A 70,557-nucleotide genomic window follows, 5' to 3' on the forward strand; every position below is an offset into this window, starting at 1 on the left:
TTCACTGGGGGTTGCTCTGTACCCCCTATAAAAAAAGAGACACCTCTGTTTCCATCCCTTTTTTTCCTACTTGTTCTGCAAACTTACTATCTGATCTACACAACTTTATGGGTGTGTATAGGGTGGGGGAACCCTCTTTCTTACCCAGTTGTGCAGAATTCTGTGGTACTCATTCGTCGTCAGCTCCTGGGGCTCCAGACTCTGTGTCGTCTTCCCCCCCCCCCCCCCCCCCCAGCCAGGCCAAGGCATTTCAGATCTCAAAGACCCAAGATTAGAGCAGACCAGTGCTCACACCTCCAACAGGACTAGGACTTGGGGAGAGGGGATAAGGACAGTGGATCCCTCTTGTTGCTGAGTCTGGGGCCTCTGTGAGGAAAGGAACTCTATGGGAGGGATCTGGGTGGCTGGTATGGGGAGCGGGGCTGCCTGGGGCTCCAGTGGGTGGAGACTGGCACCCACCCCATCCATCATTTGGCAGCCACCGGCCCTCTGGCTGACATGGCCATTAAGGCCTGAGACTGGGCGCTCAATCTCTTCCAGACCGTTGCCCCCAGCCTCACCCTCTCCCCTGACCCAGCTCTCAGAACCTTCGAGGGGTGGTGAGTGGGTTGGCCCCTGTCAACACACAGTGAAATGTATAACCAGGGGGATATTGAGGGTCATCCAGGAACCCACTAGATCCACTGGGACGGAGGTCCTTAAAATGAGAGGGGCCACATGAAGAATGAACTTTCCCGGAACTCCCAAGCACCTCTCTGCTTCCCCCAGAGAGAAGATTTGGGGCAGGAGGGAGGATCAGTCTCTTCCAGCCAGCCCTGTCTCTCTTCTGCTGGACAAGACCCTCATTCACTGATGGGGTCACTGTGGAAGACAGTGTGGCTGAGGGGTTTGCCCAGGCCAAAAAATTACCAAAAAGGAGAGAATGCCAGTTGGCGTCCAGTGGCTTCACCAGATACTTTCCCAGAATCTGCCTCCCCCTGCTTTGTGGGAGCTGGCCCAAGAGTTAGGTGCTCTGAGTATTTCGCCCTTTGCTATAGGACTCAAGGGCAAGGGGCCGCTTGGAGCCCCCTCTGCCTGGAAGTTTATATGAGCTGTTTAATTTCCTCCTGGAAGCACTCTCTGAGGCTGGCATTAGACCCACAGACCCCAACTTCTCAGACTGCATGTCATTGCCACTCTGTGGGGTTGCGAACTGAATGGGGGAATTCTCAAAAACTTTGGCAGGCAGGAAAGGTTTCTGAGCATACTGACCAAAATTAATTTGAAATCAGACATGCCCTGAATCTCAGGCGTTTCTGGCAAGGCTCACCTGGGTTGCTTTCTTGGGAAAAAAGGACTCCCCGGTGAGGGGGGGGGGGACCTGAAGAAGCCCCAGTTTAGATAAGGAAACAGGTTTAGGGAGCTGAAAAACTGGTGAATACCAACCATGTCCTCTTTGAACCCAAAGGACTCTCAGGAGACCATTACTTTGGGCTAGTTGGGAATGTCCCTACACTGGGGAATAGCTCCGCAGACCAAATTTCCCTGTTTTCTTCAGAGACTGAGTCCTGAGTTCCCAGAATCTTTGGAAATTGAGGAAGGACTTGAGCCTGACGTATTCCTCTATACTTTGATCTTACCCTTTCCTCTCTACCTTGCCCATCCCAATACACCCTCTTACTGCAGATGGTTCGGACACTCATTGATGGGGGTCTTGGGCGATGGCTCAAAGGGCTGAGTGCCCCGGTCTGATTTCTCCACAGTAACTTCCAGAGCATATACACCAATACTATGAGACAGACACACACACACACCACAAACACATTGCCCAAAACAAGGCATTGGAGGGGAGGAACAAGTGGGAATGGCTTTAGAATTCTGACCTTGAGTCTTTGGATAAATCCTGATGGCAAGATGCCAATTTCCCCTCCTGTACAGTGAGATGGTTGTAACTGTCTCCATTTTGGTTTTGGACAGCATTGGTGTGTATGTACCATGATATAGGTTCCAGGTGGGCAGCAGCACTTGCCATCTGATTAAGCTTCTTTTGCCCTTGTCCCTCCAGGACCACACAGCTGGCCCTGCAGTCATGTTCCCTGTTTCTGCTCCTCCCCTAACCTAATGTACATTTTATTCTCAGAAGCCAATAATTTTTGTTTTGCTTCTTAAAACTAAAATTATTTGTATCAGGAGCTAGAGAGATAGCTGGCTCCTTAACAAGTTAAAAGTACTTGCCATGGGAGCCGGAGAGATAGCATGGAGGTAAAGCGTTTGCCTTGCATGCAGCATGTCGGTGGTTCAAATCCCGGCATCCCATATGGTCCCCCGAGCCTGCCAGGAGCGATTTCTGAGCGTAGAGCCAGGGGTAACCCTGAGCACTGCTGGGTGTGACTCAAAAAGCAAAAATTACTTGCCATGCACACGCCTGACCCGGTTTTGATTTTCCCTGTACCCCACATAGTCTCTCAATTCCTACCAGGTAAGGATCCTCCAGAGTGATTCCTGAGACAGCAAGTCAGGAGTAACCTCTGAGCACTACTGGGGATGGTCCAAAAACACAAAACAAAACAAAAAAAATCCTCTTGGAATACCATTGCTATTGAACTTAAGTTTCTGACATGCATCATTATTGATGCTCCATCACCATTAGAACCTGTGAATTCTAGGGGCCAGAGAGATAGCACAGCGGTAGGACGTTTGCCTTGTACATGGCCGATCCAGGACAGACCTAGGTTCAATTACCGGCATCCCATATGATCCACCGAGCCTGTCAGGAGCGATTTCGATCACAGAGCCAGGGATAACCCCTAAACGCTGCTGGGTGTGGCCCCAAAACCAAAAACCAAAAAAAAAAAAAAATGTGAATTCTATTCTTCACCACCCAAAGGAGCCCTTTACCCACTCGCCCTATCCCCACAGCCCCCTTCCTTCTGGACAACACCCATTTAGCATTTGCCTTTCTCCAACTGGCCTAGTTCTCAAGGTCCAGCCGCCTTCTCTGGATGGCAGGAGTTGCTTCTGGGGCTGGGATGAATGGCAGACTGTTGTGGGGTGGGCTGCCCCCTGTGTTCTGAGCTGATCCCATAATAAGATCCTTTCGGCTCACTCCCTGTTTTCACATCCCGTACCCCCAATACAGTCATTCACTGTTATTTGGGGGGGGTGCAGTGGAGGAGAGGTGGAGACAATGTCCTTTTTGGAGGGGAGGGCATAACGGAATGCTCAGGGCTTATTCCTGGTTCTGCATTCATGAATAACTCCTGGCAGACTGGGGGAAGGGGACAGGACCTGGGACCGTAAAGGATGAGAAATCAAACCCTGGTCAGTCACATGCAAGGCGAGATCTTTCTCCCATTTGTTGTCCCTGTTGCTCTGTCCTGCAGTGGTTCTGTTCTTGTTTGTTTGGGGTCCATACCTTGCTATGCTCAAGGCTTATTCATGATTCACAGATAACTCCTGGTGCATTCAGGGACCACATGGGATGCCAGTGATCTAACCCGTTGGCCATATGCAAGGCAATCACCCGACCAGATGTGCTATCACTATTCTTTTTTTGTTTTGTTTTGTTTTTGGGTCACACCCAGCAACACTCAGGGGTTGCTCCTGACTCTATGCTCAGAAATCGCTCCTGGCAGGCTCAGGGAACCATATGGGATGCCAGGATTCGAACCACCAACCTTCTGCATGCAAGGCAAACGCATTACCTCCATGCGATCTCTCCAGCCCCCCCCCCCCCCAGCTATTCTTGATCCTGTTAAGGGAATCACTCCTGGTGCTGCTGGGGACCCCAGGCAGTGCTGTGGATCTAACCTGGGTCCAGGGCACCCAAGGCAAGTGCATTAACCCCTGTGTTTTAAGACCCCCTCCCCCTCTCTGCCTGTCCCTCCACTCCCCAACACCCTAGCCTGGAGGCAGAGGCTGGTTTGGGACTGGGAGGGGCAGGGCAAAGGTATCCTCCCCGCCCCCTGTGGAGGGAGGTGTTAGAGGTCAGAGGTCTCGGGGTCAGAGGTCTCAAGGTCGCCAGGGAGGAAAAGTGGAGGAGTGGACCTTGGCAGTGGCCGCTGCCATTTGGAGCTGCTGCTAATCAACCATCTGGGCCTCTGGGGACCGGGACTAAGGGCCCCAGGAAGTTGAGGAGATGATCCCCCTTTAGGGGAGAGTGAGGGTGGGAGGTCCAGGGGTACTGGGGGGTGGAACCTGCCCTGCCTGCCCTCCCCGCCCTGCAGCCTGGAGCCTCAGCCCCTCCCCATCTCTCTCCTCCCCCTCCTGGTCCCGCTAGAGCGACATGATGGTGGAATCCGCCTCTGAGACAATCAGGTCGGCCCCGGCCGGGCAGAACGGTGTGGGCAGCCTCTCAGGGCAGGCGGATGGCGGCGGCGGCGGCAGCACCGGCAGTGGGCCCGGAGCACCGGGTGCAGCAGGGCCAGTGGCCAGTGGCGCAAGCAGAGAGGCAGCTGCAGCGGTGGCAGCTGCAGGCGCAGACAGCAACGGCGAGATGAGTCCCGCGGAGCTCTTGCACTTCCAGCAGCAACAGGTAGGAGCTGGCGCCCCTCCCTGGCCACACATCACCTGCCCAGCCCCTTCCTGCACACGTGCAGCCTCCCCCCAACATTCTTGCTGCGTCCTCCCTTCCGGCCCGAATGTTGGAGTGACCACCGGGAAGGGAACCTGGGGCCAGAGCAATAGACAAGGAAGTGGGGCTCAGATCATGCAACTCAGCACAGCCCCAGAAATCACCGGGACAGGGACCAAGAGCCACTCGGGCTGGGTGGACGTGAAGGGCAGGGAGCAGGGCACTGGTGGGCAGCCTCCTGCAACTTGGCTGAGTGTGAGGGGCTAGGGGGGCTAAATCCACTGCCCTGTTGTCACCCTGTTTGTGTTGTAAACCCTTCCCCTCCTCCACCTGGAGGAGATAAAACGAAGACTCTGGCATGAGGGGCAACGCAGCTGGGGCCAGGCCTGGAGCTGGCTGCAGGGCAAAGCTAGTTCTCTTTCTAGAGGACCCCCCTCCGCCTGCGTCCCCCTTCCCCTCACACCTCCCGTCTTGTCTTTCTCAGCCTGAAAAGTGCCCTGTTGGATTCGGGGAGTTCCAGACCTGCTCCTCCAGGAGCCCGAGGCCTGAGGGTGGGGAGCTTGGTCGGGTGATGACATAGCAGGGGCCCCAGGTCCCTGCCCCACCCGGGCAAAAGGCAGAATCACGCTTGACAAGTTCAGGAGAACCGGCCCAGCCAGCCCTGGCCTGGGGATTCTCTTCTGCTGGGCTTCGGCTGCCAGCTCTGTTCCGAGTCTCCAATCCCTGCTGGGAGCACCGGCCCCCAGGGGCTCTGCAGGGAATGCAGCAAAGCATGTCCTTCCCTCCTCTGCCTCAGACCCACATTGCCCTCATGCACTGCTCTGCTCTCTCCCAGGAGTACCCCCCCCCCCGCCAGGGCCCCTAAAGGGCTCTCTCCCACCACGCTCAGTGGGGCCAGAGGTCAGGCAGCAGCTGCCCGCTGGGTCAGAAGCCTGGCACCCTGCACTGAGCTGGCAGCCACCACTGACTCAGGAATCCAGCAGCCCCCTTGCCAGCAATGCCACAGTGGCCAAGTCATCCGGTCTCCCGAGCCCAGTGCCCTGAACATGGCCCAGGGCGAGGATCATCTGCCGATTGGGTATGAAGTCGCCGGTCCACTGACCTGAACTGTGGTCTTTAGAATTCTCTCTTCTTCCCTGTGGCGGCAGAGCTCCACGTAGGAAGGCCACCCGGTTCCCTTCCCCACGGGCTGGCATCCCCCAAACCTCCCGAACCTTCCTAGGCTTTCTGGGGAAGTGTGTGCTGATAGCTTTGGACAGAAGGTCAAAGGACAGAAATCCTCTCTTCTGGAAATAAAAACAAAACATGCCCCTCCAGAAATCTCTCCAGGCCACCCGTTTTGAATGGCCAAACATGCAACCCCTCCCACACCTCGAGGCAGGCAGCTCGGAAAATTTTCGAAATTTGTAGGGTGGGGGGTGGGCAGGGGATGGGGAAATCCCGAAAACCTTCAGGCGTTGAGAAGAGGGACAGGACATGGTCAGGATCGCTGAGGAGAGAGGCGTGGAGAAGTGCGGCTGTGCCGATTAGGTTTCTTACTCCGCATCCCACACCGATGTTTTCCATGGTCCAGTTACCACTGTTGGTTTTGGGGGCTATCCCAGAGTCCTGGAAAATCCTCTGTGTTTTTGACACATAAACCGGGGTGGAGACTTGGAGGCCAGTGGAGGGTGGTTTTAGCCATTCCCAGACCCGTGCCCAGGGCCAAGGGAAATGTGAGACTTTGAAAAAAGTTTTGTTGGCTTTAAACGGTGTCAAGAACCCTGAATCATGAAAATTAAAATGAAACTGAACTGAACTATCCTCCCTCCCGCCAATAAATGAAGAGGTGTTGTTGTTGGGGAGGGGCTTTGGGAAAGGGGGCTCATGCTTTTTGTTATCTCTACAAATAAGTGTTCCTGACTGCAGGTAGAGCAGGTGCTAGAGAAACAAGGCCTAGGATTTCCTCCTGCCACCCCCACCACCCTCGTCCTGAGGAACAGATATACTAACTATAGCCCTTGTTTTTGTTTTGTTTTGTTTTGTTTTTTTGTTTTTGGGCCACACCTGCCAGCGCTCAGGGGTTACTCCTGGCTCTGTGCTCAGAAATCGCTCCTGGCAGGCACGGGGGATCATATGGGATGCCACATGGGATTCGAACCACCATTGGTCCTGGGTCTGGCTGCTTGCAAGGCAAACGCCCTACCGCTGTGCTATCTCTCAGACCCCAAACTAGCCCTTGTTGAGTCTCACCTTCGCTGTGTCCTTTAGCATCCCTGCTCATGAGGGATCTCATCTGCCCCACTTTGTACTTTGGAGGGGAGAGGAGGAAAGAGGGCATCAAAGTGGGCGCTGACTTCCCTGAAAGGTCCTGCTTTGTTCTCCTTCTGTTCTCACAGACCGAACTCATGGTCCCCAAGGGAAGTGCACAGAGACAGCCTGGGTGGGTACATGACCATCACCCTCCAAAGGACAGACAAAAGTCACACTGACTGCTGGCTCCATGGAGGTCCCCCAGCTCTAACCCAAGGCACGATTGATCTGCTGGCTAGGTACAGACCCTTCCCTTTCTCCTGGGTCTCCCAGCCCCTCTCCCTCTATCTAGCTGTTGGTTGGGTCAACAAGCCCTGGAAGTGCAGTCTTGGCCTTTGAAAGTAATGAGTTGACAGAGGGGAGAGAGAAACAAACAGGGCGGTCGCACTCAGCAGGTGACAGGGCTTGGGGCTGACACAAACAGTGCTGCCGAGAGTGGCCAGGCCATGGAGAAACGCAAGCACCTGTTTCCATGCAACAGCAGGCCAGGAGCTTGTTTAAACAGAGGCTGGAAGCTGGGATTGGGGGCACCCTTGCCAGCCTGCCCAGGCCATGTCCTATGAGATCAGAGGGTCCTAGGCTGGCTCCCCCACGTCATAGTTACTATTCATCTCCATCCTGAGCAGCAAGGTGGGGCACTGGGGATGCTCATACCTGTCTCCACCCTCCCTTCCTAGAAGGTACCCCACCAGGTGCTAGTCATGTGGGTATATGCACAGCAGGCGGGCTGAACCCACTGCACATCCACTAGCCCCCAGCTAGTGATCCAGCTGCCGTTCAAGACTCAGTGGACCTGTTGCCTGCAGTGGGGGGGGGGGTCCCCATCCTCACACACACCCTTACTCCAGGCCCAGTTCCTTGAACCTTCCTCCCCCATAACTCAGCTATTGTCTTAGAAGTATCTGAATCCCGTTTTACCTGTAGAAACTAGGAGGAGTCTCCCAGGGACTTCACACTTTGGCCTGTGGGTTCCAGATGCTGAAGCAGGGCACATTGTTCCAGCTTGGGGGGACGTCTTGGGGACCCCTGTGGGTCCTGTTTCCAGGGGAGCTAAGCCAGGCCTGGTGGGGGCGGGGCAGGCGAGCTGCTGGCCTGGGCCTGCGTTGAAAGGAGGCCTTGGAGCTCACTCTATTGTCCTTGGGTTTTCGGGGGTGACAGGTCAGCGAGGGTCACTGGAGGGTTGCCTAGCGGCTGGGAACTCCTGCCGCAGTTGCTGTGGCAACTGAGGCCAAATCCCACCCTGTTCACATCCTGTGAGGGGATTGAAAAGGTTGGGGGGCTCCGAGCACTAATGTGCTTCCCCCCCCCCCCCGTAGAGTTGGGAGGGGTGTCAGGGAGTTGTGTGAGGGGGAGAGAAGAATGGAAGTAATTTCTGTTTTCCTCTCTGCCTGTTTGGCTCACCTCTGAACCAGCTGCGGCTGCTAAAGGGGGTAAGGTGGGAAGAGGATGTTTCCAAGGGGAACCAGCACACAGACACCCCACAGCCAGCAGTTGTGTTTGGTCTTCAGGTGGAGATGGGGGGGGCATTTCTTTTTAGCGATTTTGGGGATTCCCACCTATCCCCCCAAACACACTATTGCATCCTGACCCCAGCACTCCTCCGTAGCGTAAGCCCCTTAGCCTTCCTGCAAGGAGAGTTGGGGTTTCCGTGCCTTCCTGCCCCTGGGCACAGGGGGTCGGCGGAGCTGAAGAGAGTGATAGGAGGGCCTTCACCCCACACCCCCACTGGTGTATACCTCCTTGTTTTGTGGGTCTGCCTTTAATAGAAAACTGGCTCAATAAAATGGGAAGGAGCAGGGCTGAAGCCATGACAACAGCAACCTGGCTTGTGACCAAGCCCAGTTTGATTCCTGGCATCCCATATGGTTCCCTGAGCACCGCCAGGAGAAATTCCTGAGCACAGAGTCAGGTGTAAGCTCTGAGCATCACTGAGTATGTCCCAAAGAACAACAACAAAAAGAAAAAGAAAAAAAGAAACTGCTGGGGACTTCCCACCCCCTTTCTCCGGGCTGGTTCCACTTCCAATGCCCGGAGACTCTGGCAGCTCCTTTCCCCTCTTTATTGGGGGGCACCCAGAAAATGGGTACTTAGTAGGTCTGGGAGGCCTGACCTGACCGGCTCGGCCTTCTCTGCCAACCAGCTGTTCAAGGCTGGGGTCCAAGGATCTGACACTGCTCAGCCTGCAGTACCAGGATACTCAGGCTGTCCAAGCAGTGCTCGGGGGCCACAGGGGCCGGGACTGAACCCTAACTGCAGTCTCTTCTGGTCCATCTTAGTCCTCTTTCTCTGCCACACTTGTCCTGACTAATTAGGACTTGGAACACTGGGGAGATGGTGAGGGCATGACCGTTTCTGAGAGTGAAGGACAGAAACGGGGAGGCGGCGCAGCTGGCCACCCCTTGATGACAGATCGAGGATCTCAGGAGCCAAGTGAGTTTCTCCTCGATTCTGGGAAATCCCACCTGAGTTCTTGGGAAGGGAACTGCATACTCGACGACCAAGCCCTGCACCCGGGAGCCCTTTAAGGTGGCTTGCATTTGAGTATGGTGGCTCTGAAGGAGACCCCGGAGACCGGCTTCTGGACACAGGGAACAGAAGGACGAGGACCTGCTACTGTAACCCTTCCTCTCACACACACATCCCCAGTCTGCCACTGGCTTCTGCCCAGACTCTCAGCCTGCCTTTCCTGTCCCAGCACTCCTGGGAAGCAGGATTGGGGCACTGGGCATGGGGAGAGACAAGACCTACAGGGCTGGTGCCCCCCCCCCCACTAGCTCCTCACCCCTCTTTGGAGGCAGGCTCCAAGGGGTCCCCAAACCAAGCACGTGGGGATGGGCTTCACTCCCACCCACGTGGCCTTTCTGGAGCTTCCGTTGCTGGTTCTCATTTTAATGGCTCTAATTTGAAAAACGCACCAATGTCATTTTTACGAGGCTGGTGTAAAAAAATTTACAGCCTTTTCCAAAAAGCTTTTTTCCCCTCCTTCATCCCAAGGGAAAAAAGGTGTAGAACCGCTTTGAGGGTTTTATGGTCTGCTCTCCCCAACCCTCCTTATCCCCCATCTCCGTATAATTCATATTTACCTCTTTTTACTGGAGGACAGAGGCTGGCAGAAGGGAAAAAAGCTCAAAGTCCCCAGGTTAGCACCCTGTACCCTTTTTCCTCTCGGCTTCCCTTTCTTCGGAGGGGGTGCTGTGGGGGATAGAAGGATTTCCTACTGGATACAATCAACTAGTACTTAGTGGTCACCTACTGTTTACAGCCAAGCAGTTCAGTGTCCGAGTACTCTAAGATTCTATCACTTCCTGTTTAGGATCCCCTAGCACTTTTCCTGAGGTGGTGAGGGAGATAAGAATCTATTGTCCTCAGGAGAGAGAGTGCAACCGGTTGGGTGCTTGCTGGAGATCAATCCCAGCACTCCCTATGGGCCTTATGGTCCTGGATCCCTCACTAGGCATGAACCCTGAGAGCAGAGCCCAGAGTAATCCCTAGAGCCCTGCCAGGAATAGGGGTGAGGGTAAGGGGCATTAAAATTAGGAAATACGGGCCCGGAGAGATAGCACAGCGGTGTTTGCCTTGCAAGCAGCCGATCCAGGACAAAAGGTGGTTGGTTCGAATCCCGGTGTCCCATATGGTCCCCCGTGCCTGCCAGGAGCTATTTCTGAGCAGACAGCCAGGAGTAACCCCTGAGCACTGCCGGGTGTGACCCAAAAACTAAAAAAAAAAAAAAAAAAAAAAAATTAGGAAATACTTCGCTTTGGTGCTCTGGCGCCAGGTAATCTGGGACATCCCTTGTGGCCATGTTGCCCTCTCCTTTCCCACAGCTCAGGAGGGCAGGGCAGTGGTCTGAGGGTGGAACCAGCCTCGCCTCCCCGGGTCTGCTGCAGCTGCGGGGGAATGAGCAGAAGGCATCGCCTCGGCCTCCTCCGGACCTTCGGGCCCTGCCCTCCCAGGGCCTCTCCCGGGAGGTTGCCTCTGCCCCTCCCAGGGCCTTCCCCTCCTCTTGGCTGCCTCTCTGTTGCCGCTTGTGTCTCAGCCCATTCAAGCGCAGCCCTGTCAGGGCTCGTCCGGGACGGCCTGGGTGTCCTGCGGGTGCTCGCTCGCCAGGCTGTGGAAAAGTGAGGCGTTTTCTCCCAGAATGGCTCCGGGAGTGCTTCTCAGGGTGGGATGGGCCCGCACCCCCAAACACCCTGCCACTACTCCCCTGGATTTGATAACTAATCAATTATTCACAATATTCAAGTCCCACAGTTTTCAAACTTAGATGCCGAAATCGGTTGGTTTTTTGGTTTGTTTTTGGGTCACACCCGGGGGCGCTCCTTGCTCTGCCAGGATTTGAACCGGTGTCTGTCCTGTGTTGGCCGCAGGCAAGGCAAATGTTTTGCCGCTGTGTGTGGCTCCTGCCCCAGAAATCAGGGTTTTAACCTGGGCTGCCCTCCTCCCTCACTCTAAAATATCAAACTGGGGTTGGAGCAATAAGTAGAAAGGGCACTTGGCTAGAACGTGCCAACCTAAGTTTCATTCCCAGCATCCCAAATGGAGTGATCCTTAAGTGTAGGAGTAAGGACTAAATGAGCCAGGAGTAAGTCCTGAGCACCGCCGGGTGTGTCCGTAAATAAAGTGATCGAATTGAAGCCTGAGTTTGTTTGGATGCTTCTAGTCCCTCCTTCCTGTGCTGAAGCCCCATGTCAGGACTTGGGGGGTGGGTGAGTGGTTCAGGACTGCTTCTCTGTTTGTCCCCCTCTTTTATTTCTTTTTTGGACTGCACTGAGGAGTGCTGGGGGATTACTTCTGGCTCTGCTGGGGCTAAACCAGGGCCTCCACATGCAAAGCACAAGCTCTAGCCCTTTAAGCCACCCCCCCCCTCATGTCTACTTCTGTTACTATGACTGGGCAGGTCACTGCCCCTCCTGGACCCCATTTCCAAAGTAAACTAGAGACACAGAAACCTTTTTGCTTGTGGTCTCTAGTGGAAAAACCTGAGTTTCCTGAAGCAACAGCTACACTTCCCAGTAACTCACATCTTTGTAGATCTCTCTGTACTCATATGTATTTATTTACACACACACACACACACACACACACACACTTTTTTTATTTTGGGTCACGCCTAGCAATGCTCAAGGGTTACTCCTGACTGCACTCAGGAATTGCTCCTGGTGGTACTGAAGGGGCCGTATGGGATGCCTGGGATGGAACCCCAGTTGGATGCAAGTGACCTACCTGCTATCCTATTTCTCTAGCCCCGGATTTTTTTGAGCCACCAAAGAGTGTTTGCCAGATATATTAACCACCCCCTGAGGACACTGGCCCAGTGGGGAGGGACCATAGCTAATTTCTGTGCAATTTTGGGGGGTGGGCAGGTGCGATTTTTTTTTCTGAAAAAGGGGTGGTGGTGGTAGGCCCAGTGAATTTGGGGTCCCCCTCCCAATAAGATCATAACCCTTCATGTGAGAACTTGGCCCCCTCATTTCCTTCAGATTCCCAAGCATCGTATATGTCTGCAGGGGTGGAGGGTGGGAGCACTATGCACCTCAGTCCTCCAAGCTCAGCCTTCAAGCTGCCTTCCCCAATCCCCTCCACTCCCTGGAGAAAGGACTGGACAGCCCCTCAGTGCTCCCAGATAGAAGTGCAAGTCTCCCTGGAGATGAGACCCTCGTAGCCTCAAGTTTGTTTTCCTCTTCCTGTTGTGGCTCCTTGGCCCTCCCCTTCGATGAGCTCTGACTTCTCTGCCTTCTCCCTCCCCTCCCCTCCCCTGATGCCATCCGTTATAAGCCATTTGTTGCTAATTGAGGAGATCCTGCTAATGACTTGGGAATGGGCGCTGGGGGGGAGGAGAGCTCAGCTTCATTAGCCACACTGAGTTGGGGGTTGGGGGCAAGTCCTGCTGGTGGACCCTGGACAAGTAGTGGGGAGCTGCCTGGGAAGGTTCAGGGTCATGGCGCCAGTTCACATCCACCCAGGTGCCAGGCCCCGCATTGCACACACACTCCATCCCACCCAGGCACGGGCTGGTGTGTGCAGTGGCCCACAGAGGTGGAGCAAGCTGCCCCAGGCCTCCCTGCAGATGCAGATCAGATGCTCAGCCAGGATTTGGATATCTCATTGTGTTTAGGGGCCAGGCACGGGGGTCACCAGTGCTGCTTCCTTAAGAACTAACTGGACTGTGCCCCCAAATTCAGAGCTGGCCATTTGATTTGGCTTTTTTTGCTCAAGGAAAAGGAGACCAAATGGCCCCTGGCCCCTGTTCTGCCCTGAGCCCCTTCTCCACCCTTCCCCACTGCAAGGGCTCCTTTCTGGGAAGATACTAAGTACCTTTCCCCAGCCAAGCTGAACACAGGTGTCTCTGGCTCCCAAGAAGGGAAAAACTGCCTACCTTTCTCCTCTAGACTCTTCTCATGGTCTCCCCCACTCTTCTGCGGCCGCCACTCATACCTTACTTAGATCTGGGGGAGGGAGGCCTCTGGTTGAAGCTCCCATCACGGGCTGTTTGTAGAGTGGAGATGGTGGTGGCCATGGCACTTCACCATAGGTTTGGGGACACGTTTTGGAAACCATGAGGTGCTCCACAAACCAGCACTAAGATTCATCAGCAGGGGCTGGAGAGATAGCATGGAGGTAAAGTATTTGCCTTGCATGCAGAAGTTCGGTGGTTCAAATCCCGGCATCCCATATGGTCCCCTGAGCTTGCCAGGAGCGATTTCTGAGCATAGAGCCTGGAGGATTCCCTGAGCGCTACCGGGTGTGACCCAAAAAGCCCCTGAAAAAAAAAAATAAGATTCATCAGCAAGGGCCTGCCTCCCACATTCAGCCAAGAAGGAACTGAATGACTGTTTCCCAGGATGCCTGCCTCGAGCCAGGCTAGGGCTGGGCTTGCACACATGCTTGATGACATCTCTGCAAGCATCTCTGCAAGCATCTCTCCGTGCCCGGCATCCTCAGCCAGGGATGACATATCCTACCTGGGGTCAGCTGGCAGCATAGACAGTTCTGATCAGGAGGGGCTGTAGAAAATCACATCCATGGGGTCCTTGGATGATGACCTTCAGGAAGGCTTCCTTGGGCCAAGGTGAGGCTGGACTTTGGGGCAGGGACATCAGGGAATGAAGTGACTCCATCCTTCTTCTCTCCACACTTCTTTCCTCCTCCCTCCTCCCATTCGTTCATGGCCAGGGATTCCACACAGCTGGGGCTTCTGGGGCAGCTAGGGCACACACCTGGCTGTGCTTAGGGTTTTCTCTTGGCTCTGTGCTCCGGGATCACTCCTGGCAGAGCTCGGAGGACCGTATGGCGCGCTGAGGACTCAACCTCATAGGTCAGTTATGTGCAAGGCAAGCGCTCTGCCTACTGTACTGTTGCTCCGGCTCCAGCTCACACACATCAGTTGTGCTCAAGCACAGTTTAGGGACCAGGCACACAGGACTGAGATGGGAAGAGGCCGCAGGAGAGAAGAGTTGAGAGATTGACAGGCAGAGAGGGGGCCCAGTCCTGGCCTGGCTCTGTCCGTCTTCCTGGGATGGGTTCAGCCTCACTGATAAGAGAGGAAATGGGGTCATCCTTGAAATTCCTGCCCAAATCATGTCTAGTCAGCGTCTCTGTGACAGGAGCCCCTGGTCAGGTGACCATACCCCACTGACTTAGGGCTGGATGATTGCATACGGGGTTCAACTCACCTGAAGAACTTCCTGCATCTTCCTGGCTCCCAGGCCCACAGAACGGCCAAGCCGTCTCCTGCAGGCCCTGCATACTGTCCTGCCTGTGAGCCCCCCAGGCCATGGAGGTCAGGAAAGGCCTAATGCTTTACACGAGCCCAAAGGTTCGGCTACTTCCTGGGGCCTTCGCATCCTGCTCTAACAACTGGTGGTGCTGCTCACCTAGCCACGGATTGATCCCTGGCTCTGCCTCCCAAAGAATCTGTTCTCGTCTGCAGGTTGGGCTGATGGTCCTGCCCCACAGCCCCCATGGTAGAGGGAGGGCTGGGTGTACTGGGACCCTTAGAAGACCCTTCCGTTCACCTGGAACTTCTGGCAGCACTTTCCCTGGAGGGGCCTTCTGGCCCCCTAGCTGCTGCCCCTTCCTCTTCACTTGGAGCCCCAGCAAAGCTTTGCCAGGTCCCATGTGAATCCTGGTGACACAGGCCCCCAAATTTAGCATTTGAGGGAGTTTGAGTCACACCTGGCAGCGCTCAGGTTACTCCTGGCTCTGTGCTCAGAAATCACTCCTGGCAGGATGGGGGAGGGGGACCAGATGGGATGCTGAGAATCAAAGCCTGCTTTGTGACCCCCGCCTTTATCCTGACCCCCAGTGTGCCAGAGAGTACAGGAGTCAAGGTACTTGCACACTGCCCATCCAGATCCCATTCATTTTGGGGTGCGGGGGTTGGGTCGCACCGGCTTTGCTCAGGGGTCACTCCTGGCAGGCTCGGAGGACCATACGGGATGCCGGGATTCGAACCACTGCCCTTCTGCATACAAGGCAAATGCTGTACCTCCACGCTATCTCTCCAGCCCCTCGAGGTTCCATTCTTAACCCGCATATGGTGTCCTCCCACCCTCATCCTTGCTGAATGGCCCCTGAGCATGGAGCCAGGTGTGACCCAAAACCTAAGCCCCCAAATTCTGACACCCAGCCCAAATCGCCCAAGACCTTATTTCCTTCCCACTCCTACTCCCCCCATCACCTTCAGCCCAGCCTCTTTCCAGTCTGCGTCTGCCAGCTCTGCCAGGCCTGGGTCCTGGATGCCTCCATGTCCCTCTGGCTCCTCTCTTGCAGGCTCTCCAGGTGGCCCGGCAGTTCTTGCTACAGCAAGCCTCAGGCCTGAGCTCCTCCCCTGGGAACACGGACAGCAAGCAGGCGGCCTCTGCTGTGCAGGTGAGCAGGGCAGCTGGCTGGGGTGGGCTGGGCTGGCTGGGCACCCAGGGTGGGCAGGCTGGCTGCCACGGAGAACCAAGAACCGCTCTAGTCTGCTTTCCAGAAAGAAATGCAGCACAGGCAGCCCTGGGGTGCAGGACTTTGCACCTTCCCTCTGCTCCACCTGCTCCCCTGGCCTGCACCATAGACCCTTTGTCTCCACTTCCCCCAGGAGTGGCCAGGGCCAAAGCCAAAGCACTGTCCTCCTGTGTCCGTGCCTGTCCCTTGGCGTCTCTGCTGCCAGCCTCCTGCTCTGTCCCTGTGTCACTCGCTCTAACTGTCCCACCAGGTGCTCTGGGTTGCAAGGGTCCCAGCACTTATTTCCCCCACCCACCAACTCTCTCCCCTTGTTTCCTGTCTCTTGAGGTCTCTCAGTCTCTTGTTTTCTTCTTCTGGGCCTGCCCCCTTCCTCCCTTCCCCCAGCTTGCCAGCCCATCTGGCTGGCGGAGGGGGGGGCGGGGAGCTCTCTAGGCGTGGGGGCGGGGGGAGCCAGCCTTCTGTTTACCTTTTGTGCCACAAAGAACTTGGGAGATTTGCTGTCAGAGTCGGGTGGGTCGGGTCACCCTCCGCTGCCCCACTGCTTGGTTGGCTGGGGTTGGGGGCCAGAGACCATCCCCCCAGCATCCTCGGAATTGGGCAGAGGATTAAGTGGAGCTTTGAGAGGAAGTTTGTCTCCAGTCCCTGGGAGGAAGGGTGAGGTAGATTTGGGAGAAGTGGTCTGGGGTGGGGGTGGAGTTGGGGGAAACCAAAGGAAGGAGGGAAGTGAGGTGGAGGGCAGCTGTGGGGGCTAGGGCTTGCACGTGGCCTGGGGTCCCGGAGCCTCTGGGCCCAGCCAGTGGATTTCTAGAGAAGTTGTGCTGGGAAAGTGCTTCCTGGAGCCTTGGCTCAGCCTGGGGGGTGGGGAGGGCTTAGGGACATTTTGAAAGCCTCCACCTCAAAGAGGCAGTGGGAAGGGGCTGGTGTGGTATAAGGATGGAAAAGGAGAGAAGGCTCCTCACACAGGTGCCTCCAGCCCTCTGAATTAGGAACACTCCTGCTCACTTGGTCCCTAGGTCTGACTGGCCCTCTGGCAACTTGCTCCCCTAGCCCAGGGCTACTAAAATGTTCCCTGGGTCAGCCCTCAGGTGCTAAGGAGGAAGCTGTAGGAAATGGGTACTTCCTTTCCTCTCCCTCCACGCAGACCCCCCCCCCAATAAGGGTGGATCTTGGGGTGGTCTGAGAAGACATAAAATGATCCTTTTCTCAAGCCTTCTTCCCTGCCCCCCCACTCCTTACCCCCCAATTGCGGATCAACTTGTTCCTTCATCAAATTCTTAGTACTTCCTACACAAACAACTAACATTTACCCAGCACTTGCCAGGGGCCAGGCGCTAAATGCTTTGAGAGAATCATCCCATTTTATTCTCCTAATCCTGTGGGGAAATGTGGTTATTAGCATTTCCATTTTGCAGAGGAAGAAAAGCCGAGAGGTTAAGTAACTTGTTCAAAGACACACAGAAAGTAAAGGGAAAGCCCAGCTTTGGACCAGCCTGCGCTGTGGCAATTCCACATACTTAGCACAAGATGAACAGCCAGAGGTCCCCAGCTGGCTGCTCCAACCAGGAAGCCATTCTTGTTTCTCTTTCTTGCTCCCAGGTTCGCCACCCTCTGTCCAGGCTGTGTGCTTGAGGGTGGAGCCTGGTGTCCTGCGTTTGGAACTTGAAAGAAAGAAAGGGTTCTCTTTTCTCTTATTCCTGGATTTTTATTCTAACTTTATGATTTACCAAGTTGTTCATAATTCATCCCTTTCAAGCATTAAATATTCAAACACCAGTCCCACCACTAGTGCGACCTTCCCTCTCTGGGTGTCCCCAGTCATGGCAAATGATTCTGAAGGGACATGGACAGGCCCCTTCCCCTCACAAGACATAGCCCCACACATCAGTGTGAGGCTGGGTTCTCCACAGTCTGTACTCCCCACGCCCTCACAGACTCTGGGCTCCCAGACACTGTGACCCGGAAAGACTCCAGCTCCAGTCGGGCAGTGGGGCAGATGGGGACTGACGGGTGGGCATATTCTGCTCTGAGGGCCCTGAACTAAGCCCTCAGCCTGAGCCCTCCAAGGCCTACCCACCATTCTGGTATTTCTCAGTTTATTCCTGGCATACGGCTATTGTCTTTGGCTGCCTCTCTAGCTTGGAGTTAGTCTCAAGACTTGCTTCTCCTGTCCAGCACCTGAACCCCGGTTCTCCACATGCACCCAGGAGGGGTGCAGACTCCCCGCTGAAGCAGTGGAGTCGGGGTCCTGGTTGCAGATGTGTCCATCTGTGGCCTCCCCTCTATTATATCTCCTCTGTCCATTTCTGGGGCACTCAGCCTTCATGGCAGGGGGCTATGCATAGGGGCTGGCCTTCAGACAACCCACCATCCTGACGCATCCTGGCCTGAGTGGCCACCAGGACACCACACCAAGGGCGCTGCAATTCCCTTCTCAGAGCCACAGGCTGTGTGAGGGAGGTAATGGGATCCCAGGTTTGACTCTAATCTTTCTTGACTCCCCTCCCCACCCTGTCCCTCCCACACCCATCCACCCCGGGCCACTGTAGAAGAAAGTGACCATGTACGTAATGCAGCCGTGTGTTGACAAGGATGACACGGACCAGGGTGGCCCCCCCAAGAGGAAAAGCTCTGCAGAAGAAGCACTGTCCTGTCTAACAGGTCTCTGGCTGTGGCTCCCTCCTAGGGCTGGAAATATCTCTTGGGTCTCTATGTTGTCAGTCTTGGCTAGTTCTCTTCAGAAGATAATGAGCCAGCCAGTGACCCTTGCCACATGGTGCCTCAAGGCCCCACCCCCACTCCCAAATGTGCCCAAGGTAGGAGGGTGTTGGAATGAGTAGGAAAGAATAAGAAAGGGGCCAGAGCAATAGCAGAGCAGGTGGGGTGTTTGCCTTGGGCGGGGATGGCCAGGGTTGGGTTCTCAGCATCCCATGTGGTCCCTATCAGGATCGATTATTTTTTTGTTTATTTTGTTTTGGGGCCATACCTGGTGATGGTGCTCAAGGGTTACTCCTGCCTCTGTGATCAGAAGTCACTCTTGACAAGCTCGGGGGACATATGGAACACTGAGATCGAACCAGGGTTGCCATGTGCAAGGCAAAGGCCCTAACTGCTGTATTATGGTCTGGCTCCTAGGAGTTATTCTTAAGTGCAGAGATAGGAATTAGTCCAGTGCATAGCCAGGTGTGGCCAAAAACAAAAAGAAAGAGGTCAGAGAGACAGCACAATGGGTAAGACTCACAGAGAGCTGACCCGTGTTCCCTCCCTGGCACCACATCTGGCTCCCTGAACCCTACTGAGTGATCCCTGAGCACAGAGTCAGGAACAAGGCCTGAGAATATTACTCCCTGACTCAAAATGAAAGAATGACTCAAAAACATAAAAAAGGGGCTGGGGACTCCCTAGCCCTAGAGGCCTAGGCACAGACTTGGCATAAGACTCCGGTTCAATCCCCAGAAGACCACACCCCTCCCGCTCAGCGCTGTCAGGTGAAACCCTGGTGCCCCCCACCCTTGCACCACCAGGCCTGACTAGTTCCACACATGTCTGTTTGAACACAGACCGTCCCCATGGCCCCTCCCCTCCCCATCGCCACTGCTGGATAAAAGGGGAGCAGGGAATGTCAGATGTAAAGAGGCAGAAAGGGAAAAGTCATAAGCCTTTAAACACATTGTTTCTCTACCATTGCATACAGTCGAGGGGCCTTTAGATCTCTCTCCCAAGCCCCTTCTCCCATGGCCAGTGTCAGTCACTGAACTTTGGGACTTAAGTTGGTCCCATCTGGGAAATGTCAGCAGTGAATTATTCCCTCGCCTCCAGGGAAGCTGGAAGGCACAACCCATCAGAATCATTTGAAGTGGTCATGGGAAGTGAGGGGACCTGGATGGGGTGGACAGGGAGAAGCAGGATGACTTCAACAAAGCATCCATGCCAGGCCTGTGGCTGACTGCATCAGCACCAGCAGGCCAGATCCATAGGAGGAGGAAGGAAAGGAGAGTGCGGGCTTGTCCCACTCTACCCTCGCCCCCAGCCCTGGACGTATCCATCAGACCTGTGGAGGGGAATCTGCATCCCTGCAGTCCCCTAACCTCACATACTCTGACACTACAACTACAGCCCTGCAGTTGCAGGACTACAGATGTCAGCAGAGAGTTGTCCCTTATTTCCCTAGACGTTTCTTTCCACCTACTTTCACTGACCCTGCTATCTGGGGATCCCCCAACGCGAGTTTGAGCTCTGTCCTACTTACCTGTGGACCCCTTTAGCTGTCACACCCCATGGGGTTGAGGGGCTGGCAGAGGGTGTGTGGTGTGTGTGTGTGTCCCTGCTATCTGGGTGGTGTGTGTGGTGGGGGTGTGTGTGAGGGGCTGGCAGAGGGTGTGTGTGTGTGTCCCCATGGGGTTGAGGGGCTGTCAGAGGGTGTGTGTGTGTGTGTGTGTGTGTGTGTCGGCAACTATTATCTCTGCCCTCGGTAGACACAGCTGCACACAAACAGCTGGCACTTGCAGGGACCCCTGGGCCTCCACATGTGCCATCCATGCAGTGTGCTGATGGATGTGGCATGAACATGAATGTGAGTGGGGCCCATGGCCTTGTACTATGTAGCTGCTGCTTGGACGTCCCTAAGTCCACAGGGAGAGTGTCCACATGGGCAGAGCAGACACGCCGGCTGTGTATTACCCTCCTCATAGGGAGACCCTCCAGAGCATGGGTTCCGTGGCTCGCTCTCTCTCTCTCTCTCTCTCTCTCTCTCTCTCTCTCTCTCTCTCTCTCTCTCTCTCTCTCTCTCTCTCTCCCTCTCTCCCTCTCTCCCTCTCTCCCTCTCTCCCTCTCTCCCTCCCTCCCCCCACATGGGTCCAGTCTTGCTGCAGCATTCCCCAGGGGAGAAGGGGGAAAATCTTCAAGCTTTATCATTGCCCAGGAACCAACAGATCTGGGCTCTGTAGCTTCTGCTGCTTCCAAAGGGAAACAGTGCCATTAGTTTTCAGTGGCTGGTTCCAGAGGCGGGTAGGAAACAGCTGAGACTCGAACCCAGGCCTTCTGGGCCCCCCACCCTGGTCAACACACACACACACACACACCAGAGGAGTGTGAGCTCATGGTCCGCCTGCCCTCCCAAGGTACCCGTGTCAGTGGCCATGATGTCACCGCAGATGCTGACACCCCAGCAGATGCAGCAGATCCTGTCACCCCCACAGCTGCAGGCCCTGCTCCAGCAGCAACAAGCGCTCATGCTCCAGCAGGTGAGTGCACCCCGGTTTGAGGGACAGGGACAAGAGGGAGTGGGCTGCTGCCAAATAGGACCCTGGCCCTGCTCAGGTCCGTTTTCCCCTGAAGTGGCTGTGGATACGGGCTGTCAGGCCTGGGCCCATCACTCTCCCCTGTCCCATTCCCAAAAGGCAGGAGGGCCCAGTGTCTTAGGACATTGCAAGAGTCCTTCTCCACTACCCCTGCCTTGTCTGCTCAGTGCCCCAGTGAAAACCCCCAACTCTTTTCGGGGCTGGGTTTGCTCTGGAGTCCCCAAGCCCTTGCCTGGGGACTAACACACACCTGCCCCAGCTGCAGGAATATTACAAGAAGCAGCAGGAGCAACTTCACCTGCAACTCCTCACCCAGCAGCAGGCGGGGAAGCAGCCGCCCAAAGAGGTGAGAACAGACCCTGTCCTGGGGGGGGGGGTCAGACTGGAAGGAAGTCTGGCTGGGTCAGGCCGGGGCACCAAAGGGGCTTCACCACCACCCTCGGGCTGGGGAGCCAAGTGCTGTGCACTCACGTGGAGACCTGTGTAGCATGCTGCCCCTCCTTCCGAGCCTGAGAACCTTCCAGTCCCTAGGTGGGGTGGGGTGTATGCACGCCCTCTCCAGCCCTGCCCTGCCTGCTGTCATTTCCTGTCCCGCTCCTCCCCTCCCTGGGGCTCCTCTCCCTCTCCCCACCCCTCAGTTCCTTTTGAACGCCACACCCTGCCCTACCTGGGTCTGCAGATACACCCCTCCCCCCAGTTTCCCATCTGGCCTTGGTCTCCCCCCTCCCCCAGACAGACACACACCTGTGCTCAGCATACTCACCTACTTGCAAGTACACACCTCCCAGACCTGCCCACCCTCCTGTTACCTTAGCCCTGGCGCTGGGGTCTGAGCCGCCTCCTCCAGGAGGGCTGGGCCGCTGGCTCCAGCCTCTCCTCCCCCCAGGAGGCCCTTTGTGCAGCAGCCTTGCACTTTCTGCCCTCTTGGCAGGAGGGGGCAAGGGTGGGTACCATCACTTCCCACCTCCAGGGCTGGCAAACAGAGGAGGGAGGGGCCCTGCCTCCCAGGCACCCAGGACCGCCCCCCCCCAGACTTAACAACTTTTGTTTGTCAGTGCCTAGGTGGAGGGAAGAGGGCAGAAGGCCCAGAATCAGGGTGGGGGGCAGCAGGTGGTGCGTGGACCATGTGTCCCTGGTAGTGGGATTGTTCCCTGATGCAGTTGCCCGGCTTTGAAAGTGGGTTCAGGCTCCAGGAATCTCCCACAGAAAGAGGAGAGTTGGAGACAAAAGGGGTGCAGGGGGGTCCTGTATGGGAGAGGCTCATTGATCATAGTGAGGAGCCTCCCTAGTAGTTCCCCCAGCCCAGATGTGCGCACAGCTGCGGCAGTGCAGGAGGGGAGCAGAGCCCAGAGCCGAGGGGGCTCCCCGCGGAAGGAGGGAGGGATGTGTGCATGCGCGAGCTAGCTTTGTGCGTGCGTGCATGCGTGTGTGCGTTCATGCATGCGTGTTTACGGCGAGGAGGCATGCAGCCTTATGGAAGCTGGGCCGGGAGCAGAGAAGCCGCTGCTGGGGACGCCGCCACGGCTGCTCCGGGGGCAGACAGGCCCTGGGAGGGGGTGGCTGCGGGCTGGGGGCCAGATGGCTCGCCTGAGGCTGAGGGCACCCCGCTCTGCTCACCTCCGCGGGCCCCCCACCAGGCGCTGGGGAACAAGCAGCTGGCCTTCCAGCAGCAGCTCTTGCAAATGCAACAACTGCAGCAGCAGCATCTCCTCAACCTGCAGAGGCAGGGCCTGGTCAGCCTGCAGCCCAACCAGGCCTCGGGACCCCTGCAGACCCTCCCGCAAGGTCAGTGTCTGTCGGGGGGCTGGGGAGGCCTCTGGGGGGTGTGCCGGGCCCCTGCCAACCTCCCTTTGCCTCCCTCTCTCGCCCACAGCAGCCGTGTGCCCCACTGATCTGCCCCAGCTGTGGAAAGGCGAGGGGGCCCCAGGCCAGGGTCAGTCTGCGGAGGACAGCATCAAGCAGGAGGGGCTGGACCTCACGGGCACGGCCACCGCTGCTACCTCGTTTGCCGCCGCCCCCAAAGTCTCACCCCCCCTATCTCACCACACCCTGCCCAATGGACAGCCCACTGTTCTCACCGCTAGGAGAGACAGGTACCCCCTGGCTCACCCCCCCCCACATGGCTGACCCCCTTAAGCCCCTTACACAGCCCAGCTGGGAGGGGAGCAGGGTGGGGAGGAGGGAGAGGAGGAAAGGGAGGAGCTCCAGGACCCGGAAGTTTAATCTCTCCCTAAAGCACATCCTAGTTATTGTGCTCAGCCTCTGGAAAACCCATTTGGGGGCGCTGAAGTGAGCCAGCCCCAAGGCAGCTGGGGGGCTGAACAAGTCAGTCCCTGACCTCCCCTCCTCCCACCCCCTAGCTCTTCCCACGAGGAAACCCCCGGCTCCCACCCCCTCTATGGACACGGAGAGTGCAAGTGGCCGGGCTGCGAGACCCTGTGTGAGGACTTGGGCCAGTTTATCAAGTAGGTCTCCCCCTGCTTTCCTGCCCCAGCCTGCTACCCCGCTTGGCCCTTCTCAGACCTTGGGCTCCCCGCTGGCCTCCCTGGAGGGGACCTGTGCTCTTTGATCCATCACTACCTCCCCAGCCCTCTCTCTTGGACCTGTAGGTGGGGAGGAGAAGGCCCTCCCCATCGTGCCCCCTTCTTTCCTTTTCTCGCTCTCCTCTCTCTCTCTCCCTCCCTCTCTCTCTCTCTCTCTCTCTAACACCACACACACACACACACACACACACACACACACACACACACACACACACACACACACACACACACACACACACACTCATGACAGCCCAACGGGGGTGGGGGCAGTCCACTGGCAGCGGGCGGCCAGCTGCCACCACCGTGCCAGGCTCTGTCACTGACTGATTAACTCCGCTCTCTCCCGACCCCTTGCAGCATCGGGGTCAAACAAATTGTTTTCACGCTTCGTCAGAGGTTTACTTAATTAGTTCATTTGCAATTAGATATCTCAGTAGCTGGGATTTTAGCAAAGACATCAAGGCGGGGCAGAAGCGCAGGCAGCTCCTCCCCTGCCCCCCTAGTGCCCACCTCACTTCCCTCTTTGCCTCTCCGAGGGGGGGAGGGGGTTTGGGTGAGCTTGCTGGGCCGGGGCAAGGGCCCGGCAGGAAGACAGCATTTCTCTTCCCTGAAGACACCTCAACACGGAGCATGCCCTGGATGACCGGAGCACGGCCCAGTGCCGGGTGCAGATGCAGGTGGTACAGCAACTGGAGATCCAGGTGGGTCCCCAGCCTCTGTCCCCTGTCCCCTCCCAGAGGGGGGTGGGATTGGAGCCCCTGCTTTCCTGCAGTGTTGTGGCTCTCGACGGAGGGTCCCTTGAGCGTGACACTCTCAGGTCCCAGGAGCAGCCCACAGGGTCAGCCCATCCTTCCCTTGCCAGTCTATGCCAACTCCACGCTCTTGACCGGGAGATGTGCTGTTGCCACCCCTTTGTAGAGGCAGAGTACTAAGGCACAGTCCTGAGTTGAGGGAGAATGCAGGGGTGGGTTGTCCCCAGTTCCGGTTTCAGTTCAGCCCATGGGTGACATGCTGGGGTTAGCAGCGAAGTGGGCTGCCCCCCAAGGCATGCTGGGGCACACAGAACTGGGAAAGGAGTTGGGCTTCAGTCAGGCTCCTGGATCGTGACCCACTCCCCTCTGCCCCTCACTGGCCCTGCCTGCAGCTGGGCTGGATTTATGAATGGGGCAAGTGACTCATTCATCCCTTCCCGTGGCTCCATTCATGGCCAGGCCCCACTCATACACATGCCCCTTGAACTTGGGTGTTTAGCCACAAGCCTGTGCTGGCTGATGGGCTGAGGCCAGTACAAAGGGATCGAAGGCGGGGGAGAGGGGAGAAGGAGGACCCTCTGGGAACAGGCCCCCCCCCCCTTCCCCTGGGCTGGGGTGCCCCCCCCAGAAGAACTAAGACTGCCAGTTGGAGGGGGAAGGCAGTGTGGAGTGGGGCCTACTGGGGGAGACTGGGGACAAAGGAGGGGAGGGGGACAGCTGCTCACCTCCTGCCTCCCCACAGCTTGCCAAGGAGAGCGAGCGGCTGCAGGCCATGATGGCCCATCTACACATGCGGCCCTCCGAGCCCAAGCCCTTCAGCCAGCCGGTGAGCCCCTCACACCACCCAGCATCCCACCCCAGCACTCTGTCTGTCCTGCTGCTTACCCGTGGCTGAACTCATTCCCTGGAACCCCTCACCCCCCCCCCCCCAGGTAACCGTCTCTGCAGCAGACTCTTTCCCGGATGGCCTAGTGCACCCCCCCACCTCGGCCGCTGCCCCCATCACTCCCCTCCGGCCCCCAGGCCTTGGCTCTGCCTCCCTGCATAGCGGGGGGCCCGCCCGGCGAAGGACCAATGACAAGTTCTGCTCCCCCATCTCCTCAGGTAAGGGCTGCCTGCAGGGATATGCCGGCTTATCCCCCAGCCAGCTCCCCAGCCCGCTGCCCCATCCTCTGCCTGTCTCCCCCAGAACTGGCCCAGAATCACGAGTTCTACAAGAACGCCGACGTCAGGCCGCCCTTCACCTATGCCTCCCTCATCCGCCAGGTGAGCCAGCGTGGGTAGCGAGCGGGGCTGGACGGGGGACATGACACGGCCCTCTCCACACCCCCTTCCTTCAGGACCTCTTGGCCAGAGGACAAGGTTCCCTTGTGGCTGCTCTACCATGTTTCCTTCTCAAATGTGGGGGCTCCCGTGCAGGCCAATTGCTCTTGTCAGCAGTGGGTCACACATACATACACACACACACACACACACACTTCTCAGGAGGGTTTGGGACACACTCGGCTGTGACATTCATCTGTCCATGGGCACGCTCCGACAGCTCGTTTTCTGATAGATGCTCAGGTCTTGCCGTCGCCTCGCTCGCCCTCCCGGCCCTTCGCCCCTGTTCTGTTCCTTCTACCTTTCTAATCTTCATGTCCGTCATGCTTGCAAGCATCTGAACATTGGAGCATACCTTTCTGCATCCTCTTCACTCTCTTCTCTCACCGGCAGTCAGGCACTCGCTCACACATTCTCACAGATGCCATTTCCAACTCGTACAATGCACACAACCCACCCTGGACACACATTCCCCCTTCTATATCCACATACCACGTGTGTCCCTGCCTTGAACACATGTATGCCTTGAACACACCCCTTACACACCTGTTATGTATATGCACCCCCCTCAGACACACATGTCCCATTGCATACATGTGCACACTTCATCTTGTCCATGTGCACATCCCACCTCATGCAGGAATACATGTTCCATCCATCACTCACACACTCGCACTCTCCCTTCCCGGTCACCTCATCTACTCTGTGCCAAGATGAGCCTTACCCCCTGGGCATCTCTGCTGAGCAGACTAAGTCACTTTCTGTCACAGTTACTTTCACTCTCACTCCTTGCACTCACTCCTCCCCTCAAAAAGCACTGCAGTCTCTCCCCAGGACTTTGCTTCAGGGGTAGCCAGTGGTAGAGCAAGATCCCGGAGGACAGAATACGGGACGGTGCATGTGCCGTGAAGGCCCAGCATAAAGGTCCCTCTGCTTCTTCCATGTCCACAGGCCATCCTGGAAACCCCCGACAGGCAGCTGACCCTGAATGAGATCTACAACTGGTTCACCAGGATGTTCGCCTACTTCCGGAGGAACACTGCCACCTGGAAGGTGAGGCTTTCCTGTCCAGCTTCCCCGGGGCCCACTCCCTGCTGGATACCTGGCTTGCCCTGCCCTGTCATTTCCCCCACCCAGGAGAGGCCATTTTTTAGGAATGACCCCATAGGTGTGAATAGGGAGTCCCTCCACCTCTTAAGCTGCCTTGCAATGTCTTTTGCTTGCCCCCAGTGGCTTCTTCCTCCAGCCTGTGCTGCTGCCCCTGGGGTCCTTCCTCATCCTCAGGAGTAACCTCTGGGCTGCCCGAAGGGCCTCCAGGAGTCTGGAGGCAGGCAAGTTACTGTGTGCATGGGCACCTTAAGGTTCCTTGCTGCAGCCCAGGTGAGGGTGAAAGTGTGGGGGCACGCAGGCCCAGACACCAAGATGGACCAAGACCTGCTGACTCAACCCTGGGGTAAACACCACGCACAGACACACACCCCCCATTTCCTCCCCAACTCTTCCATCAGGGAGGGCAACAGCATTTTCATTGTCTTCATCCACTGAATCCAACTTTTAGCCATAGGAGTTTCCCTTGGTGGACAAGAGGCCGGCAAGGAAGGGTCCCTTGGAAAATGGGAACCCTGTGCTGTAGTTGGGGGTCAGTTATCACAGCAGAGCGAGGGTATGTGCCTCCTCCAGTGGGTGAGAACTCGTGGTTTTGCGTGGCAGAGTGGAAAGGAGCAACAGAGCAACCTCCCCTTGGGTTTCAGGGGAGGAGAGGAGAATGTTGGCACCCTGTCTCTCTCCCCCCCCCCCCCAGGCGTCCCCTAACTTAATTGGTTATCTAGATCTTGGGTCCCCCTTCTGGCCAGTACAGAAACTGCAGTTGAGTTTACTCTCCCCCCCTCACTTCACTTCCCTCCCTTCCGGTCAGGTTTCAACAAGTGTTACTGAGCCCACCCCACCCTTCCTTGGGGTCTGCAGGTATCCCGGCTTTATTCCCTCAGCCTCTGAAATATGCTGAGTGCAGTGAGAGGGGCAGCTTCACTTCACAGCCTCCTTCCCCCCCTTCTCAAATCTGGGAGGGAGGTGGCCAGACCAGAACAGCTCTGATTGGCTATGAATGATGTCATTTTCCGCCAACCACAAGGCCGATTGCTCTCCAAGCCTGCGGGGTGCTCTTGGTCACCCGGTGGCCTGCCGCCTCTATTTCAGGCCCGATGGCAGGCTCAGTGGTCAGCTGCATCTCAGACAAATAGCAGTGTTGGTTCAGGGGACTGCAGGGCTTGCTTTTGCGGATACTTCAGTTCCTTGAGAACCTCACTTCCATTCCATTCCATTCCATCACCTTCTGCTCACCCACCTGCCTACCTTTCCCTGCTTTCATGGGCTCAGGAGGGACTGGTTCTTAAGTGTCCTTCTGGTCCCACTCATAACTTACCTGAACCCCACACTCCCGCAGACCACAACCCTCTCAGCCTCCCCTTCCCTTGTAATTTCAGGTCTGGTGGACCAGACCAAGTCTCGTGTCTCCCTTCAGAGTTCTTTCTCTTCACCTAATCGTGTTCCCCCTCAGAAACTGGCCAAGAGACACAGTGGGCGCCCTTCCCAGATCAACGTGCACCCAGGGCATTGCCGTTGCCTGAGCCTCCCTTCGCCCCGACTCCCTCAGCATGGCAGAAGCCCTCAGTCGGAGGTCTGCTGGGACCTCGGTATCATAGTTGCTAAACCTCAGCACAGTTCTTGGAAAATGTATCATCTAGCTCCAGATCTTTCTCCCTTCCGCCCCTCACATTCTCCCATAAGGTTCCACCTCTTTTTTTTTTTTTTTTTTTGGTTTTTGGGCCACACCTGGTGGTGCTCAGGGGTTACTCCGGGCTGTCTGCTCAGAAATAGCTCCTGGCAGGCACGGGGGACCATATGAGACACCGGGATTCAAACCAACCACCTTTGGTCCTGGATCAGCTGCTTGCAAGGCAAACGCCGCTGTGCTATCTCTCCGGGCCCGAGGTTCCTCCTCTTGTCCCCCACTGTCGCAGCTTCCTTCCTCTCTCCTTCACCTTCCCGACCTTCGACCTGAGAGGCAGACCCTGTCAGACCAGTACAGAAGGACTGAGGGCCCGCATGGGCTTGGCCAGCTGCCGTCTGTCCGGGACAGCTGCCATCTGCCCGGCTGACGTCCATGCTAGCCCTCCCAACCCCCACTGCCCACTGCACCCCTGTGTCCATCTCCTCCCAGAGCCCGTGTTGTGGGCCTGTCCTTTTGTTTACGCAGCCCCCTCCAGACCCCTTAAATTGCCGTTAATGTTTTAGCGTAACGAATTAGTCTCTCATCACGAATCGGGATTCGAAATGAGGGAAAAAAGCCCCGGTGAGGCCATCCTCGGAAATTGGGGTCATTCTCATTTGCAAAGCGGAGGATCCGAGCCCCGTAATGCGGGCAAATTTATTCCGAGGCAGGAGCCCCGGCGTGATTAGGCCCTTTGTAATTATCGCTCCAAGAGATTCCACTCCAGCCGCCGCCTCCCTCGTGGATTAGCAAGCGAGTCGGAAAAATACACAGGATTTAATTAGAGGCAAATTAAAATTGGTAATGAAATGGGGCCAGTTGCAAGTGGCAAGAGTTGGAAGGCAGAGAGGGAGAGAGGCTCTCGGGGGGCCCAGGCTGCCCGCCCTGCCTGCTTTCTTCTCCGTTTAGAAATGTAAAGAGGAGACCAGAATAAGGGGCAGTAGCAGGCTGGGAGGGGACAGGTAAGAGGAACAGGGCTGGCGGGGGAGGGAAACCAATGAAGGAGACTGGGGACAGGTTGGAGGGGCAGGATTAGGGCCCTAGTCCAGGGTTACCCGGCGGAGAGCCGACTGGGCACCCCACTCTCCCTATCCGAGTGCCCTACAAACCGGGTGACCTCAATTCCTGAAGTTAGCCTGCTTGGAGGAGGTGGGAGAGACAAGGTGACTTTCTCTTCCTGTGTGACAGCGAGGACACCCGTGCCCTCCTTTCTCCTGGCTTCTCTCATAACCAGTGCGCACTAGGCCCCTGCTGTGTGTCTCGTCCTCGGACCTGTCTATCCTGACTGTTCGGTGCGCAGCAGGGGTGACAGACAGGACAGGGTCACGGGCGAGTGCCAAACTTCCTGTGGCAATTCTACGTGTACCTGAGATGAGGTGTTCCGGGCCCCAGCATTCTTTCTTTGGTACTGATGGGAGAGCCATAGCGCTCACCACTTAACCTAGCCTTTGGTGTATGGGCAGGAGAAGGGGGACAGGTGACTTTAAGTGGGTTGTTGGGGTGAAGGCACTGCCGCCTCTGGCCCCCAGAGCAGCCCAAGGCTGCCTCCCCATTGTTCCTGAGCCAGAGGAGCAGGGTATGGGCTGCTCTGTAATTGCCCCCCCTCTGAGCTCTGCCCTGCTCTCCTGCTCCAGAACGCCGTGCGGCACAACCTCAGCCTGCACAAGTGCTTCGTGCGCGTAGAGAACGTCAAGGGCGCCGTGTGGACGGTGGATGAGCGGGAGTACCAGAAGCGGAGGCCCCCGAAGATGACGGGGTATGTGGGTCCAGAGTGGGAGTTGTGCAGCCTTCGAAGGCCTGTGCCTCTCCAGGGATCCTGGCATTTGGGGACAGTTTGTGGGGGAAGGGGCCAAACATGGGGGTGGGGTGGGGGATGGGAGGAGGGTAGGAGGACTGGGGAGGGTATAGAAGTGATGGGTGAGCAGAAGCATGCAGACACTGCTCTCTTGTCCTACCGTCCTGCCTGAGGGAAGAAGGGGAGAGGGCAGTGGGGGCGGTCAGAGTTGGGCTTTGTAAGGAGCCCGCCAATAGCACCACTGTCCAGGCAGAGGCCCAGACAGACCTGCTCAGACCCTGGACTCACCTCGTGTCTGACCCAGAGAGGGGTAGCCCTGCCGCTGTAGCACGGTGAGCACCGTGTGAGGGGTACCTACCTATGCTCTGTTTCGACGTGCAGTTGCTTGCAGAACCCTGGGAAGCATGGAGAAGGCTCCAACCTTTTAGTCTTCCCCTTACTACTCCATGACCTCTCTGCACCCAAGACGTCATGGCCATCAGCATACTCAAGCACACTAGAGGATTGGGGCGGGAGGCCCAGTTTCCCTCCAAGATCCCCTGGATACCTGGAACAGAGCCTTATCCCTCCCTGCTGTGGGTACCCCCACACGCCAGCCTCCCTCCTTCAGCAGCTGTGTGATACGGGGCCAGTTCCTGAGCCCCTTTGAGCAGCTCTACAAACGCCTTGGTCCCTGTGCAAGAGGAGCCACCTTGAATCACTGAGTTTCCTAACTTGATCCCCCACCTTCAGTCCACTTGTCTGCAAAGAAAAGCCTTCGGTGGGCCCGGAGAGATAGCACAGCGGTGTTTGCCTTGCAAGCAGCCGATCCAGGACCAAAGGTGGTTGGTTCGAATCCTGGTGTCCCATATGGTCCCCCGTGCCTGCCAGGAGCTGTTTCTGAGCAGACAGCCAGGAGTAACCCCTGAGCACTGCCGGGTGTGACCCAAAAACCAAAAAAAAAAAAAAAAAAAAAAAAAAAAGCCTTCGGCAAGCCTGTTGCAGGAGGCAGGTGCATGCTGAGCATGTGGCAGATACTGTCCCGCCAAGTCAGGATGATAAGAAAGGGTAGTGACATAGGACAGAGGGAAGGCAGTTAGTTGCTTTGCACATACCCAATCCTTATTCCATCCCCAGCACCCCCTGAGGACCCCTGAAAGCGGCCTGTGATCCCCGAGCACAGATCCAGGACTCCCTGCGCACTGACAAGTGTGTCTAGAAAATCAAACAAAAAGAAAAGGCTTGGCTTTGCAGATAGGAAGTAGGCAGGGCTGCTTCAATTTTTTCTTCCTTCAAACTTTCACCAGAGACTTTTTTTACTTGGCCCTGGTATATAGGTATGTAAAATAGTCAGTCCTATGGGTTGAACGTTGACTGCAAATAAGTCATAATGAAATTTATATGAATAAATTCTCCAGGGAGGCTGGAGAGATTAAGATTAGTACAGCCGGGACTGGAGAGATAGCATGGAGGTAAGGCGTTTGCCTTTCATGCAGGAGGTCATCGGTTCAAATCCCGGCACCCCATATGGTCACCCGTGCCTGCCAGGAGCAATTTCTGAGCCTGGAGCCAGAAATAACCTCTGAGCACTGCCGGGTGTGACCCAAAAACCACACACACACACAGACACACACAAACACACACACACACACACAAAAGATTAGTACAGCCGTACTGAAACAAGTACAGCACTTGTTTTGACATGTGGCCTGATCCCTGGTACTCTATGTGGTCACCTAAGCACCACCTGCTGTGAAGTATCCCCCCACAAAAATCTCCCAGGGTAGAAGATAGTACAGGGGTTAAAGCACTGTGCCTGTATGCCTTGCACAAGGCTGACCCTCGCTCAGTCCCTCTGACACTACATATGTTCCCCCCAAGCCCTGGGCACTCCCGAGTCGCAGCACACAAAAATAGTTGACTCACCTGTACACATTCCGTCACACAGCCCTACGTGGGGTTGCAGACCCACAGTTTAAGGGGTCAAGGTCTAGACTCCATCCAGCTCAGGCTACTCATGAGCAGAGTTGGCCCATAGAGACTCAGAAATGCTGGGGAGGGGTCCTGATGTAAAGTCCAAGTGTTGGAAAGGGACCCAGTTCTTGGCTCCTCACATGCCTAGAGCACACATGAACCTTGATGCCTGAGCTGAGCAGGATATAGGGTACTGAGGACCCACCGAGCCGCACTGTCTCAAACGAGATGGCACCGGCCAGGCCAACCCAGAACGCCCCCCTTTGAGGATCAGGGTCAAACCTGATTTCTCTTCCAGGAGCCCCACATTGGTGAAGAACATGATTTCGGGCCTCAGTTATGGAGCACTTAATGCCAGCTACCAGGTGAGTCCCCCTCAGCTCCCTTGCTTTGCTCCCAGCACACACCAGCCTGGAGAATGACCCCCACTCTCCCCGCACAGGCACCCTGGAGGGGGTGGGATGGGGACCACTCCCAGATTCAACCCAGACTCCAGACCCCAGCCCTCTGTGAAATACCGCTTCTGGTTTAAAGATGGCCTGGGAGGGACAGACCAGTAGTAAGGCGGGTAGGGTGCTTGCCTTGCATGCAGCCGACCTGGATTTCATCGTCAGCATCCTCTGAGCACCACCAGGAGTGATCCTGATCCCTGACTGCAGAGCCAGAAGTAGCCACTGGCCATTGGGTGTGACCCAAATACCAAAACAAAAGCCACAAATGGGCTGGAGAAGGGTTGTTTCAGCTAATATGTCCCCCCTCCGGTTTTTCAGTGGGGGGCTGGTCCTGGGAAACTGGAGGCAGGAGGCCCAGACCCACACGTCTCAGGAGAGGTTTTGAGTTCAGAAGGCTGTACCTAGCCTGGACAGGCTGGGCAAGATGAGGGGCGTCCAGCAGGGCCAGCACCCTGACATGGAAGGTGTGGGGAGCAGTCTGAGCTGGTACCCACTAATGTCCTCTGTGCCCGACAGGCTGCTCTGGCCGAGAGCAGCTTCCCCCTCCTCAACAGCCCTGGCATGCTGAACCCTGGCTCCGCCAGCAGCCTCCTGCCCCTCAGCCACGAGGATCTGGGTGCCCCTGGGGAGCCACTGCCCAGCAACGGCAGCAGCCCCCCGCCTCGCCTGTCCCCATCCCAGTACAGGTGAGCTCGGACACCCCCACCACTTATTTCCCTCCCCCTCTGCTCCTCTGACCCTACCAAAGACAACACAGGCTGCCCTGCTCCAACCCTTCCGTCCCTTTGTGGCAACCTGAGCGAGAAGAGGCGCAAGTCTCGGGGGTCCCGGGCTGAGAGGATCTCTGGGAGGGAATCTGTGGGAAGCCTCTATGTTACACCCTCAAATTACAAATATATTAGGGGTAAGGCCCTGGAGCCCACGTGAGCCTTTTTGGTTTTTTGTTTTGTTTTTTTTTTTTTTTTTTTGCAGCCACCAGGTGCAGGTGAAGGAGGAGCCGGCCGAGGCAGAGGAGGATAGGCGGCCTGGCCCCCAGCTCGGTCCCCCCAACCCTAGCACCGGGAGGCCTTTGGAAGACGAGGAACTGGAGGAGGAGCGGCCAGGAGAGGAACTGTCCTAAGGGCCTCTGGGGGCGGGCCCTGGGGTGAGACCCCTCCGCGCCCTGTGCCCCCCACTCCACAGCCCTGCCCAAACCTCAAGGCACTTCCAGGACTCAGATGGGGGCGCTGGGCAGCACCCCCAGTGTGGCCTGACCGACTGACGCTGGCTGCGGGCTCCGTCCTGCCCGCTTCCCCAGGGGCACACCCCCCTGATCTGGGACCATAGAGGACACGGAGGGTTCTGGCCCCTCAGACCCTCCCCTGCATCGGATCTCGCACCCCCCTCCCAACCACCAGCAGTAGCTGCAGGGCCACCTCCCAGCCCCCCCCCCGCCCCCACACCCCTGGAGGCCCTCAGGCGGGGCTAGGCCATCCCAGCCCGAGCACCCCACCATCACCACCACTTCGATTTCGTGCTCCTCTTGCCTGCCCGCCCTGTTCCGTACTGTGAAGAAGTGACTGCGCCTGACTCTGGTCCCTGGCCCGGCCTGTGGGGAGCTGGGCTGGCAGAGGGCCCCGCCTTCAAGGGGTGTGTGCACCCGAGAGGAGCCCTGGGAGAGGTAGGGGTGGGCACTAGTGCCCCTTCTCCAGTCATGGGCCTCCAGCCCTTTTAGCCCATCCCAGGAAGGGCTGCTGCAGGGCCAGCAAGTGGTACAGGAGGAAGCTGCCCGCCCTCCACTGTCCCCCCACTGTTGGGGGAAGGCCCTGCCCAAAAGCACAGAGGCGACCTCATGGCGGCTGGCTACTCTGATCCAGCGGACCCACCACCCTCGTCCCCAGCCTGCGGGTTCCCTGGCCCCGCCCTCGGCGCCCCTTCCCGTCACCCCAGTTCGACGGATGACCAAAGACCTTTCTTATGCCGGAAGCAAAAACCAAAACTTTGTTGGCTTTTCCTTTGTCGCCTCCCACCCCGCTGCCCACCTCTTCCCAGTCCCAACCCGGCCCGGGCTGGCAGCTCCCCCCCACCCCACTTAAGTTATTGTTTTAAACCAAAGTTTACAGTGTCTGTTGGTGGCCAAGACCCCCCTCTCTCTCCTCACCTCACCCGAGGACCCGGGGCCCTGCTCCCCTCCTTCTCGGCTCTGACCCGACCACGGAGAGGGAGAGCCAACAAGGGCAGGAGGTGACAGCCAGTGGCATCAGTGGGGCTTGGGGGGGCCTGGTCCCCTCCAGCAGGGGGTGCCAGAGCACTGCTGCCCACCCGGGCTGCTTCCTGGGGCCTCTCACAGGCCCCCTTTCTTAGGACCAAGTCCCCCATCATGCTGGGAGTGTGGCTTCCAGAGCAGGAGCTGGGGAATGAAAAAGGGAGACTCCACAGACCCCCTATGGGGGACCCCGACAAGGCCAAGGACTGGGAGTGTTGGGTGCTCGTGACTCCCCAGGCCAGGCCCCTTTGCTGAGAAGACCCCCTTGACGACTTCCCAAGAACCCCCCCTCTCACCTATGCCCCCTTCACAAATCACCCCTACCAAGGCGGGGGCTTCTGCCCTCTCCCCATGTACTCCCCACCTGTGTTCCAGTTTGACCAGCACAGAAATATTAAAAGTCCTCTACTCACAGGGCCCTGCGTGTGTCACCCCATGGTTGTGGGGTTGAGGGGTGCGGGGGGGGGGGGGGCTCCTTTAGGGACCCGCCCTAAGGGTGCATGGGTTTCTGCAGGCTGATGGTCTCCCAGCATCCTCTGCCCCTTCCCTGCTCATCCGTCAGTCCTACTGGACTCATGTAAACTCAGGGTCCGTCATCACCCTTCCTAGCTTGCCTACTTTCCTGGCAGCTTTCTTTCTTTTTTTTGGTGTTTGGGCCACACCCGTTTGACGCCCAGGGGTTACTCCTGGCTATGTGCTCAGAAATTGCCCCTGGCTTGGGACCATAAGGGACGCGGGGGTGGGGGGTGGGGTCGAACCGTGGTCTGTCCTATGTTAGCGCTTGCGAGGCAGACACCTTACCTCTAGCGCCACCTTCCCGGCAGATTTCACAGGCAGAGTGCACTCGGGTCTGGGGCCCTTTACTTACTGACATGGAGAGGACCCCCTTGCTTCAGAAGCCCCTCATTCTTGGCCTTTGCATTACATCTCTCTCCCCCACTTTCCAGCAGATTTGGTCTCAGAGGACTAGCTGGGCTATGAGGGAAGGTGCCAGTGGCATTCATTGTACTGGTGGGCCTGGGTCAGAAAGGGAGTTTTTTTCGTTGTTTGTTTGTTTTTTGGTTTTTCGGGCCACACCCGTTTGATGCTCGGGTTATTCCTGGCTACGCGCTCAGAAGTTGCCCCTGGCTTGGGGGGACCCTATGGGACGCCGGGGGATCAAACCATGGTCCTTTCCTTGGCCAGAGCTTGCAAGGCAGACACCTTACCTCTAGCGTCACCTCGCCGGCCCCTGAAAGGGAGTTTATTTTATTTACCCTCTCTGAACATCCTCGGCCACCAGGTGATCAAGATTACCTCAAGACCACACCCCCCTGGAAGCTTCTTCCTAAGTCTCTGAGCCATCTTCCAGATCCCCAGTGGGTTGATTCTAACTTGCCCACCCCTGCCCCTCCAAGTGGGGAGTCAGGCTGTTCATCTTGTTGGGTCTGTTACTCCCCTTTAAGAAAGGATCTGTGTGTCCTGGAATTCTGTCCCAAGCAAACAGATTTAAACACCCCCTGATTGCACCCGAGATTATTGCCAGCCCCACCCACATGGTTCCAGCATCCCCAGGGGGTGGTTTCACCCACTTTGGGAAATGGGACAAAAGTGGGGTCTAGGACTTCGCTCAGCACCATGCCCTCCTCTGGTGAGGCCTTCAACTCCTCCCTGCCATATCACCTCATCCATGTACTCTAGCAGGTTCCTTCCTGGGCTCTGACCTTGGCAGGGCAGATGGCCCATGGAATGGGGAGAAAGCAGAACAGGAACAAGACCCCTTTCCCCCCTTCTTTCCCAAGCTGCTGGAACCTTTGTGGTCTTGGTATTGCACATCTGGCAATGTGCAAGTCTCACTCCTGATTCGGCACTCAGGGATCACTTCACGTTGACTCTGGGGACCACCTGGGATGCTAGGGATCAGACCCAGGCTAGCTGTATGAAAGGCAAAATGCCCTCCTCACTGTGTAGCCTTCCAGCTTATCTTTAAGCAGCTGGGACTTTTAAGAAATTAACATAAGAGAGAAAATGAACATAAGGAGAGTTGGGTCAGAAACTATCTGGGGTGCCCAGAGCGGTAATACAGTGGCAGGGCCTTGCGACCAATCCCCGGCATCCCATATGGTCCCCCGAGCCTGCCAGGAACGACTTCTCTAAGCACAGAGCCAAGAGTAACCCCTAAGTGCTGCTGGGTGTGGCCCAAAAACCAGAAAATTAAAAAGGGGTCTGTGGATGGAACCCTCATTGATTCAGGTTTGTGCTATTTCCATCCACTCACCTGGAGAGACTGTGTTGATTTCCCCATAGCCCCACAGAGGACATCTCTTGAGGGCCCCTCAGCACCACGATTGCCCTCTAGACCCTGTACAGAGACCCACAGCTGTTTGGTGACAAGCTGCTCCCCACAGCCCTGTGGAGGCAACAGGCCTGGACAGTGTGTCTTCTGTTGTCAGCATGTTGGTACAGCCACTCCTGCCCTCCACCCTGTGAAGAATGGTTCCTCTCTGACCCAGGGACACCCCACACGGGAGACTCAAGCAGAAGTGGGCACCCTCTTTTCTGCCAAGGTCCCTTTGGATATTTATCACATCCTTTATGGGTCATGCAGTACAAACTATGGGATGGATCTATTGGGTCCTGCAGAGAAAAGGGCTGCACAGCCTGATAGGGCCTCTGGGCCTGGAGTTTTCTGCCTTTGAGCCCTGCCGGCCCCTCCTGTAATCAATCAATCTCTCTCTCTCTCTCTCTCTCTCTCTCTCTCTCTCTCCCTCCCCCCCCCCTCTCTCTCTCGAATATGGGACACCGGGATTCGAACCAACCACCTTTGGTCCTGATTCGGCTGCTTGCAAGGCAAACACCGCTGTGCTATCTCTCCGGGCCCTCTCTCTCGTTTTTGGACCTCATCTTCTCTCTCTCACTCTTTGATTTTTGGGCCACACCCCATGACACTCAGGGTTTACTTCTGGCTATGCGCTCAGAAACCATATGGGATGCCAGGGGATCGAACTGCAGTCCGTCCTGGGTCAGCCACGTGCAAGGCAAATGCCCTGCTACTGCGCCACTGCTCTGGCCCCAGCTTCTGCTCTCTTGAGAAACCCCACTTCTGTTCTTCCCACAGGGTTGGGGCAGAGGCAGGAGGTAGGAGCCTTTGGGCATGGGCACAGGGTGAGGGAGGGCCTTGAGCTAAGGCATCCAGAGTGTCACAGTCTGCTGTTCTGAGTGCCTTACTGACTCCAGACCCGGTGATCTGACAGATGGGGGTAGCTTGGAACAGAGGATACAGTGCCCCTCACTGAATAGTCACATCCTCACCCCACCACCTGCCCTCAGTGCTGTTCCATTCTGTACGCTCAGCCACTCTCCTTTGGGTCAGCTGAAGCTCTTATAGCAGATGTGCGGAGCCGGCAGCTCGGCCTCATTTTTGCATTTGTGTCTTTTTCAAATTGTTGAAGTGAACTATGTGTGTTCCACATTCAGCAGAGCTCAGAATTCACTCTTGGTGATGTTTGGGGACCATATACAGTTTCAGGAATCAATCCCTGGGCAGATAGCTGTGGCCTGTTCTCTGATTGGTGGGAGAGGGCTTCTCTAGGGGACCTGGAGATGACTCCAAGGGCTGGAGCATGTGCCTGGCAGGCCAGGCCCTAGGTCTTAACCCCGGAGCACATAGTCCCCAAGTCTCTGGGTGTAGCCGATCCTGCAGAAGGCTGTCGAAGAAGATGATAGAATTGGTGTGGTCTGCACAGAAGTCCCCTGAAAGCTCTCCAGGCCCTCGTCAAAGAACCTCCCTCACCCCCAGGCCTCTCGCCATCGGCCAGCAGAGGGCACTTGAGCACCGAGAACCTTGTGCTGCTCCAGGCCAAAGAGCAGGTCAGAGGAAGATCAGGCAGTGGGCTGTGTCAGAAGGGGCCCCACTTCTGTGAGGACAGCAGCCCACACCCCACAGAGGTGAGAAGACTCCAATGGTCCTCAAACTACGGCCCGCGGGCCATATATTGTATTTATTCCCATTTTGTTTCTTCACTTCTAAATAAGATATATGGTGTGCATAGAAATTTGTTCATAATTTTTGTTTTTACTATAATCTGGCCCTCCAACAGTCTGAAGGACAGTGAACTGGCTCCCTGTTTAAAAAGTTTGAGGACCTCTGACTTAGACCCAAAGAGCCAAGGGCTGCTTCTACCGTTGTGTGACCAGTGCAGGAGCAGCAGGCAGAGAAAGGCCCATCAGTGGAAGGACATTTCTGGAGTCCTATTCACCGGGACCCGCCAAGGGTTCCAAAATTTTTATTTTGGGGGAGACACCTGCTGAGTTCTGCTCTGGTCATTTCTGGCAGTGCTCAGAGAACCAAATGGGGTGCCAGGGGTCAATCCTAGGTTTCCCACTTGTAAATGATGCATCCATCCCATTGAGATGATCCCTCAAAGTCATTTAGCTGGTGTGGTTTTTTGTTTTTGTTTTGTTTGTTTGTTTGTTTTTGGGTCACATCCAGTGGTGCTCAGGGATTATTCCTGGTTCTGCACTCAGGAATCAGGAGGGCTTGGAAGACCATATGGATGTTGAGGATCGAACCAGGATTGGTTGAGTATAAGGCAAGTGCCTTTCCCACTGTACTATCACATCAGCTCCACGTATTTTTTTTTTTTGCTTTTTTTTTGGGGGGGGGTTTGGACACCAGTGACACTTGGGTTACTTCTGGCTCCTGGCTTGAGGGACCATATGGGACTCTGGGGGATCGAACTGCGGGCCTTCCTAGGCTAGCGCACGCAAGGCAGACACCTTATGGCTTGTACCACTGCTCTGGCCCCCATCCCCAAGTTTTAATGGCAATAATTAACATAATGAGCTCTTACCAGGGACTAGACAGACTACTTGCAGCTGTAGTCTTCATGACTCCTCACTGTGCAGTTCCATTTTACTGCTGGAGAAACTGAGGCAAAGACAATAAGGTTCCCAGTGGAAGCATTGGGAGCAAAGAGTCTGGAGGAAGAGGATAGTGTCTGTGGCCTCATCTCAGCTTCCTGGAAACAAACTGTATTTAGGCTCCCCCTCCCCTTATTGGTAACACCCTCTGGGGAAACTGAGGCATGAAGGGCCTCTAAGAGGGAGAGCCAGGTATTAAGTCATTGGCTCAAGCTGCCTTCAGCGGTTGTTCTTGAGGAATGAGGTAAGTCAGGGCTCAGCAGCGAGAGGAAGTCAGGAAAAGGCCGAAACTCCACAAATAAGCAGGCGTCTGAGGGAGCAGGGCGCAGGAGCACCAGAGACAAAGAGGCCCTTGTCCAGGTTGGGAAACGTCCCAGCCACTCACATGCAGAGGCACGCAGAGCCCCCAGCCCCACTTCCCCAGCACACCTGAGCACATGCGCAAACCCCCAAGCACCCATATCGCGATCTCTGTTTATGCTGAGTCCCTTTGAGCGGGAGCCTGGGCTAGCCTGTGGTCACCCAGGACAGGGACATCCACCCCGCCTGGCTGCATTCATGAAACAGCCCCTGTGCTGCCCTGGGCCAGCTGGCTGCCTCCTGCCTGCCCAAGTTAGGATCAAAAGTTTAGAAAAACAACCCCTCCAGAGAAGATGGTCACAGGGGCAGCCAGCACTGAAAGGCCCCTCTGTGCTCCCCGGAGGGGGCCCATCTCCCTCCCTCCCCGCAAAGATGGGCTGATTTAAAAAGCACCGCACAAAAGCTACTGAAATTTCCAGAGCCTTCATAGTAGTCTCCCCGCAGGAGAATTCTCAGGCTGGTGCTTACTGGGAAATAACCATGCAAGGCCAGGCCCTACCTGATCCCAGCCTGCTTCATGACCTTGGGGACATGTTTTTTTGTTGTGTTTTTCTTACTATATTAGCTTACAGAATCATTAATGATTTCTCATGAACATAATTCAGACACCACACCCCTCACTAGTATATCTGTGTCTCCCCTCTCATCCACGTTACGGCTCCACTGTGTGGGTTACTCCCTCCTTAGGTTACCTTTAAATCTTGGTTTTGGTCTTGGGGCCACACCCAGCTCAGAGGTTACTTCTTCCTGGTGCAGCTCAGAGAACCATGTGGGGTGTCAGGAATTGAATCCAGGTCAGCCACATGCAATGCAACATCACTACCCGCTGTACTCTATTGTACCACCCTGCCTTCGGGTCATTATTGCTGCCTTGCTGTGTCTCTTTAAGGCCCACCTTGGGGACATGTCTTGATCTCTCTGAGCCTCGGCGTCCATACGCCAGAATAGAGTGATCCCCGCTGCCTAGCCAGGAAAAGGGATGGCATAACATCTGGAAAGGCATCTGCCATGCACTGGGCTGTTGTGGGGACAGCAGTAACAGTGGTGATAGGGTCAGTGAGGGGGTCCTGGTGACTCCCTGGAAGAGGCTGGAGCTGGGTAGGAAGGTGCAGTTTCCCCAAGTGAGCTACTGCCCCATGAGAATAGAAGTGCTGAGTCTAGGGGCCGGAGAGATAGCACGGAGGTAAGGCGTTTGCCTTTCATGCAGAAGGACGGTGGTTCGAATCCCGGCATCCCATATGGTCCCCTGTGTCTGCCAGGGGCGACTTCTGAGCATAGAGCCAGGAGTAACCCCTGAGCACTGCCGGGTATGACCTAAAAACCAAAAAAGAAGTGCTGAGTCTAGAGAGCAGAAGCAGCCTCTACTGCAGTTGGAAGTTTCCTGTTCGCTTAAAGGTCAGTTTCCAGGTTAGTGTTGACTGATTTTTTTTCCTAAAAGAAAAAGAGGAATAGTAGGACAAGCTAGGGGACTTTGGTTCTAGACCTAAGGAGGGGCTGGTGTGGAGCTGAGAGGTGGAAGAAACCCTGGTGACCAGGAGTGGGCAGAGGCAGGGACGGGGACGAGACTGCAGGTATATATGGCATTGCCACTGTGATGCTCATTTATGCCACCTCACCCCACCCCTGCACAGTAAGACCTGGGGCCAACGTCTCCCATACAGTTGCTTGTCTCTAAACAAACTCCTGACCCTGACAAGATAGAGGGGGAAAGGAGTGAAATAATGGGTGTGAGGCACCATCGCCGCTGCTGATTGGTGGGGCCCCATCGAGGGACAGGGCTCGTGCTGAAATGAACAGGACAAATCAGGTGGCTGTGGCCACGGGGACCTTTCAGAGATGCCCTGAGCAGGCTACTGGGAGCACATGCCACTGGAGAGGAGGCTTGAAAGAGCAGAAAGGATCAGGAGAGCTTGCAGCCAGAGAAGGCAGGCTGGAACCAAAGGCTTTTTGAGCAGGAAGACAGGAGGGCAAATGGGTTGCAGGTAGGTGCTGGGAAGTGAAAAGGGAAAGGTGAGCTCTCCCCCACCCACCCAGGCCATGCTGGGGATCATGGTGGAGGGCATTGCCAGGGGAGGGGTGAGACATGGGCATGGGTTGGGCAGAACCAGGCAGGTGGGAGACTGCAGGGTCGGGGAAGTCCTCAGTAGGGAGGCTGTGTAGGGACATAGAGGGAACCTAGAGCTTTATAGAAAAGAGAGGTGCTGAGAGTGGTGAGATCCTACAGCAGATATTGCTCTTGCCCAGCACATGACCACCCCAGGTTCTATCCCTGGCTCCCCATATGGTTCCCTGAGCCCACCAGTGATCCCGAAAGCAAAGCTAGGGGTAGATCCTGAGCACCACTGGATGTGGCCCCAAAACCAAATTAATAAATAAAACTAAAGAGTATGTAGGAATGATAAAGACCGGTTTAGGGTCAGGGAAACAGCTGGGAGAGACATCCACTGCACCCCACCCCCAAAGAGCCAGGAATAGCCCCACTGGGTGTGGTCCCCTAAACCAAACAAAAGAGAACGAACAATTAGGGGACTGTTCCAGCTTCAAGTGGAAATTTTGGATTCTGGAGCTGGAGGGATAGTACAGTGGGGAAGATGCTTGCCTTGCATGTAATCTGCCTCGGTTCCACCCCCAAGCCTCCTGTAGCACCGCCAAGAGTGATTCCTGAGTGCAGAGCCAGGAATATTCCTGAGCATTGCTGGGTGTGATCAAAAAAAAAAAAAAAAACTGGGTAGGAACACAAGAGTGCTTCAGATGTTCCCTGCGGCTTCTGCTTAACTGAACTCTTTCATTTAAAACCCAAAGAGGGGGCCGGAGAGATAGCAAGGAGGTAAGGCATTTGCCTTTCGTGCAGAATGTCATTGTTTTGAATCCCGGCATCCTCTATATGGTCCCCTGAGCCTGCCAGGAACGATTTCTGAGCATGGAGCCAGGAGTAACCCCTGAGCGCTGCCAGGTGTGACCCAAAAAGAAAACCAAAGAGGATAGGCCAGAGTAATAGTTCAGTGGGAAGGTCATTTGCTTTGTGTGCAGCTGACCCAGGTGTGATCCCTGGCATCTGATATGGTCCCCTAAGCACAGCTAGGAGTAATTCCTGAATGCAATAGAGCCAGGAGTAACCCCTGAGTACTGTCGGTGTGGCAAAAACAAAATAAAACCAAAAATACTCACCCTAAAGATGACAACTCATGGCAGAATGCATGGTTAGCATGTGTTAAGCACTGAGTTAGATCCCTTGCATCCCATGTCCCCTGCCTCCTGCCCCCACCTCCGAGTTCCAAGCACTATAGAACCATCAGACCCACACTGCCAGGCAGAGCATCACTAAGTGGGTATAACCCGAATTTAAAAAAATATTTACGTTTGGAAAAATAGAAAATAATGGCTTTGAGTACTTCTCAGGTGGTCCAGTCTTGGCTGATACCTCGATGGCATTTTGGGGGAGCAGGAGAGCAGATTTCTCTTTCTGCATGAACTACAGCAGCCAAACACCACTTCTCTCCTCTGACAGAAATAGCCCGCTCCACAACTTGTTCACACAGCCACCCAATAATGCCTCAATATTTTACAGTAGTGTCAACCCAGCAGTATCACAGGAAGTCATATGGGAAAGTTACCTGCCAAGCTCAGAGAGCCTAAATAGTAATAAAGAAAACTCAACTAACACCAACTCACCAACGCACAGTCCAGTAAACTCGAAGACATTGACTTCAGTAACACCATGGAGAAATATCACCATGGAGAAAATCATTTCAAACTAACCTGTGTTGATCTAAATTTTAATAATCCTATTTCCTTTGTGTTTTAACAAGCAATATGAAGTAAATTTGTGCCTGCATGGAAGCAGGATAAGGTGGTGGGTGGAAGATTGGGGACCCTGGTGAAAAGGTCGCATTGGTAGTGGGATTGGTGGTTTGAATATTGAATGACTAAAAGACTGCATTATGGACAACTTGGTAAATTACAGTGTTATAATAAAATTAGAAAAAAGATTGGAGGAAGACAGGAAAAACACTACAGAGGTCAAAGCACTTACCTTACATGCAACCAGTCCTGGTTCAATTATGGCATCACATATGGTCCCCTAAGAACTGCTAGGAGAAAGCCAGATATTATCCACAAGTAAAAACAAATGAATGAGTAAGTAAAGCAGGGGTCTCAAGCTCGCCGCAAACGACCCTCCGTACAACATTTTGTGGCCCTGCCCTAGAGGAATCTTTTTTTTTTGTTTTGTTTTAGTTGTTTGGGTCACACCCCCCCAATGTTCAAGGCTTACTACGGACTTTGCACTCAAGGATCACCCCGACTTTGCCTCCTGCAGCCCCCAGGTAAATTGAGTTTGAGACCCCTGATTAGTAAAGGGTGATTCCAGAGTGAGATCTGGGTCACAGAAGCAATTCTCATCTTTTGTCCCCTCGGGGCTAAGACAGAGCCAAGGAAGAAGAGATGAAATGTCAGGCTGGGCCTGAAAAAGAGGGTCCAGAGTGATGGATGCAGCCCCACCTGGGCCTCATCCTGTCAGGAGCGAGGGGTGTTGCTGGTGGCTGAGCGGGAAGGCAGAGCCATCAGGAGAGCAGGAGAGAGGGTTGTCTTGAGATGGGGCTGGGATGCAATGATGGAGACCCAGTAGTCGCCACTGTTCTGAGCCCAGTTGTCAACACAGGACTCTGGTCCCATGGGAAAATGGTTTCCCCAGGGCCCAGCCTGCTTTGTAAGCACGATCATGGTGATCTCGATCCACCTGCCTGGTGGTGCTTTTTGGGATTCCCAGCAAGAAAGAGACCCTCAAGTCATTGCAGCAACAACAAAAGAGTGGAAAAGGAAATGTTTTGTTTTGTTGTTTTGGGACCATACCCAGCACACTCGAGTTACTCCTGGCTCTGTGCTCAGAAATCGTTCCTGGCAGGCTCAGGGCACTATATGGGATGCCGGGAATCGAACCTGGGTTCATTCTGGGTTCATTCATTGTGCAAGGCAAACACCCTACCATTGTGTTATCACTTCAGCCAGAAGGTTTTTTTTCTTTTTCTTTTTAGGCCACACTAGCAATGCTCGGGGGTTACTCTTGGCTTTGCATTTAGGAATCACTCTGACAGGCCATATGGGATGCCTGGATCAATCCAGATCAGCATGTGCAAGGCAAAACAAAAACCTTACCCACTGGAGTATTGCTCCACTGCCCCTCTTTCTTTTATAGTCCAACTTCCCAGGGAGGGATGTGTGGAGTGGTGAGCATGGGAAGTCGGTGTGTGGAATGGACACAGAGAGTTGGTGTATGGTGTGGACGTGAAGAGAAGTGTCTCTCCTTTGTGTTTAATAGCAAAGGGGAAAAGGGAGTCCCACTTTGTGGGAAGACACAGGTCGTGGCCTCAGAAGGCTAGAAAGAGAGCTTTTCATTCCATTTTCTGTAGTTTTCTGTAGATGGCAACAAACAGAATGTCTGGTGTCAGGTGTTCCCCGCTGTCATCAAACTGCTCTCCTTCCTCCTCATTGGAAATAATCCTGGGACTCATTCTGTGGAACTGGGGGATGGCAAAGGCCAGGGAACCCCCACTTAGGCACAGAGCCCCAGTCCTGGGCCTGATGGTGCTAAAGGGAGAGCACAGACACATGGTTTGGACCAGACTGGAAGGGGCTACTGGGAGAGACCAAGGATCAACCTAGTCCTCAGAATGAGTGGCCTTAAGGCTGTCCCCTAGGGGTCTCCCCTCACCCCTGCACCCACCACCCCCACCTGACTACCTCAACACTCAAATTCCATCCTAGTTTCTCATCCCTTCCCCATCCCTGGCCCTGGCTGTTTTCCAAGCCTGTCTCACTGTCCTCTCTCATTCTCTCCCCAGAGGCCCAGCTCTGCTCTGACACTGCTTCCAGGCCACAGAGTCTCCCCAAACTGTCCCCTGGGAATCATGTTACACAATCAAGCAAGGGAAGCAAAAATGGGGAGGGGATATCTAATTCTGGAGCTTTGAGCACAGGGTAGAGAAGCCACTGGTAGGAATCAGGGTGGATAAAGGAGGAATTTATTTCATGGCAGGAGATGAGACAAAGATCTGCATCCAGTGGGTTTGATTGAAGAGGCTGCTAAATAAACATGGTGGGCTGAGGGACCAGAGTAATAGCACAGCGGGTGTTTGCCTTGCACATGGCCAATCCAGGTTCAATCCCTGGCATACCAAATGGTCCCCCAAGCCCACCAGGAGTAATTCCTGAGCACCACTGGGTAAGACCCAAAAACCAAAAAAATAAAAATAAAATAAAATAAAGATGGAGAGCTGGGCCTGGAGAGATAGCACAGCAGCGTTTGCCTTGCAAGCAGCCGATCCAGGACCAAAGGTGGTTAGTTCGAATCCCCGTGTCCCATATGGTCCCCCGTGCCTGCCAGGAGCTATTTCTGAGCAGACAGCCAGGAGCAACCCCTGAGCACCGCTGGGTGTGGCCCCCCCCCCAAAAAAAAAAGATGGAGAGCTAAGTGCCCTCCTGAATCCACGCTTAGCAGAGGGACTTGATTTGTTTTATTTTTCCTAAATATAGACCTATACAATAGAATAAGGCAAAAGATAACATCGGCAAATTTTACAAGCTGGAAGGATGAAGGCAGAGGGAACTGAGTTCCTAACCAGCAATCAATGGCGAGTGTTTAGGCGTCACCATGGGCATTAGAGAGTCCTTCCTCCCAAGGTCCCGAGATAGGTGATAGGTGAAGTTTTCTCAGAAGTGGGGCCAGGGGTGAAATTGGGGGAGAGTGCAGCTGGCAGCATTCAGGGCTTGCTTCTGACTGTTCAGAGATCATTTCCGGCAGTACTGTAGAGACCATATACAAAGCTAGGAATTGAAATCAGATCAGCCACATGCAAGGCAAATGCCTTAGCCACTCCTGTACGATTTATCCAGCCCCAGGATGATTTTTTTTTTGGGGGGGGTCACATCTAGCAGCACTCAGAGGTTACTCTTGGCTCTATGCTCAGAAATCACTCCTAGCAGGCTCAGGACCATCTGGGATGCCGGGATTTGAATCACCGACCTTTTGCATGCAAGGCAAACGCCTTACCTCCATGTTCTCTCTCTGGCCCCCTGATTTTTCTTTTTTAAGTTTTCTGTGCCATCCATGCCTGGCAGTGCTCAGGGCTCAACCCTAGCTGCTTTTGGAGGGCCATATATTATGCCAGGGATCAACCCCAGGTCAGCTGCATACAAGGTAAGGGTCCTGCCCACTGTACTATTGCTCAACACTAAGGGTATATTAGTTTTATTTTGTCTTGGGCCATATTCAGTGGTACTCTGGGGTTACTCCTTGGCTCTGTGCTCAGTAAATAACCCCTGGCAGTGCTCAGGGGACCATATAAAGGCCCTGGGGTTGGAATATTGGTCAACCGCATGCAAGGCAAGCGCCCTCACTGCTGTACTACTCTGATTCAAGGTGAATTTTTTTTGGTGCCATACCCGGCTGCACTTAGGTGTTACTCCTTGCTCTGCACTTGGAAATTATTCCTAGCAGGCTCAGGGACCATATGGGATACCAGGGATGGAACCCAGGTCATCAGCATGCAAGACCCCAGGGTGAATTTTTTGTTTTTAGCCAACACCAGATGGCATTCAGGGGTTACTCCTTGGCTCTGGGCTCAGAAATAACTCTTGGCAGGTGTGGGAGACCTACGGAATGCCAGGGATCAAACCCAGGTCTTTCCAGGTCAGCCACGTGCAAGGCAAGTGCCCTAACGCTGTACTATCACTTTGGCCTCATCCAGGTAGAATTTTTAAAATGTAAAATGTAAGTAGTTGCTAAGGGTTAGGGATGGGAGAGAGAGAGAGAGAGAGAGAGAAGCAGAGAAGATGCTCTGAGTGAAACAGTAGGATGCAGACATGTCCTCTACAACTGTCCAAACCCACAGAATATCCACCCCTAGAAGGGAGCCCTAGTGGTGACTGCACCATGAGTGCAGTGACATGTCCTTTGGAGGGTCACAGTGTAAAAGTGTATGTGCTGGCGGGGGTGTAGCAGGGAGATGGTGTGGTGAGGACAGGGGCATTGGGCAGTCACTTCTCTCACTGTGTGAGCCCCAAGGTGCTCTAAAAGGTCTCCTGGCCTACAGAATCAGGAGATAGTACAGTGGTCAGTGCCTAGCATCCCCCCATTCCATCTCTATCAACACATGTGCCCCTGAGCATCCCTGGGTTGGGTTGGCCTGGGCAATCCCCCACACTGCAAGCCCTGAGCAGCTTCTTGGGACCAGTAGGCTGAAGCTAGTTAGTGGTTTCCTACCCTTCTAGACCACCCCTTGAGAGTTCCCACAAAAGTAAAGCTTATAAAAACAAATAAAGCAAAGGTCCTGGTAGGACACAGAACTGGTTGAAGGAGGGATAAGTTCTCCAAATCCTTCCCCACAGATGGGTGGTGCCCTTTGAATTGTAAGTGATAGAGAGGCATATTCTAGTGTGTCTGTCCACAAGGGACACAGACTGTCCTGGAAGGGACATGCTAGCACGGATAAGAAGAGACTGACCTCATAGATCCAAGAGCATATGGAGCCTCATTTTGTACCCACAAACCCAGCATGGACAAGAGTGAGGGGAAGCAGCCAAGTGAAAAAGTAGAGACCAAAACTGACAGACAAAAGCTACTTGAAGCACCCTTCTCTGCATTTAGAAGAAAACTTTTTTTTTTTGTTTTTTAGGCCACACCCATTTGATGCTCAGGGGTTACTCCTGGCTAAGCGCTTAGAAATTGCCCCTGGCTTGGGGGGACCACATGGGACGCGGGGGGGGGATCGAACCGTGGTCCTTCCTTGGCTAGCGCTTGCAAGGCAGACACCATACCTCTAGCACCACCTCACCGGTCCCAGAAGAATACATTTTGTTTTGTTTTGTTTGGGAGGGAGGGCACACCTAGAGGTGCTCAAGGGTTACTCCTGGCTCTGCTCTCAGAAATCATTCCTGGCAGGCGTGGGGGAACATATGGAATGCCGGGGATTGAAGCAGAGTCCATCCAGGTGTACACGGTAAATGCCCTACCAATGTGCTATTGTTCTGGCCCCTTAGAAGAAAACATTTTAAGAAGTATTTATTGACCAGAAATGTGGCCTAGTGATAGAGTGCCTGCCTTGCATGTGTAAGACTCTCAGCTTGATTCCTGGGACTGCAAAAAGTAAATAAATTCTGGGACTGAAACCGCAGAATAGGAGGAACTATTCACCCAATACCCATCAGATAAGGGGCTCTTATCTGAGATATACAAGGAACAGAAAAAAAATCTAACCCCGGGGCCGGAGAGATAGCATGGAGCTAATGCATTTTGCCTTGCATGCAGAAGGTCAGTGGTTTGAATCCCAGCATCCCATATGGTCCCCCAAGCCTGCCAGCTATTTCTGAGCACAGAGCTAGTAGTAACCCCTGAGCATTGCCGGGTGTGACCCAAAATCCAAAAAAAAAAAAAAAATCTAACCCCATCAAAAAATGGGAGAAGAAATGAACAGACACTTCCTCAAAGAAGAAATACAAATGGCCAAAGGGCAAATGAAAAATCATCAGGGAGATGCAAATTAAAACAACAATGTGGTACCATCTCACACCACAGAGACTGGCATACATCAAAAAGAACAAGAACAATCAGTGCTGGTGGGAATGTGGAGAGAAAGGAACTCTTACCACTGTTGGAGGGAATCCCATCTAGACCAGCCTTTATGGAAAACAATATGGAAATTCCTCAAAAAACTGGAAATTGAGCTCCCATATGATCCAGTTATACCACTTCTAGGGACACAAAAACACTATGCAAAAATTCCTTCTGCATACCTTCATTGCAGCGCTATTTATAATAGCCAAAACCTGAAAACAACCAGATACCCAACAACGGATGAGTGGCTAAAGAAACTATGGTACATATACACAATGGAATATTATGTAGCCATCAGGAGAGATAAAGTCATGAAACTTTCCTATATGTGTATGTATATGGAAACTACTATGCTGAGTGAAGTAAGTCAGAGGAAGAGAAGAGAGGAAGAGAGGTAGACACAAAATAGTCTCAGTCATCTATGGGATTTAAGATAAAATAAAAAAAATAAAATAAAAGAGAGTTGGGGCCGGAGAGATAGCATGGAGGTAAGGCGTTTGCCTTGCATGCAGAAGGTTGGTGGTTCGAATCCCAACATCCCATATGGTCCCCCGAGCCTGCCAGGAGCGATTTCTGAGCATAGAGCCAGGAGTAACCCTGAGTGCTGCCGGGTGCAAGCCCAAAACCAAATAAATAAATAAATAAATAAATAAATAAATAAATAAATAAATAAATAAATAAATAAAAGAGAATTATCCCATCCACAGACAGTAGAGCTAGCTGATTTCTGCTGTGTGTCAGCAACATGGCAGACATCTTGGGCCTTTTCTCTGCTCTCCTATGGCCTAGGATTTTGATCCTCTTTGGTATTCTTCCCTGAGAGCTGGTCTTCTTCAGAGGGGAGCTGTCCCACACAGGATGGAGCCAGTTTGCTTCATGGCTGCACATATCTTTTTTGGGGGGGCTGCACACATCTTTTAGCCAATGAATACCACCACAACACGTAGAAAAATCCACAATACAAGTGTGACAATGGGGAAACAATGCAGGCCAAAACCAGACATAGAGAATGAAAATGGCAACTCTGACAACCTGAAAACAGCCAACAACCTACTTAGTCTCTCAGATATGAAGTTTAGAGAAGAAATTTGGAGAATGTTCACAGAACTCCAAGAAAGCATAGATTGAGTTGAACGGAACACTGATAAGAACCAAGAGAATATAGGGACCAGAGTGGTGGCACTAGAGGTCAGGCGTCTGCCTTTCAAGTATTAGCCTAGGACGGACAGTGGTTGGATCCCCTGGCATCCCCAAGCCAGGAGCGATTTCTGAGTGCATAGCCAGGAGTAACCCCTGAACGTCAATGGGTGTAGCTCCAAAAACAAGAATCAAGAGGATATGAAGATAGAAATCAGAAAACTCCAAACTGAAATAACAGGTCTGAAAAACTCAGTAGACAAATGAAAACCTCAATGGAAAGCCTATTCAACAGGATAACAGAATAAAATCAGTGAGCTAGAAGATGAGATACAGAACAACTCCATACAGCAGAAGAGATTGGAAGAAAGCCTTAAAGCAAATTATTAGACAATGGAAAATTACTCAAAGAATGTGAACAGATAAAAATAGAAGTCTTTGATAAGCTCAACAGAAACAACATAAGAATCATTGGAATCCCAGAGACCCAGGAAGAAAATCCCCAGGAAGAATCAACAGTCAAATACATCATTACAGAGAAACTACCCTAGCTAAAGACAACATGCAACCAAATCCTGCATGCCCAAAGAGCACCAGCTAAAAGAGACCCAAGGAAAAGCACCCCAAGACACATCCTAGTCACAATGACGAATCCCACAGATAGGGATAGAATACTGAAAGCAGCAAGATCAAAAAGGGAAATTACATTCAAGGGAACATCCTTAAGATTTATAGCAGATCTATCACAAGAAACCCTCAAGGTCAGAAGGCAATGGTGGGAAATAGTGACAAAACTCAATGAAATAAATGCTTTGCCTAGAATACTGCACCCAGCAAGACTCACTTTCAAGTTTGAAGGAAGTATACATAGTTTCACAAATAAAAAACAGCTCAGAAACTTTGCAGACTCAAAACCAGCCTTAAAAGAAAAACTAAAAGGTCTACTTTAAGACAAAACTGACCAACAGACAAACCAAACTTCTACACAAAGATGGCACTAAATCCCATGACAATTATCTCTCTCAATATCAATGGACTAAATGCACCAGTTATGAGACACAGAGTGACTAAATGGATCAAAACACTGAATCCAACCTTTTGCTGCCTACAAGAAACACACCTGACTAGTCAGAACAAACATAGACTCAAAATCAAAGGCTGGAGGAAAATCATCCAAACAAACAACATCCTTAAAAAAGCTGGAGTGTGGGGGCCAGAGAGATAGCATGGAGGTAAGGTGTGGTTCGAATCCTGGCACCCATATGGTCCCCTGAGCCTGCCAGGAGCGATTTCTGAGCATGGAGCCAGGAGTAGCCCCTGAACGCTACCGGGTGTGACCCAAAAACAAAACACAAAAAAAGCTGGAGTGGCCATACTAATATCAGATGTCACAAACTTTAGACTCAGAAAAGTTGTAAGGGACAAAGATGAAAGATGGACATTTTGTACTAGTCAAGGGATATGTACAACAGGAAGAAATCACACTCCTAAGCATATACACACCCCATGAGAGACCAGCAAAGTATTCAATAAGATAGTTGACAAATATGAAAAAAGATATCAATAGCAATACAATAATTGTTGGAGACTTCAACACAGCCCTGTCACCCCTTGATAGGTCAACTAGACTTAAACCAGGGGTCTCAAACTCAATTTACCTGGGGGCCACTGGAGGCAAAGTCAGGGTGATCCTTGAGTACAAAGTCAGTAGTAAGCTTTGAACATTGGGGGGTGTGACCCAAATAACTAAAACAAAACAAAACAGTAAAAGATTCCTCTAGGGCAGGGCCACAAAATGTAGTACAGAGGGTCATTTGTGGCCTGTCTTAAACCCAACAAAAATATACTAACTGTTTAAAAAAAATATATACTAACTCTGAAAAGAGAAATGGAAGAAAGTGGACTAGTATATATATATATATATATATATATATATATATATATAGGGCACTCCATCCCAGAAACCTGGATACACATTCTTCTCCAATGCACATGGGTCATTCTCCAGGATAGACCACATGCTGGCCCATAAGCATATCTCCATAAAATCAAGAGGATAGGGGCCGGAGAGAGCATGGAGGTAAGGCGTTTGCCTCTCATGCAGAAGGTCGATGGTTCGAATCCCGGCATCCCATATGGTCCCCTGAGCCTGCCAGGAGCGATTTCTGAGCATAGAGCCAGGAATACCTCCTGGGCATTGCCGGGTGTGACCCAAAAAACAAACAAAACAAAACAAACAAACAAACAAAACAAAAAATCAAGAGGATAGAAATCGTGCAAACTACCTTCACTGATCACAGGGCATTGAAATTATATGTGAACTACAAAGGGACCCAGAAGAAAAACTTTAACACCTGGAAATTAAACAGCTTACAACTGAACGACCAGTGGGTCAGAGATGAAATCAAAGAGGAAATCAAAACATTCTTGATAACAAATGGCAATAAAGACACAAATTATCAGAATTTATGGGACACAGCAAAAGCAGTACTGAGAGGAAAATTTATAGCTTTGCAAGCACACATCAGGATGGAAGAAGGGGACTACATAAATATTTAATGACACAGCTTATAAAATTAGAAAAGGACAGGGAGAGGCACGGGTCAGTGGGTGTGGCAAGTGAACAAAAAAAGCCTTTCCCCTAAAATCTGGTACAAGACAAGGCTGCCTATCTCACCACTCCTATTCAATATAGTACTGGAAGTACTTGCCATAGTGATTAGGCAAGAAAAATATATCAAGGTCATCCTGATAGGTAAGGAATAAGTCAAGAATAAAGATCGATCCTCAGATCAGTGAAATAGACTTGAGTATTCAGAGAATGTTCCCCAATCAACTAATCTTTTTTTTTTTTTTTTTTTTTTTTTTTGGTTTTTGGGTCACACCCGGCGTTGCTCAGGGGTTACTCCTGGCTGTCTGCTCAGAAATAGCTCTTGGCAGGCACGGGGACCATATGGGACACCAGGATTCGAACCAACCACCTATGGTCCTGGATCGGCTGCTTGCAAGGCAAATGCCACTGTGCTATCTCTCTGGGCCCCTCAACTAATCTTTGATAAAGGGGATAGAAATCCAAAATGGATCAAAGAACAACAAGTGGTGTTGGCACAACTGGTTAGCCACTTGCAAAAAAAAGTGAACTCAGACCCCCATTTAATGCCATGCACAAAGATCAAATCCAAATTAATTAAAGACCTTGATATCAGGCCTGAAACCATAAGGCAGGGGTCTCAAACTCAATTTATCTGGGAGCCGCAGGAGGCAAAGTTAGGGTGATCCTTGAGTGCAAAGTCAGTAGCAAGCCTTGAACATTGAGGGATGTGACCCAAACAACTAAAACAAAACAAAACAAAAAAAGATTTCTCTAGGGCAGAGCCACAAAATGTTGTACAGAAGGCTGCAAACAGCCCACGAGTTTGAGACCCCTGCCATAAGGTATATAGAACAACTAGTAGGTAAAACACTATATGACATTGAGACTAATGGCATCTTCAAGGAGGAAACTGCACTCTTCAAACAAGTGGAAGCAGAGATAAACAGATGGGACTATATTAAGCTGAGAAGCTTCTGCACCACAAAGGAAATAGTGCCAATGATACAAAAGCCACCCACAGAATGGGAGAAACCATTTAGCCAATACCCATCAGATAAGGGGCTAATATTGAAAATATACAACATACTGAAAGAACTTAATAAGAAAAAATATATAACCCCATCAAAAAAATAGGGAGAAGAAATGAACAGACACTTCCTCACAGAAGAAATACAAATGGCCAAAAGACACATGAAAAAATGCTCCACATCACTAATCATCAGGGAGATGCAAATCAAAACAACTATGAGGTACCATCTCACACCACAGAGACTAGCACACATCACAAAGAACAAGAACTATCAGTGCTGGTAGGGATGTGAAGTGAAAGGAACTCTTATTCACTGCTGGTGGAAATGCGGTCTAGTCTAGCCTTTATGGAAAGCAATATGGAAATTTCTCAAAAAATTGAAAATTGTGCTCCATATAATCCAGCCATACCAGTCCTAGGGATATACATACCCTAGGAACACAAAATTACAATTCAAAAATCCCTTCTTCACACCTATATTCATTGCAGTGCTATCTACAATAGCTAGACTCTGGAAACAACAGAGATGACCTTAAACAGATGAATGGCTGAAGAAACTGTGGTACATACACAACAATGGAATATTATACAGCCATCGGGAGAGATGAATTATGAAATTTTCTTATACATGATGTACATGGAATTTATTATGTTGAGTGAAATAAGTCAGAAGGAGAGAGATAGACACAGAGTAGTCTCACTCATCTATGGGTTTTAAGAAAAATTAAAGACATTATTGTAATAAGGCCCAGAGACAATAGAGTTAAGGGTTGGAAGGGCTGGAAGGACCGGCCCACAATTTGAAGCTTACCACAAAGAGTGTTGAATTCTGTTAGGGAAAGAACTAAACTAACAACTAGCATGACAATGTTAAAGAATGAGAGAAGTAGAATGCCTGTCATGAATACAGTCAGGGGTGCAGGAGGGGGGGGGGTCATTGGTGGTGGGAATGTTGCACTGGTGAAAGGGGGTATTTTTTTTTTTTTGGTTTTTGGGCCACACCAGGCAGTGCTCAGGAGTTACTCCTGGCTGTCTGCTCAGAAATAGCTCCTGGCAGGCACGGGGGACCATATGGGACACCAGGATTCGAACCAAACACCTTTGGTCCTGGATTGGCTGCTTGCAAGGCAAATGCCGCTGTGCTATCTCTCCGGGCCCCAGAAAGGGGGTATTTTTTTTATGACTGAAACCCAACTACAAACATACTGTAATCATGGTCCTTAAATAAAGATTTATTTAAAAAAAAAGGGGGGGGGAGGATTGGTGGCGCAACTCATAAGGCATCTGCCTTGCATGCACTAGCCTAGGACAAGCTGCAGTTAGATTCCCCCAGTGTCCCAGATGGTCCCCCAAGCCAGAAGCAATTTCTGAGCGCATAGCTAGGAGTAACCCCTGAGCGTCACCAGGTGTGACCCCCCCAAAAAACAACAAAAAAGAAAAAGAATAGACATTATTGTAATAATACCCAGAGACAATAGAGATGAGTGCTGGAAGATCAGGCTCATGATATGAAGCTTACCACTGAGTGCAGTTAGAGAAATAACTTCACTAACAACTATCATGACAATGGTAGTGAGTGAAATAGAATGCCTGTCTAGGCAAGGGGTGGGGGAGGAGGGAGATGGGGGCATTGGTGATGGGAAGGTTGCACTGCTTAAGGGGGGGTGATTTTTTTTATGACTGAAACCCAAATACAAACATGTTTGTAATCATGGTGCTTAAATAAAGGTATTATTTAAAAAATAAAATAAAACTAGAAATCATATAATATCAAAATCAGAAAAGATGGAGCCGGAGAGATAGCATGGAGGTAGGGCGTTTGCCTTGCTTGCAGAAGGTGGTTCAAATTCCCGCATCCCATATGGTTCCCCGAGCCTGCCAGGATCGATTTCTGAGCATAGAGCCAGGAGTAACCCCTGAGCACTGCTAGGTGTGACCCAAAAACCAATAAAATGAAATAAAATAAAATTCAGGGGCTGGAGTGATAGTACAGAAGGTAGGGCACTTGCCTTGTATGTGGCCGACCTGGGTTCGATATCCAGCATGCCATATGATCCCCTAAGTCCACCAGGAGTGATTCCTGAGTGCAATGCATGAGTAATCCCTGACCATACCTGGTATGCCCCCAAAATAAAACAATACAAACAGAAAAAGAATAAATAAATTCATTGATAAGAAACAGGACCTTATAAAGTGTTTAGTCTCAAAGAAATCTGATTGCGCCTCCATGAAATAAGATACTGTTTAAGGGGCCAGAGAGGTAGCATGGAGGTAGGTCATTTGCCTTGCATGCAGAAGGATGGTGGTTCAAATCCCAGCATCCCATATGGTCCCCCGAGCCTGCCAGAAGCTATTTTTGAGCATAGAGCCAAGAGTAGCCTCTGAGCACTGCCGGGTGTGACCCTCCCAAAAAGGTACTGTTCAAAAGAAACTTTTAACTTTCAGGGGTCAAAAAAATAGTACAAAGTGAAGCCTGTTTACCTCGCACGTGGCCAATCAAGCATCCATCTTCAGCAGTGCATGTGGAGCTCCAAGAAATGACGCTGAGGGGCCAAATAGTCGTAATTAGGGCATTTGTCTTGCACACCTTGGACCCAGGTTCGATCCTTGACATCCCTAAGCATCACCTGAATAATTCCTAAGTGCAGAATCAGGAGTGACCTCTGAGCATTACTGAGTGTGGCCCAAATACAAAACAAACAAACTAACTACAAAAGAAGTGATTCCTGAGTGCAGAGCCAGATCTGTGCACACTACCTGGTTCCAACAAAAACAAACAAGACACATTTTCAGAAGACAGTTCTTAGAAATATTAAAAATACAACAGAAATACAGAAATGAATGTTAAACAGAAAAACTGGATGTTGACAAGATACTCCTAAAACTATATACAAAACAACAAAGGAAAACAAGTTAAAAAGAAATCAGAGGGGGGCCGGGCGGTGGCGCTAAAGTAAGGTGCCTGCCTTGCCTGCGCTAGCCTTGGGCGGACCGCGGTTCGATCCCCCGGTGTCCCATATGGTCCCCCAAGCCAGGAGCAACTTCTGAGCACATAGCCAGGAGTAACCCCTGAGCGTTACCGGGTGTGGCCCAAAAAACAAAAACAAAAACAAAAAAAACAAAAAAAACAAAAAAAAAAAGAAACCAGAGGACTAGATCAGAAAGAAGTTCCTAAAAAATTTTCAAGAGCAAATCGCTGAATTTGAAGGTCATGCATTTTTTTTTCAAATGGGAGAGAGGAAAGAAAGAATCTCTATAAAACAAAGCCCTCAGGCCGGGGGAGGTTTCTCAAAAGACTGGAGCACAGGTTTGTTTGGGGAGCCTCAGGTTTGAGCCGTAACATCACATGCTTCTCCAAGCACTACCAGAATAAGCCTGGACACCGCCAGTGTGACCAAGGAAAAAAATGCAAAAACTGCTCTCACAGAAAAACACCACTGCAGACATTCTGAATACTGTCAACTTAAGAAAAGCTTCTCCTAGAGAAAAAACAAATTATGTGAAGGGATCAAGATGCAAAATTGCTGGTTGTTCAGCAATGTGGCCCTGGAAAATAATGAAGCTTTGCCTTTGAAGTTTTAAGAGAAAATTATTTCCAACCTAAAATGCCAGGTCCGCCAAACTATTAATTAACAGAATGAAAACATGTCGAGACAAGCAAACTCCAAAAAAACCCAACATCTTGCAGCCTCCAGTTCTCACAATGGAGGATATACTCACCAAGTCCAAGAGAGAAAAGGCAGAAAATCTGATGGTGAGGGGCCACTTAGCAGGAAACAGGACAGGAAGAAGGGGAGGAAGGGAGAGGCTGCGGAAGGCGCTTTGAGAAGAGATACAGAGAATGTCCAACTTGAACATTGCCATGTGGGCTACACTCCTGGGGGAGATTTGAGAGTTGCATGATGAATGTACGTAAAGGAAATGAGCAAATTAAAAGGGAAAAATTTAATTGGTTGGGATATGACTCTGTGGTAGAGCTCAAGCTTTGCTTGTATGAGGCCCTGATTTCCATCCTTTTTGTGTGTGTGTGTGTGGTTTTGGGGTCACACTCGGCAGTGCTCAGGGGAAACTCCTGGCTTCAAGCTCGGAAATTGCTCCTGGCAGGCACGGGGGACCATATGGGAGCCGGATTCGAACTGATGACTTTCTGCATGAAAGGCAAACACCTTACCTCCATGCTATCTCTCCGGCCCCCTGATTTCCATCCTTAACACCCCAAAAACATATAAAAATTTGGGACGGTTGTTTTTTGGGCCACACCCAGCACTGCTCAGGGGTTACTCCTGGCTCTGGACTCAGAAATTACTCCTGGTAGACTCAGGCTACCATAAGGAATGCCAGGGATGGAACCTGGGTCTGTCACATGTCAGCAAATGCCCTACCTACTGTGCTATTAGCCCCAATAATTATTTTTTGTTTCATTTTGCTTTGTTTTTGTTTTTATTTTGGGGCCATACCCAACAGTGCTCAGGGATTACTCCTGACTCTGTGCTCAGAAATTACTCCTGGCAGTCTCAGGGAACCATATGAGATGTTGTGAATCAAACCCGGGTCAAATGCATGCAAGGCAAACACCCTATTTGCTGTCCTATTGCTCCAGCTCCTAATAATTTTTAAGGCAATTAATGGGATAAAACAACATTTTGAAAGAGACTTGATAACACTGTACTATGTGGGTCTAGCCAAAAACCACTTAGGGCCAGGAAGATGGTTCATGTTTTTCAGCAAAAGTCTAGTGAGGAGGGAACCCTGAGCACTATTGGGTGGGACCCCCTAAAAAAAGCAAAGGAAAAGTGTATTTTTGTTTGTTTCTGTTTGAGGGTCCCATCCAGCAGTGCTGAAGGCTTCCTTCTAGCTCTGCCCTCAGAGATCACTCCTGGCAGACTCTAAGATCATATGGAGTGCAGGAGATTCAACCTGGGTGGCCGCTTGCAAAGCAAAGACCCTACCCAGAAAATACTATTGCTCCAGACCCAGAAAATTGAGACAGTGAATCCTATTTAACCAACAGGATGGGAGAATAAGGAGATGGGAGGGGGGGTAGGATAGGAAAGTTGGATTTCAGACCATTTAATCCTGTTACAGAGTGTGAACTTAATTGGCACCTAAAACTGAGAAATTCAAATGGAGCCGTGTCAGTCTCTCCTGTCAATCTTTTCTGATGGAAAATTTCAAAAGAACTAGGATGGCTGGTGAGAGAGGAAGCTGAGGAGGGTGGCGGAAGGAACGAATGTGGGGCCTTTCCCAGCCAGGCTACAGCGGACCTGATGGCTCTCTCAGTGCAGCTCCCAGCCCGTGTTCTCTCCTCAGGAAAGTGAAGCCTCCTGAGGACCTGCGGTGGCCCTGCGTGTCCTGCACTTACTTGCAGGTCCTGCCAGACAGCAGAGCAGCTCTCAATTACACGTTTGGGGATGAATCACTGGGGATTCAAGCCGGGAGGGACCTCTCTTGGCAGCCTTATCATTTCTCAGGCTAGCAAGCTAGAAACAATACAAGGGTGAGCACCTTTCATGGAGTCTGGGGAAGACAGGGAGTGACTCCAGGGTCCCTCTCTGGATCCTCTGTGGGAGGCACAAGGTGGGATGAAAAAGAAGGACAAGGAAGACAGTCTTCCAGGAGGACTTCCACCTCTACTCCCACTCCTACTCTCACCTCTACTGAGGGTAAGCAACTCTCTCCGACCCCCTCTGGAGCTCGGAGTTCAGATGCACCCCCTAAGGACGCCCCCTAGAGATTAGGAAGCCCCCCTCAATCCTGTTTGTCCAGACAAACTCCTGGGTGACCGCCACTGCCACTACCACCAAGCCCATGAGCACAGTGAGCAAAAACAGCCAAAAAGCCACTCACTTCCGCCTTCACATGTCATCAAGTCCATCAACAGTGGACACAACCAAACAGGCTTGAGGGCCCCCCACAACTGTCGCCTGCTGTGTAGCTGGAAATGAGCTGCTAGGAGACCAAGCTTTGGCCAGTGCCTAAAGCACCTGCCCTTGCCAGTGAGGTGGAGCCATGCTCAATTTCTGGTGCTGTCACATGCCCAGTTGCCATTCTGGCAGCTTTGCAGTCTTGGGGTGCCCTCTTCACTCACACTCTCTCTCTTCCATAAACCAAGCCGTTTCCAGACACACTATAGTTTGGTGGGTGAAAACACAAAAATGAATGTGGCCCCACTGTCACGTGGGCAGGTGCCAGGCTTCAGTGAACCCCACTACCCAGCGCGTGTGAGCCACTGTCCTGTCACACAGCAAGCATAGCCACAGAAAGCAAGGAAAGTGGGGAAGGAGAATATTTTTGAAAGACCTGAGAATCTGTTGTCAACACTCCACCTCTGCAGGTGGCCTGCGCCTGGCAGCATCAGCCAACCAAGATCTGAGATTGTTGCATCTGTGAGTGCCTGATCCACGGGGAGGAAAAATCTACTATGTGAGACTCAAGCAATAGAGTAAGCCCCAGTGTGGAAAGAAGGCAGGCAGGAAGGAAGGCAGGAAGGAAGGAAGGCAGGAAGGCAGGAAGGAAGGCAGGAAGGAAGGAAGGAAGGAAGGAAGGCAGGAAGGAAGGCAGGAAGGAAGGAAGGAAGGAAGGAAGGAAGGAAGGAAGGAAGGAAGGAAGGAAGGAAGGAAGGAAGGAGGGAGGGAAGGAAGGAAGGAGGGAGGGAAGGAAAGAAGGAAGGAAGGAGGGAGGGAGGGAGGGAAGGAGGGAGGGAGGGAGGGAAGAAGAAAGGGAGAAAGGGGGCCGGCGAGGTGGCTCTAGAGGCAAGGTGTCTGCCTTGCAAGCGCTAGCCAAGGAAAGGACCACAATTCGATCCCCCGGCATCCCATATGGTCCCCACAAGCCAGGGGCAATTTCTGAGCGCATAGCCAGGAATAATCCCTGAGCATCAAATGGGTGTGGCCCGAAAAACCAAAAAAAAAAAAAAAAGGAAGGGAGGAAGGAAGGAAAGAAGAAAGGAAGGAGGGAAGGAGGGAGGGAAGGAAGGAGGAAAGGGAGGGAGAGAGGAGGGAGGGAAGGAAGGAAGGAGGAAAGGGAGGGAGAGAGGAGGGAGGGAAGGAAGCAAGGAAGAAGGAAGGAAGGGAGGAGGGAAGGAAGGAAAGAAGAAAATAAAAGAAAGAAGGATAAATGTAAAGAAAGAAATTTGTCTGTAAAGGGCTCCATGTTGTTCAGGCCTGGGAATGTCTGGTTTCACTAAAATTTGTTTCTAGATCTCTTGCCAGTCTGTGCTGAAAAGCTTGAGAGCATCTCCCAATGAGGGAGGCAAGAGACTGAGAGACACGGCTCCCTCCTCCCCACCTGCCACCTTTTAATCTGTTCCTGTTGAAGTACAGCTGTCCTCTGCTCTGCTGCCTGAGGTGAGTAACATTGTGAACTCAGTTGCCTGCAACTAAGTCTGCCCCTCACCCAGCTCTGATTCCCAGGTTTCAGAAGGCAACTTCAAGATTTTTGGAGGTTGGACCAGATCAATAGTACAGTGGGTAGAGGCCAATCGGGGTTCAATCCCTGACATCCCATATGGTCCTCCTAGCACTACCAGGAGTTAGTAATTCCTGAGCACAGAGCCAGGAGCAACCCCTGAGCATTGCTAGGTGTGGCCCAAAAACATTGATAATGATGATGATGAAGAATAAGTCCTGAACATAGTCAGGTGTGACAAAAATAAAAACCCAAATAAATAAATAAAAGCACAAAAAGAGCAAACACCTATTAGGTATGAAGCCCAGAGTCCCATCCCCAACACCATGTACCATTCTCAGGCTGTGCTTCCTGGTTTGGCTCTTATGGAAAAAGTCATCCAAAGCAATCCCACAACTGCTGACTCCAAGGAAATAGCCAACCAATGAGTCATGCCACAGGAGTAGAGTGAGGGGTGCCGGGTGTACGGGTTCCCAGCAAGGCAAGCTGGGTGAGTGAGAAGACCTTTTCGAAGGTAGAATCCAATGGAGGTTGGGTGCAGAGAGCTAGTTCAGGGTTTAAGGTATTTGCCTTGCATGTAGCTGACTCCAGTTGAATTCCCAATACTGCATACGGTCTACCCCGACCTGCCAGTACCATGAATGGTCCCTCAGCACAGAGCCAGGATTAAGCTCTAAGCACTGCCAGGGCTGGCCTAGCAAGCTGGGGGTGATCTAGGCAGGGTCTGAGAGGCTTCTGGCTATGAAGCCCCTTGCTTCCCAAACTCCACGCATGAACCCCAGTGCAGCGCCAGGCTGTACGTGTCCTCCTCAGCCTTATGGCTTCCTGAGTGCATCTGGGGTGGTCCTGGTGGGGAGAGAGGAAGAACTGGGCAGGTCCTCCCAGCATCCTGCCCAACTCCATGGCATACAGACTGGCCAATCAATGTTCCACCTCTTGAGCTGTAGGATTGCAGGGAGACAGGTGACGTCACTTTCTGTGCCTGGGTTCCCTTATCCATAAACTGCAGCTAAAGGTAATATTCTCTTACGTATGTTGTGAGGATAGAATAACATAACTCAGCCTCTTGGCAGGGCTGAGATGGTGTGAAACTTGATAAAGTTTAGTGAGAGGTTGGAGCGTTAATACAATTGGTATGGCACTTGCTTTGTACATGGTCAACCTTGGTTTGATCCCTGGCACATGATATGGTCCTAGACCTGCCAGGAGTGATCCCTAAATGTAGAGCACAGAATCAAGACAATCACCAGATATGACCCAAAAATTAGTCAATCAATCAAATAACATTTATTCACTTTTCATGTGTATGAGCTTTTTTGTTCTGAGTCTATAAGACATTTAAATCTTTTTGTATCTTTCGCTCATTCTTTCCTGTCTTTATTTCCAGGTCTGTTTTGAGAGGGGCAGGGGTTGTTGGCCATATCTGGCTGTACTCAAGGCTTACTCTAAGTTCTCCAGTCATGGATCACTCCTGAGCATTCCTGATCAGCCTATCTCCTGAATGGGCTCCAGGGACCATATGGGGCCCATGGGATGAACCAGGGTTGGCAAGGCAAACGCCCTACCTTCTGTGCTATACTCCAAGCTCCCTCAAATCTACTTCTACTGTTTGGTTTCCTTCCTGATTGTGGGTGATTTTTTTCTACTTTTTTTTTTTTTGCATGTCTTTTGTTGTTGATTGTAAATGTTCTGTATCAAACAAAGAAAATTTCCTCTATTCCTACTATTAGAAAAGTTTTTGTTAGGAATGGATGTTGGATTCTGATAAATGCTTTTTCTCTATCTATATTGAAATGATTGTGTGGTTCACCAGTTTTTTGTTTGCTATTATGGTCGATTAAATTGATTGGTTTTCAAACATCAAACCAACTTTGCTTTCCTGAGAGAATCCCACGTGGTCATGAATATATTAACCTTTTCATCTATTATTAGATGCGATTTGCTAAAACCTTGCTCAGAAGATTGTTTTTTTCTTTTTTTGCATCTATTTTTGTGAAGGATATCAATCTATAGTTTGATCTGATGCAAATGTTTCATGGCTTGGTGTTGGCCTTGGTAACATCCCTCTAAATAATATTGCATTTTGTTCTGGCACATGGTCAACATACTTGAAGTAAGCTGTATACTCTTGAGGTTTGCTTTTAAGATTCTTCAGGACAGATTGTAAATAGCTTTAGTCTAAGGTTAATTCAGACCTCTGCTAAGGCAGTGTCCTTCTAAGGACAGGACCCAGTACCCCTTGTATTAGGGGGTCTATTCAGGCTGCCTTCCGGAGCCCAAACTAATCCCAGCTCTGCGTGAGCTCCAGGCTTTGCTCTGCCTTCAGCGGCTAGTTCACTCCTCTTCCCTTTCAATTGTGCAAATCAGTGCTCAGAGGAAGATTCAAGGAGACAGCGCGGCCTGGCTCTGCATATACATTCAGCTCCCCTTTCCCAAGAGTCTCCCCCTGCAAGTCTCGCACCGTGGCCTCTTGAACTCTAAATCTGTCTTCTAATCAGCGAGACGGCCAGGCTCAGTTTGGAAGTCCCCCCTCCCTGCACGGAAGCCTGGAAACCGCCTCAGGCAGGGAGCTGGGGTAATTATAGGGCTCACCTCATTTGTTTCCCTTTTCTCAGGGATCATAGTCCTGAGTAGCCTTTGTCGAGTCTGAAATCATTGTTTTATATATTTTGTCTGGAGTTCCTTTTTTTTCTTCAAATAGGACAGTAAATCTAGTCCTTTTGACTTCATGATGGCCCATAGCCGAAGTCTTGTTCTCTTAGCTCTCCCTTCCCTCTCTTCCTTTGGCTGTTGTTGCTTATGCTGCAATGGTCACGCATACACACACACACACACACACACACACACACACACACACACAGTTGTGGTGTCCTCACCATTGTTTTTTCTTTTTTTTTGTTTTTGTTTTTTTTTTTTTTTTTTTGGCTACACCCAGCGGTGCTCAGGGGTTACTCCTGGCTGTGTGCTCAGAAATAGCTCCTGGCAGGCACGGGGACCATATGGGACACCGGGATTCAAACCAACCACCTTTGGTCCTGGATCGGCTGCTTGCAAGGCAAACACCGCTGTGCTATCTCTCCGGGCCCACCATTATTTTTTCAATGCTTAGTGGAAGTTGCACTCCTTAATTGGAGCACTTTCCCACATGCTCTCCAGGAACCACTTAGCTGTAGGACTCACACACATGGCCACAGAGCTCACCACTCTTTGATTATGGGGCTCACATCTGTGTCTGGCAGTGAGGAGGGGCCACACTCCTGGCTTCAGTGGTCGCTCAGCTTTAGTTGTGATGCTTGCAAAGGCCAGGCCAAGGCAAACTGGAGATTTCACACTGTCGTGATGCTAGAAGTTCAAACAGCAGAGATGCTAGCGCCACTTTTGGCCCATGTGAGTGGCAACAGGAATTAAATTCAAGACCGTACATTTGCTGGCAAGGTGGGAACCTTTTCCCCTTGGGCTATCCTCAGGCCCCCATCCACAGCCCCCCAAAAGTCTTGTTTGACTATGAATTTATTATTTTTGTTTTGGGACTACACCCGGTGGTGCTCAGGAGTGACTTCTGGCTCTGCACTCAGAAATAGCTTCTGGCAAGCTCAGGGGACCATATGGAATGCCGGGATCGAACTCAGCAGCTTGTTGGCAGCTTGCAAGGCAAAAGCCCTATCTCTGTGCTATCACTTTGACTCTAATGATTTTATTTTTGTGTCAGCTTTTGGCAACCCAGAACCATCCAAAATATAGATTTTTAAGGCCAGGGTCTGATAGTACAGGAGGTAAGGAATTAGCCTTGTAGGTAGATGACCCAGGTTTTATATTCAGCACTGCATATGGTCCTGGAAGAGATCCCTGAGCTTAGAGCCAGGATTAGCCCTGAGCACTGCTGGGTGTGACCCCAACTTCCACCCACAAATGTGCAGTCGCACATGAGAGGCCCTTTGCCTACAGTCTCTGAGAGCTACTGGCTTGACCCGATACTCTGATCCACTTGTTAAATCACCCTGTGCCACTGTTTTCAAGAAAACAATGTGATTGTTCTTTAGGGTTGTCCTGACAAATAGTCTAGATTTTTAATACTCAGGACTAGAAACTGAGATTTACACAATCAGCAGGGTCCAAGAATAAGAGGTCTGTCAGGGAAGATCAGAAACCCCCTCCCTAAAAAGGGGGATCCCTCTAGCTCCTCTGCTTTCTTCACCTGGAACCCTTATATCCCCTCACTGCTGAGAAGTCACAGACCTCTCTCCTTTCTCTTTATCCCTTCTTTTCCTGCTTTCTCAGTTGCCCCTTCTTTCCTCAGACTCAAACATATTTCTGTCCACTGCCTTCTAAACACAAACAAAAACACTCCCTCCTGCCAGCCTCCCCATCTGGCTTTACTCCCAACCCCTGCCAATTTCTTCAAAGAGGGCTCTGTGCTCTTACCTCCCACTCACCCCAGGCGCCCCACCCAGTATCCCCACAGAGCCAGGAGACTTACCTGCCTCAGCCTCTTTTTAATCCTTGTTCCAAACCAGCACCCCACAGAACGTCACATCATATGATGTCCCTACGAAGGGCCTCCAGATTTGCTCCACAGGGACCTTCAGACCTGGACAAAGCCAGTCTCTGTCAGCACAAAGTACTCTGAGGACCAAAGAAACGGATCTTCCTGTCCAGCAAGGCCATGGTTTGCTTGTCTTCTAAACACACTTGCGTGTCTTCTAGACCATGATCCTAGGACTCAATATCTGGGAAATCTTCGGTTTATTTATTTGTTTGTTCATTTAGGGGACACACTCAGCAGTGCTTAGGGGTTACTCCTGCTTTATACTCAGGAATTACTCCTGGCAGTGCTTGGGAGACCATATGGGATGCTGGTGTTGGAACCCGGGTTGGCCACGTGCAACAAATGTCCCCCATCTGCTGTCCTATTACTCCAGCCCTATCTGAGAAATCTTTGTCCAAGGACCAGAGAGCCACCTCCAGAGCCTATGATTTGTTAACTGTTTGTCCTCTTTAGTGTATCCTTGCAAGGGTTCAATATGACTGAACCAGAGAAAATGGGGGAATGACCAAACAGCTGTTTGTAGGTGGTGTGAGGACAGAGCTAGGGTTGGGGGTGGGGTGCTGGAATCTACTTGTTGCTTGTCTGAACTTCCTCCATGGGACAAGCCAAGAGAGTGACACACAAGGGGAAGGCTGGGACCTGGGGTCATTTATGTCCTTGAAAGATAAACTGCAAATGTTAGAGACAGCCTAATTCTACCCTTGAACTCACTTCCTTACAACCTAACACTTCTTATCTCCCTTGAAGATTTTATTCCCACTCCATCCTCCTGCCAGGCTTCCCCAGGAGCCCCCTGCCAGACTTTGAGCCCCATGTCCCTCTACTCTTCAAAAAGACACCTCAGCATTATCTTCTTTCCCAGACAGAAGGAGCTCCTAGCCACCTTGGTTTCCCCAGTTCAGAGCTGTACCACAAGGGGGAACATCTGTGTTTGTGGAATGACTAAGGGGATAAGGAACACAGCTCACTCGTTCACTTCTGTGTCTTGTTCACCTGCATACTGCATTTTGACCATGTGGCACTGACATAGATACAAAGCGCAGAGTCTCTGGAGCCAGACCTTGCAGCTCACCACTTAAAAGAAAATCCAATTCACCACTTAAAAACTGGGCATGCAGATGGCAAGTTATTTGAATGCTCAATGCCTGTCTGTTCTGCAAAATGGGTATAGTAATAGTACCAATTGAGCCAAGATGCTAGGAGGCATAAAGGAGCTAATCTACCTCTGCTCACTTCCTTTCCTCTGTGGCTTTGTGCTATTTGACATATCTGGAATCCACAGTCATCATTTCTGCCAAGTGAAAATACTATTTAAGACTAAACTTAAACACACCACCTACTTGCATCCTTTCCAGATTCCCACAAGCTGATGCTTCCTCCCTCATTGAACAATCATGAGACGCTTCCTGAGGCTATGATGCCACTCTATCCATGCTATTATTATGCCCATGTGCACCATATTCCTCATAAAGAGCTTCCAGAGGGCAAGAGTGGCCTTAATAGTTGAAGCTTAGGGGCCAGAGAGATAGCATGGAGGTAAGGCATTTGCCTTTCATGCAGAAGGTCATTGGTTCAAATCCCAGCATCTCATATGGTCCCCTGAGCCTGCCAGGAGCGATTTCTGAGCGTGGAGCCAGGAGGAACCCCTGAGCGCTGCCGGGTGTGACCCAAAAAAACAAACAAAAAAAATAGTTGAAGCTTAGTATATATTTACTGGGTAGATGGGTAGATGGAGGGATGAATTAATGAATGGATGGATGAGTAAATGAGTGCACCAGTAGATAAATGAGTGGATAGATAGATGGATGAGTTGATGGTTAGGTGGATAAATAGATGGAAAAATCAATGATCAATTGATGGATGGGTAGATAAAAGGATGGAGAGTGCATAAATGATGACTGAAATGAATGAATGGGTAGGCTGATAGATGATTCTAGGTTGTTCCTCTTAATTCATATCAAAGTTCTCTTGTCATTTGTTCTTTTATTTTGAGACCCTTTTCATCTTCTACTGTTGCCTGGAGGTTTTCTGGACATCATCTTCAAGCTCCCTGATTCTGTCCTCAGCAGCTGTTATTCTCCTGGCAAGGCCTTCCAGTGAGTCTTTCATTTTACCTACCAAGTTTTTTCAATTCTGGCATTTTTTTTTGTAGTTTTCTCAATTCTGTTCTCACATCTTGCTGCTTTATTGGTCATTCATTCCATGGTTTCTTTGAGATTATTAAACAACCTAATATTTCTATTCTGAAATCCTTTTCAGAGGGAATATATAAGTGGCTATTACTGATTCATTCCTCAGGATTACAATCTTTACCTACTAACCATGTGGGTTATACACTGCTTTACCATGGCTCCTTTTGTAGTTTTGGGTATGTGTCTTTTCTACTTCATTCACGGTGGCCCCCTCACTGCCAGGGATGTGTCAGAGGGAGGGAGATTACTGAAGATAAGAGAGTATTTTGCCGCTTCAGAACCCTGGCTCTGATTCTGACATTTGAGTGGAGTCTGGGGACAGTGCACAGTGGGTAGATAGATGAATGAATGGATGGTTGGTTGTAAGATAGATAGTCCAGGGTTTGGAGTGATAGTACAGTGGTAGGAGGCTTGCCTTGCACAATTCCAGCATGGGTTCAATTCCCAGCACCCCAGATGGCCCCCTGAACAATGCCAGGAGTAATTCCTGAGTGCAGACTCAAGAATAATTCCTGGGGCGGAGAGATAGCATGGAGGTAGGGTGTTTGCCTTGCATGCAGAAGTACGGTGGTTTGAATCCCAGCATTCCATATGGTCCCCCGAGCCTGCCAGGAGTGTCGAGCCAGGAGTAACTACTGAGCACTGCCGGGTGTGACCCAAAAGCCAAAAAAAAAAAAAAAGAGAGAGAATAATTTCTGAACACAACTGTGTGTGGCCCCCAAACAAATAAATAAATAAACAAAAAAAGAGATACTCCAGAAATTCTTTTTTTTTTTTTTTTTTTTTTTTTTTTTTTTTTTTTAAATTTTTATTTTTAATTATGAGAACAAGGGTGCAAAGTAAGAGGACAAGGTAAAGTTACAGTGGAAGGACAATCACCCATAACATAATTCTCAGAAGTCCCCTTGCTGATATATTAACTTTGAAATTTCAGCCAAAGAACATTAAGATAAATAAGACAGAATCCATGTACAATTACTTTGTCCCTCAAGTCCCCAGATTGTAACACATTATAATATTTCTTAACAGTACACAAGGCAATCTAAAGCCATAAAACTTACGTAACTCCTTAAACATTACAGGCATAGTATTTTCTTACATTTCCATATACATGCATATTAGCTTAAGTTAACCTCAAATTTTAAGTGAGTTCTTTTTAAGGATTAGAGTCAAAGGAGCACAGTAAGAATGGTGTTAGAGTGGCAATTGTTGTTTGCATAGGCCCATCAAAATATGAGGAACATGGAAAGAAATAACCTTGGCCTAAGTACAAAGAGACCAGACCCCTGAAGTTTCCTGGCACAAGACCAAGTCTAGGCTCCAAGCAAGCTAGATCGTCCAATCCAATACATTGTCTGTAGTGCCAACACACTTTTATTTTTCACACAGTCTCTGTTGTTGGTATCATGTTTCTGTATTAAAGATCCTGGAATCTGCATATCTTACATTGAAGTCAGGACGTGGAGCATCCTCTCCTTTCACCTCACAATCAAAGGGCAATGCAGGGAGCCCTGTCCTGTAAGCCGGTCGTTGTTGTTGTTAAGTCTTCTCAGTGTTAAGGGAAGTCTCTTTTGAGCAGGTCGAAGTCTGAGCAGTGTAGGTCTTCCATGTTAGAGGATTGCTTCCAGGTGATGTTATAGACCAGCCTGGATGTTTCGTGGATGGCTTTCCTGGTTCAGGGGAGAATGGAATATGCCCTTTCTTCTGAGGTCTGTGCCAGGTCGTTATGTCAATGTTCAGGGTGTAAGGTCCCTCTGCACTACAAGGTTTGTGTGTTCTAATCTCTATTAGATAGGATCTTATTTGTATTTATACTATTTTCCCATTTTAATGTGCCTATGCAAATAAGAAGCAATG

General features: G+C 51.9%; 1 protein-coding gene across 2 annotated transcripts; it reads left to right on the forward strand.

Annotated features, from left to right (window-relative positions):
- Positions 1-4,236: 4,236 nt before the first annotated feature.
- Positions 4,237-35,341, forward strand: FOXP4 (forkhead box P4). 2 transcript variants are annotated; one of them, XM_049764910.1, is made up of 16 exons: positions 4,237-4,513; positions 15,617-15,715; positions 20,911-21,033; positions 21,350-21,436; positions 22,728-22,875; positions 22,964-23,183; positions 23,451-23,555; positions 24,247-24,334; positions 25,128-25,211; positions 25,318-25,489; positions 25,575-25,651; positions 26,660-26,761; positions 30,113-30,234; positions 32,525-32,591; positions 33,195-33,364; positions 33,651-35,341. In XM_049764910.1, the coding sequence occupies exons 1-16, from the start codon at positions 4,265-4,267 to the stop codon at positions 33,796-33,798; spliced, it is 2,061 nt and encodes a 686-aa protein (XP_049620867.1). In that variant the 5' UTR covers positions 4,237-4,264; the 3' UTR covers positions 33,799-35,341. The 2 variants fall into 2 exon arrangements, with proteins under 2 accessions (XP_049620867.1, XP_049620868.1); XM_049764911.1 differs by lacking the exon at positions 25,318-25,489 and having other exon boundaries at positions 25,490-25,651.
- Positions 35,342-70,557: the final 35,216 nt, after the last annotated feature.

Source organism: Suncus etruscus, chromosome 18 (assembly GCF_024139225.1).
Source record: "Suncus etruscus isolate mSunEtr1 chromosome 18, mSunEtr1.pri.cur, whole genome shotgun sequence".
In the NCBI taxonomy this organism is placed as follows: Eukaryota; Metazoa; Chordata; class Mammalia; order Eulipotyphla; family Soricidae; genus Suncus; species Suncus etruscus.

Coding starts and splice junctions, on each gene's coding strand:
- FOXP4 (XM_049764910.1), top strand. CDS start 4,265: ATGATGGTGGAATCCGCCTCTGAGACAATCAGGTCGGCCCCGGCCGGG. Junction 21,437..22,727: donor GGAAGCAGCCGCCCAAAGAG/GTGAGAACAGAC, acceptor GCCCCCCACCAG/GCGCTGGGGAACAAGCAGCT. Junction 23,184..23,450: donor CTCACCGCTAGGAGAGACAG/GTACCCCCTGGC, acceptor CCCACCCCCTAG/CTCTTCCCACGAGGAAACCC.